Source organism: Bufo gargarizans, chromosome 5 (assembly GCF_014858855.1).
Source record: "Bufo gargarizans isolate SCDJY-AF-19 chromosome 5, ASM1485885v1, whole genome shotgun sequence".
Lineage (NCBI taxonomy): Eukaryota > Metazoa > Chordata > Amphibia > Anura > Bufonidae > Bufo > Bufo gargarizans.
In genome coordinates, this window is record NC_058084.1 from 185,881,569 (window position 1) to 185,953,657 (window position 72,089).

Here is a 72,089-nt window from a genome sequence, read left to right on the forward strand (position 1 = left end):
CAGACAAAACTGTTGGTGGTTAAGTGATCAAGTCAAAAAGTTGCTCATTATTTTTTATCTTTGTATGCTACTAAAAAAAGGTTGCATTTATAGGGCAGGAGTCTGCACAATGTTCAATGAGCCATCACCTCAAATGAAGGAGCGTTTACTCGCTGGTAAATTCAGTTCATTAATAAGCAGACAACGCGCTAAACATACAGGAAATAGAGAAGTTCAAGTATATTTTATTTGAGGTGGGAGATGTACCACAATACATTATTGCCAAAAATTCACTGGTACACAAAAAAAAAAAAGAATAAATTGTTTTTGACATCACTATAAATTAGTTATACAGTACTCAGTAAATTCAGAACTTCCACTCGCATTTTGTATTCTTTGTAGCTAAAAATTGCGCCAGTATTAAAAATTCCTGAAGAAGATAAGGCATGGGCTGCAAGAAGAGGTAGCTGGTCCATCAGGGGATTTCCATTTCTCTCTCAATACCCACATATTTCAGAGCATCAGCTTGGCTATATCTGCAATGAAAACAAGAATTTTATATATTTGTAGCCACGTTAGCATTTGTGTAGAACAGTGGTCACCAAATTGTTGCTGTTTTTCAGCCTCATTAGGCATAAGGATATGACATCCCTCATGCCACCAATACAAAATAGATCCTGCTGCTGCCAAGTGCCATATGCAGAATACCAAAACCACTGGTTGTAAACAGAGGTGTAAAACTGATCCCACTTCTTATAGATATGGGGCAGCAGTTTAAATCAGGTACCAGCAGGGTGTGAAAGAAGTGGGCTGCTACCATGAACAGTGATCTTTGGTCAAACTTGCAAATTGACTGAAAATAAAGGTCAATTTCTAAAAAAGTTCCATCACTCAAGAACACTTATGCAAGGCATTGGTCCATAGTGTATTTTCAAGGTCTCGGTAGCTTGGGTGTCCAGAAAAGGTTTAAGTGAATAAAAATGACCTTGCTCCTACTTGTCGCAGTTTAAACTTGTACACCACTCATACGAGAATAAGTCAGAGACATAGGAGGCTTTCCCAGCATTGCTAAACCTGACATATGCTGAATTTACCCAATGGCTCAATTTTCCCGACTGGGGCCAAAAAACAACACTATTTTGGCCTTTGGAGGGCTGGTACCATACAGGTTTAGACACAATGTTGCTAATGTACACCAATCTTGATATCCCTGCACTGGCATGAGACAAGCCTAATCTATTAAGTGGCGGATGCCATGCTCCAGTAACTGAAGTCTATGCCAAGTACAGGCGTGCTTAGACTTCAGCTATAACTTACACCACTTTCTGGCAAAAGTTATAATAAATCCCATTTACTTACATCATGATCATTATTAAAACATCACACCAACCTGTAATCAAAGAACAGTTCTTCACCCGTCTGGATGGCTCTTTTAGCAAATATGCCTATTCTATGGTCTCCATTAACCATCATTACTGAAATAGAAAAAAAAAAAGGCTCTAATAAAATATGCCATCCTCTTATAGACAACTTCAATAACCCCCATTTAAGATGTTGCTGTGCCTCCTACATTACATCCATTACCTTTTGCATAGCAGTTTGGATTCACAGAGTGGTTTGCAAAACGAATTTTGTTGCCTTTGCGAGTTGCATCAACTACAAAATCTAAAATGAACAAAAAACAAAACAAAAAAAAGCATTTAAGGCAAAAGAAAATATGGTCATATTTGCTATGAACTTTAAGCAGTTTTCTTGCTCTTGTTAAAGGCTTCTAGGGTATAACAACTGCATTGTAAGTGTCTGAAAAAAACGTACAGAAATACATTAGACTTTTTGTAACGGTCTGGGCATTATCAAGAGTTTGGTGTAGGAAAGGTTGGCACATCCCTGGGCACAAGATCGGATCGGTTTGCATGTACTGTATGTGTGTGTTTATTAGATGCTCACTGAGAACCAGAGATGCACAAGATAAAACCATGAGGCTCATGTTGGCTAGTGATGATCCCACCATGTACACTGGCTTCTGATATACATTAGCTTTACCTATAGGTTGACCTGGGTAAGGAAAATTTGGGCTACACTGCAACTGGGGTCTTTTGGCCCCTTCCCGCAATAGGACATACCTGTATGTTGACATTATGTGCAATTACCCATACCTCAGCATACATTTGCCCGTGCCATTTGGTGCAGGTGTCAGTTCATACATACAGTTGACACCATGTTTCAACGTCAGGGGTGGGAGTGGACTCAAAACTTGGCCGCTGCCTTCTCAAAACAGCTAATCGACGGAGGTCCTGGGTATTGGACCCCCACTGATCAGATATTGGAAAACCTCTTAACATCTCTGTCCCTACACTATATTAAAAAGTAAACCGAAAGGAAAGTTACATTTATAAATGCTTCTTTTTTTTCCAGTGAAAAGGAGTGGAGAGGAGCGATCTCACCAATGACTCTTTACAGGTGCATAGTATATGTTAGAACTTACCATTGTTCAAGTTAAAGAGGAAGCTGCACATGTATTTATCATATACTTTCCCCCTTCGATCTGCTTCATCCTGAGATATGATCTGAAATCAAACATTTAACACTTATTGACCAGCCTAAACACCACCCTATAGAATACTCCAGGCAAAAAATAATAATAATTATATATATATATATATATATTTTTTCTGCCCTAACAAACAGCAATTTCCACTCTAGCAGAATCAACATCACAATACAGAACAGGAATAAAGGTGCCAATACAGATTAGATAAAGGTTGGCTGAACCCAGCAGATTCAGCAGGACAAGTAGACGATCGGTATTTCAATCCTCCCCAATGGCATTTGTGATGAGAAAGAAGGATCAGACATGTTGGATTTCTATATGCTCAATCCTGTGTTCTAATGGGAGGTGTCTGGCAGTGGCTTACTGACTACATGCATGCCAAAACGAGTGCGCATGTGCATGGCGATAAAGGGTTAGGAGGAAAAGCAGTTAGTGAACGAGCATTTAGCTTACAGCCATTGGATGTATAGGCAGCTTAAAACCTTCCTTAATCAGAGCATGAATATCAGAGCATGAAAGTTTGTGATTATCCAATATCACATGTCTGAGTGGCAAAAGTATGTGAACCTTTAAAATTAGCAAGAAAGTGGAGTCAGGTGTTTTATTTAAAGAACAAGGATCTATCAAAAATCTGATATTTACAACACGTTTGTGGAAGTGTATCATGGCACGAACAAAGGAGATTTAGGAGGACCTCAGAAGAAGAGTTGTTGATGCTCATCAGGCTGGAAAAGGTTACAAAACTACCTCTAAAAAGTTTTGACTCCACCAGAAGTAAATTCAAGACCATTATTCCCCTCTCCAGGGGTGGTGAATTAACAAGTAATTGAGTTCACTACCAGAACGACACTGAACAATGGTGTGCTTGGAATCATTCCAAGGAGAAAGACACTGCTCTCCGTGCTGCTCATCTGTAATTTGCTAAAGATCACCTGGACAAGCCAGAATGCTATTAGAACTATGTATGGATAGATAACACCAAAAGATAACTTTTTAGCTTAAATTAGAAGAGTTATGATTATAGAAAAGAAAACACTGAATTTCAGCATCAAGTCGTTATCCCATATTTGAGACATGGTGCTGGTAGTTTCATGGTTTGTGCCTGTTTTTCTGAATCGGGTCCATGACTGCTTGCCCTCACTGATGGAACAATGAATTCTTTATGTCAGGACATCTGTCTGTGAGCTGAATCTGAAGAGAACATAGGTCATGCAGCAAGACAACAACCTCTTAAGCACACAAGTCAATCAACCAAAGAATGGTTAAAGAAGGATTAAAAAGTTTTGGAATGGCCAAGTCATAGTCCCGACCTTAATCTAATAGAAATGTTGTGGAAGGACCTGAAATGGGTAGGTTCATGGGAGTACACCTATCAACATAAAAGAATTGAATCGATTTTGTATGGCGAAATGAGCTAAAATACCTCCAAGCCAATGTGCTGGACTAATACACAATTACCAGAAATGTTTAGGTGCAGTTAATGCTGCACAAGAGGATCACACTAGATCCTGAAAGCAAAGGTTCACATACTTTACACACTCACAGACATGTGATATGGGACTTGAGTGAAAATCTGATGTAGTTTTAGGTCAAATGTATGCAGAAATATAGATAATTTTGAAGGGTTTATAAACAAGCACCACTGTAAAATAAAGAAGCGTGCCGGGCACTTATTTCCCTGCCCCTGAACTAGTCTCTAAATTGAGAAATCCGTACACAGGCAAAGAGACGAGATGCGGCTGCAGCATCTAGTGTGTGGATAATCTCACCCCAGAGCTGGATTATATTTCAACTAATAATCTAACTCTGGGGTGAGATAAATCATTTTGAAGCTTCAGCCACGTCTCGCCTCTCCGACTTCTTTCTGCTCCCTTCTCCATAGACTACAGTGGGCTCTGTACAAACTTCTGTGTCCGTTTTTCATCAGGTAATTCAGAGACAGTGAACAGAGCTAGGGCAGGGAGAAGGGAAATAAGCGCAGGTCACCATTTTCACCCTACCGCATTATGACATTTAAAGAAATTCATGCTTTAAGACTTATTTGTGAGCCATTCTCAACATACCTCTCCACAGTACTCTGAGATAAACTCGTTCTTCTGTACAGGATCTTTGATGAAGATTCCCCATCCGGCCACATCAGAGGGTGCCAAAAGCAAATGCTAAGGAAACAGGATATGTTAAGTTGCTTAGGCTGAACCGTTGAATGGGTAATGCCATGAAGTAAAATTGCAATGCAAGAAAGGATATATGAATTCAGTTGTTGATGCATAATATGACATTGCAATTCACAATATCAACCTCACTGCGGCAAAGCAGTTCACAGTCGCAAGACAGACATTCAAGTGCGTGAACATAGCAAGCATAAGCCGCAAACCAAAAATAAGAAAAAATAAAAACCACAAAACTGCACCTACTGCAAGGCACTCATTCAATGCCAGGAAATGGAAAACATGAGGAGTAGAGGATTAATGAGACCTGTTTTCACATGGCTACGGCTCATGATTGTTGTGGGAGGAATGCAGTTTGAAATGGCCAGCTCACGCTCTGCACCGTTCCGGATGTCAAAGCAGCCATACCGCCCACTCACGTGCATCTATTCCAAAGACTCAAGAGGCCTTACCTAGTAATTCTGCCTCTTTGCCAATATTGGACCATATCAGTCTGCAGAATCAAGTGTTATTGGAAAGGAAAAGGGGCAAACAAAGACAGGGTATTTGTTACATTCCTCTCACCCAAGAGAAAGGCAACATTACTTATATGTGACAAATGTCAATAATTCAATGTACGGTCTCCAAGGGTACAGTATAACCAATGATAGCATGGAGGAGCCCTTAAAACAAACCATCCTCTCGGATAAGCTGCTTATGAACACACTGGAGGAAAATAAGGCATCTCTGGACTACAATGTTAAACGGTCATAGACAGATAGAAGACTGAGCGCAGAAAAAGACCAGATGATCCCTCTAATCCGCCCTTACATTTTTGCGAAATATGTAAAAATACTACCTTACATGAAGAGCCATGCCACATGGGCATTTTGATTACCATAACACCACCACTACCTTTATACTGAATGTATATATCTACTGTAATTTGGTCTAAAGCCATAAATGCTGTGTCATGTGCACTGGTCCCCATGTATGACACTACACTTAGGGTACTTTCACATAGCGGCAGGCAGTTCCGGCAATCCGGGCACAAACTAATGCATTTGTGAGATGGATCCGGATCCTTCTGACATATGCATTGCAATACCGGATCTGTCTCTCCGGTGTCATCTGGAAAAACGGATCCGGTATTAATTTATTTTGCATTTTTAAAGGTCTGTGCATGCGCAGACCGGAAAGCCGGATCCGTTTTGCCGGAACACTTAATGCCGGATTCGGCACTAATACACTTCAATGTAAATTAATGCCAGATCCGGCAAGTGATCAGTATTTTTGGCCGGAGAAAAAAAACTGCAGCATGCTGCGGTATTTTCTCTGTCCAAAAAACGTAAGAGGGACCGAACGGAATGCTCTTCATTCAGAATGCATTAGGATAATGAACAGTTTTTTCCTGGTATTGAGCTCCTGTGACGGAACTCAATACCGGAAAACAAAAACGCTAGTGTGAAAAGACCCTAAGTCTTCATTCACATTATGTTTGGGGAAAGCTCCAGGAGAAGAAGCTAAACATGTTGATAGACGGAGGCCAAAAGAGTGAACTGGTATATTTAAAAAAATAAAGTACGCTATGCTAGACAACGATATTCAGTTTAAAAAAAGCAGTTGGTCTTGCTCTCCAGTGCGATGGCACAATACGCACCAAAATTATCAAGAGGAGCATGCTACTTGATAATCGCTACACATCTCGACCGGTCAATGCGCCAGAATATGAATGCTATGACAGCAAGTAGCTTGTATAAACTGGTAATGGTAAATGTTGTCAGGCCCCTTGGGCCCCTTCAAGCTTTAACAAAAATGGCGAGCGTGGCACAGAAGGGCCGAGAAATCTCAAATTTCTGCGCAAAACATGGCTAGTGCAGAAATTTGACTTTTTAGCAACACAATTCAGGAGCAGAGAGCTTGATAAATCTCCCTATGTTTATATTTTTTTTAATTAAGGGTGACGGATGCCACATTATGGCAGCCATCGGAGGCATTCATTTAACGTATACATCCTAGTGTATACATTAACTGGATGCCATACCATGATGTAAACAAGCCACAGACGTTTCATATGCCATTCAATAAAGATGTTAGTTGCAGGCCTCTTGTTGTAATTTCCACCAGTTTTCTGATGTAAATTATGCTAAATGTGTTGGGCAAAAAGGCCCCATGCCCCCCCCTCTTTTTTTTTTTTAGTGCTGTGAGCACTCAAATATTTGCACAATTGATGGTTGCGCTACTTCTGGTGTACAACTTTAGTAGATGTGGTAACGTGTAGGACAATTATTTAATATTTCTGGGACACAAGTCATAATTTCTGCTTCAAGGCGATACAAACCCTAACATGACACTCTGCTATGCTCTTTCGTCACTTATGCTGTTGCATAAGAAACGATCATGAGAAACTGCATATTTTGCCAGTATTCAACTGACAAAGAAAAGAGGGAGGAGATCAGTCAGGATCCGCCATGTCATTGTGCTCAACCATTTATCGTCTCTCATTAAAGTAGTTGTCCCTTGTCGGCTCTGGACATTTAAGACATATCCACAGGACAGGCCATAAATGTCCGAAAAAAGCGGGTCCCAGGAGGTGGGAACTGCACCTATCTCAAGAATGGAACCCCATCACATGCCATCTGGAATGGAGAGAAGGCTACGCATGAACGGTTCTCTCTATTTTGAGATGTCCATAAACAGCCAAGTAAGTGGGCTTAGTTCTTTTTGGAACAACCCCTTTAATACTGACCGGACAGGCTGACAAGGCTCCCCTGACACTGCCCCCTCATGTCCTTTTCAGTTGGATACAGGGCATCGGCTTTCATTACAGGGATTAAGCTGCTGAGAGCTGTACCTCAATAACATAAAATAAGTAAGACATTAGGCAAGTGACCCTGACCTTTTTGGATCCTCGCTGAATGCTGCAATTCTTGCACGACACATTTTTGCTGTCCCAGTGATCAGCAGCACCGCAGGTGAGACACAAGTCCGGGTCACACTCCCGCACAGCGAGGTAACATGGGCATTGCTTGGTGTTACACTGTGCTTTACAACGACATCCTGGGAACCTGTTTTGGCCTTTATATAAAGAGAGAGACCGTGTGAAATATCGACAGCAAATCCTAAAAGCACATCTTTAAAGTTTGCTTTTAACCTTTAACTTACACTCAGAGCTGCACTGACAGAACTTCTCACAGAAATTCTGTGCAATCACACAGGGGCAAGAGCCATCGCAGGGCTGGCGAGGGTGGTCACAAGGCTGATAATTGTAAACGTGATTAGAGGAACCATCTGCAAAAACACAAGTAAATTGTAAAGATACAATGTCATGTAAAAAATAAATCATTTTCATCTTTGAATTAAGCAATTTATATAAAAGAGGGTGGTGCTGCCCTGGCTTTACGCAGTACATTTTCTTCTATTATTCACTCATTTTCCAGGTAACTTGTACAGTATAACTGGTTGAATGGCATCTTTCGGTGCCTAAGGGCGACAGAGCATTAAGAAGGATGCCATGTATGACAAGAATGCCTTTACTAATAAAACAGTTCAGGGCATGTTCACAAATGCGTTGGAGGCTTCATTGCAGATTCTGCCAAAAAGAGAGGACAAAAAAGTCCTACACGCAAAAAAAAAACAACAACTGAACAGACCTCATTATAATCAATGAGATCTGTGTGGCTCCGTTTGTTTCAGCAATGTGCCGGATCCGAACAACAGAAATAAGTTGGAGTGATGGCCTTATAGCAATTTCCTGATAATAATCTGGCAGAATGGTAAAGGTCTGGGCTACAAATGTTAGCAGGTGGAAGACACCACTTTTTAACAGTATAAGCATATAAATAACAAAAACTTAACCAAAGGCTCAAATAATACAAACACACCTTTTTTCAACTGGATCTTCCTGCAGTGAGCGGCCCACAACCTGCAAGAATGAACAATTCTGTATTAAATTATAAATAATAAAGTTAAAAAAAATTATAAAAGGGATGTAAAGGCACTGACACCGACAGAACCAAATGTGTCAGTCTTGTTTTCTAGACTAAAGCCAGTCACTTAATTTACCTTTGATCTAATTGGATAAGTTATCTAATATTTTTAGTGTGAAACAATCTTAAAGGCTATGGACACTTTCGGGGCAGGTTTTACGATTGCATTTTACTAAATTTAGACAAAAAAAAAAAAAAGTGATTTGGTGTTTATTAAAAATGTTAAAGTATAACTGTCATATTTTTTTTTCTTCCATATTTTGATAAAGGAGATTAGTATCACCCTTAGTGGCCATCCTTCAAATTTTATATTAATTATTCCTAAACCAATAAAATCATTCAATTTGTCCCCCATAGCGCCTATTTTCACCTTACCCTAAAACTGGGTTGGTCCGTCTATCTGCTGGAGGACGGGAGACGCACGAGCAGGCTGCCCTGCTACGTGCGTGCAGCGTTCATGATATTCTAACCCCCAAGCGTTCCCATGGTGACGGGGACGCTTGCCTGGGGGTTAGAATATAGCATCGGATCTGAGTTTTCACGATCTCAGCGAGGTCGTGAAAACTCCGATCCGATGCTATATTCTAACCCCCAGGCAAGCGTCCCCGTCACCATGGGAACGCCTAGGGGTTAGAATATACAGGGCATTGTGTAACTAACTTTAATCATTGCTCATCTCTTTAATTTGATACCTTACTCTCAGCTCCGGTAACAGCAGGCAGTGCGGGCGGCGCTCACTCACTGACGTCACGCGCTTGCGCCGCCTAGTGGGAGGAGTAGGCGCGTGACGTCAGTGAGTGAGCGCCGCCCGCCCACACTGTCTGCTGTTACCGGAGCAGAGAGTAAGGTATCAAAGTAAAGAGATGAGCGATTATTAAAGTTAGCTACAGATTACAGTTAATAAATGTACTCCTGTGAGTGTCTGGGAGGGGGAATCTGTGGATGTTACTTCTTAGTGTGGGGGGGCAGCGGAGAATCTATGGATGGCACTGTTTGGGGGGGGGGGATATCTGTGGATGGCACAGTTTTTTTCGGGGGGGGGGGGGGGAGAGATCTGTGGATGGCACTGTTTAGGTGGGGGGGGGGGGGGGATCTGTGGATGGCACTTTTTAGGGGAGGGGGATGTTCCTAAAGTATATGTGATAGCAGGAGGGGGGCGTGTTTAAAGGGCTTCTGTCACCCCACTAAAGTGATTTTTTTTTTTTTGGGCTGGTGAAATTAGTTATATTGCGATATATCACAATATAATTGTGTCACTTACTTTGATCCAGCAGTTTCTTCAAAAAACGAAGTTTTATCATATGTAAATTCGGTCTCTAACAGCAAGTAGGGCGGCTACTTGCTGCTAGCTGCTGCAGAAATCCGCCCTCTCGTCGTGTTGATTGACAGGGCCAGCCGGGATCTCCTCCTCCGGCCAGCCCTGTCGGCATTTCAAAAATCGCGCGCCTCTGTGGATTCGGCGCAGGCGCTCTGAGATGAGGAGGCTCGTCTCCTCAGCACTCCCTCAGTGCGCCTGCGCCGATGACATCACCGAAATAGAAGACGTCATCGGCGCAGGCGCACTGAGGGAGTTCTGAGGAGACGAGCCTCCTCATCTCAGAGCGCCTGCGCCGAATCCACAGAGGCGCGCGATTTTTGAAATGCCGACAGGGCTGGCCGGAGGAGGAGATCCCGGCTGGCCCTGTCAATCAACACGACGAGAGGGCGGATTTCTGCAGCAGCTAGCAGCAAGTAGCCGCCCTACTTGCTGTTAGAGACCGAATTTACATATGATAAAACTTCGTTTTTTGAAGAAACTGCTGGATCAAAGTAAGTGACACAATTATATTGTGATATATCGCAATATAACTAATTTCACCAGCCCAAAAAAAAAAAATCACTTTAGTGGGGTGACAGAAGCCCTTTAAGTGTGGAGAGCACATATTGGTTGAGGTGAAGAAGCTAGTGCATGAGGAAATTGCAGTTTTGTGCAGACTGGTTGCTAAGGGCTGAATCTTATGAAATACGGGGCAAGTCTAATAGTTAGTGATTGTGGAATATCAGGGTAATAGTAACTACATATATGAAAATTGAAATTAGGGTGCAAAAGGTGACAGTTATCCTTTAAGCCATTTTTGAAATAAGGGTTAAGATTTGCAGAGTATCACTTCTTGATGTGAAGGCTTATCTCTGATCTTCTGACCTCAAACACTCATTTAAGACATATTCTTATCAGTTAGGCCTCTTGCACAGGAACACATTTTCTTTCTGTGTCCGTCCTGTTTTTTTTGTTGTTTTTTTTTTTTTGGCGGACCGTATACGGAACCATTCATTTCAATAGGTTCGCAAAAAAAACGGAAGTTACTCTGTGTGCATTCCGCAAAAAAATAGAACATGTCCTATTATTGTCCGCATTACGGACAAGGATAGTACTGTTCTATTAGGGGCCAGCTGTTCCGTTAAATACGGAATGCACACGGATGTCATCCGTATTTTTTGCAGATCTGTTTTTTGTTTTTTTTGCGGACCACAAAATACCTACTGTCGTGTGCAAGAGGCCCTAGATAACAGTTTAGCTATAATGAGAGTTTAGGTGAGGAGATCAGAGATAAGGCTTAACATGAGTTATTTTACACAGTTCTCCCTAACACATGTTGGGACTAGATTCAATATATTATTTACAATTGGCCACTCGGACCATCAGTGTCCCTTGGTTTACATGTGTCACTAATTCTAAAAAGTAACTTTTAATATTTACTCTTAAAATATATACTTAGAACTCTATATTTCCTATAGTTAAAATTCTCAGTGTAGCCTCCCTGCCTAGTAATGTACTCACAGTATATTCAGTGATTCGCAAATTTGTCCACTAGGTGGCCCTATACAACAACATGGCTTATTTCAAGCAATCTTTATTAGGCAGACGTCTCTCTGCTTATGTGCTGTACGCTGTTATTTCCACAGCGTCTAACTACCTTGCCACCTTCTTGGACTGTTCGCCTATCCTTACATCTCTCTCATATACAGATAAGGCTGGGCTACCGCTGGCTAAAATACTCAATTCACTAACTGCCCCCCGACATGTTTCGCCAACCAGGCGTCTTCAGGGGTTTGGTCCGCTGCCCAAACCCCTGAAGACGCCTGGTTGGCGAAACATGTCGGGGGGCAGTTAGTGAATTGAGTATTTTAGCCAGCGGTAGCCCAGCCTTATCTGTATATGAGAGAGATGTAAGGATAGGCGAACAGTCCAAGAAGGTGGCAAGGTAGTTAGACGCTGTGGAAATAACAGCGTACAGCACATAAGCAGAGAGACGTCTGCCTAATAAAGATTGCTTGAAATAAGCCATGTTGTTGTATAGGGCCACCTAGTGGACAAATTCGCGAATCACTGAATATACTGTGAGTACATTACTAGGCAGGGAGGCTACACTGAGAATTTTAACTATAGGAAATATAGAGTTCTAAGTATATATTTTAAGAGTAAATATTAAAAGTTACTTTTTAGAATTAGTGACACATGTAAACCAAGGGACACTGATGGTCCGAGTGGCCAATTGTAAATAATATAAGGCTTAACATGAGACTTCTGAGAAGTGAAACTCTGCAAACAGACTAATTTTTAAACCCTGTATCTCAAACGGTTAAAAATTTTCATAAAGACCAAGTTAAAAAATGATTTAGCCCAAAAATGCAATCGTAGAAAATTGTCTCAAAAGGGGTCCATAACCTTTAACTATATTAAATATTTTGTTACAATTCCCCTTGTTAATGACGTGTGTCCCTACACAGTCCAACACTGACTAATTAGTGTTGGCAGTGTCCAACTGTATGGACATGCCCTACTGACAAGGGGAATAATGCCCAGTTGTCAATGTATCCATACACTTCCAGGAGGAATAACAGAGGGACAGCAGAATGCAGAGTTCTAAGAAGAAGAAAGAGTCACTACAGCATTGTTATTTCAATGGAACACAAGTGCGTCCAAAAAAAATAAATGGATTTTTGTACTTACCGTAAAATCCTTTTCTCGTAGGATGCATTGGGGGACACAGCACCCTAGGTATATGCCCAGCTACCACTAGATAACAGAAAAGTTGGCTCCGCCCAGGTGGGCTATACCCTCTCGACAGCCACTAGGCTATTCAGTTTGTACCAATAGCAGTAGGAGAGAGAAACAAAAGCGAAGAACCAACATGTCCTAGACCGGGGAATGAAACCAAAAGGAGGGGGGGAATATAAAAAAATCGGCCACAGTTGACTAACCAGCCCAAGCGTAGTGACTAGCCACTGTATAACGCTGTCACGGAAGGGGCAGGAAAAGCAGCCTGGATCCTGCTACGGAAACACTAGACATCCATACGTTAGAAGGGATGCAGAAGACGCCTGAGAAAACCGGGCGGGACTACACAGACTTGTAGAAACCAGCTTCCACCCAGCACACTGAAACCACCAGGGAAGTGAAAGGAAACCGACAGGTGCAGACGATGGCAAGGCCCAAAGGAACTGCCCTTGTGTCCTGTAGCACAACTAAATCAAAAAACATAAGGGGGTACAAGGAACACCCGGACCATGAGTAAACTACGGGGCCAAGTCCGATACTCGAGCAAGCAGTTAAAAAATTCCACCCAGCAGCAGGTGAGTGTCACTTAGTAGCCCTGACAGAGCCATATTAGAGAGGGCGTCCAACATTGACAGTTGTCCTTGACCACCCAGAGATTCTGTATGGTGGAGAACCTCCAGCGATGACCCAAAAACTCCAGTCAAGGCTGGTGCCGACAATACTTCGTACCCCTGCAGGATAGAAGATCCAGTTGTGATTACTGTAAACTACCAGAAATAGGCCACTCCGTGAAAAGAAAGCAGAGAGAAAATAACAACAACGCGAGTACTCCACAACATGGGGAAACACGGCTGTGCAGCATACGGTAGTACTTTACAGGGTTGACCAGGAGCAAACCTAGCACAAAACCAACAACCACCTGCCTATGGTGAAGGGAGTGTGGTTGGTTGTGGACCACCCTGGTCAGATCTGAAAAAGCCAGCCATACACTGGATCTAACAGTTGCAACACTAGTCCGACCAAGAAGGGGGAAAACTGGACCACCCCTGTGAGACATGGTTACCAGGTACATGCTGTAATCAGGATGGTAAGTTGTAGACAGTGCCTTGAGAAGGTAGTAACAGGGTGCTAGATGCGTGTTATAACCAGAAAAGAGGAATGAATACAGCGACTAGGGATGGAAACATCACTCCGTGGGACAGATAAGAGCCCGGGGGAAGGAAGCACCCAGTAATACAGAAACTGTATGGGCCAGAGATTGGTACTCTACCAATGAAGGGAGTAAGGTGGCTGCTCGGTGCACTCCAGAACCAGGCAGGGGCAATAGCAACGGCAATTGAAAATGGCCTCTACCTCTTGCCTGGGAAAGGAGAAATAGGGCCGCATGGAGGACAATATAGGCAGACAGAAGTAATGACTACAGTATCAAGAGATGGGTTGTAGTCAATGGAGAACATTCAAAACAAGGTCATGTTACCAGTGGGATTCCACAGGGATCTGTACTGGGACCAATTTTGTTTAATATCTTCATAAGTGATATTGCAAAAGGCCTCGATGGTAAGGTTTGTCTTTTTGCTGATGACACAAAGATATGTAACAGGGTTGATGTTCCTGGAGGGAAACGCCAAATGGAAAAGGACTTAGGAAAACTAGAAGAATGGTCAGAACTCTGGCAACTGAAATTTAATGTGGATAAGTGCACCTGGGGCGTAAAAACCCAAGGGCAGAATATAGAATATTCGACACAGTCCTGACCTCAGTATCTGAGGAAAGGGATTTAGGAGTAATTATTTCAGAAGACTTAAAGGTGGGAAGACAATGTAATAAAGCAGCACGAAATGCAAGCAGAATGCTTGGATGTATAGGGAGAGGTATAAGCAGTAGAAAGAGTGAAGTGCTTATGCCGCTGTACAGATCACTAGTGAGACCTCACTTGGAGTATTGTGCGCTGTACTGGAGGCCATATCTCCAGAAGGATATAGATACTCTAGAGAGAGTTCAGAGAAGAGCTACTAAACTAGTACATGGATTGCAGGATAAAACTTACCAGGAAAGGTTAAAAGACCTTAATATGTATAGCTTGGAAGAAAGAAGAGACCGAGGGGATATGATAGAAACTTTTAAATACATAAAGGGAATCAACTCGGTAAAGGAGGAGAGCATATTTAAAAGAAGAAAAACTACCACAAGAGGACACAGTTTTAAATTAGAGGGGCAAAGGTTTAAAAGTAATATAAGAAAGTATTACTTTACTGAGAGGGTAGTGGATGCATGGAATAGCCTTCCTGCAGAAGTGGTAGCTGCAAATACAGTGGAGTTTAAGCATGCATGGGATAGGCATAAGGCCATCCTTCATATAAGATAGGGCCGGGCCTATTCATAGGATTCAGATATATTGGGGAGACTAGATGGGCCAAATGGTTCTTATCTGCCGACACATTCTATGTTTCTATGGTGCAGGCAATTGAAGGTGGCCTGTATATCTCACCTAGAGAGGGAGAAATACGGCTGGCTGGAGCACTGTAATGGCGACAGCGTCTGGAGCTGGTACATGCATTTCGTCACGGAGCTACCAGCTTGCCCAGTACGGGGACCCCCTATAATGAGACTACGTGGTGCACACCAGCACCAGAATGTGTAGAATAGAACCAGAAAGGTCTGTCATGATACAGCCATTGGCAGAAGTACTAGTACCCCCTGTTAAGGGGAAGGCGTATGTACCGAGACCCCACGTAGGTGTGCTGGCATACCAAATACTGACCTCTGACTTCCCTACAAGTACCCCCTGAAGCCAGGGGATTGGCATCCGAAATCCACTAGAGGGGATACCAACCCTGTTTCTTTTAGGGGAGGTTCCTCTGTGGACGTTTGTCTTAGACCACAAAGAGAGATTCTGTCGGGTAGAAGACCGCCTGATGCTCTGTTCCGAGGGTATCGGTGCAGAGGTGTCCCCAAAGACAACTGATGGTGTGGCAGGTAAGGGTCCGACACCAGCCTCAGGCCTGTCCCAAGGATGACCCGAAGGAGAGCCATCCGCGAGGATGTTCTGTAAAATACTCCTGGCGGAACCCGGTGTCTGAGCGTAAGCACGCTCCATCCTTTGCGGAGAAGACCCTGTGGAGGGTAGAGGTAGCCGCAACTTGGTTCAGCGACTCAACCAGGGATTGGGAGAGGCTGGCAATGTTCCCCAAGGCTTGGGGAAGTGAGGAGGCCCAATCAGGAGGGGCCGACACAGCGGAGGGGGCTAAAGGCGTCTGGGGTCAAAAATGAGATATTATCCTACCAGACCCCAGGTGCGGTGTGCCAAGATGCGCTGCAGCAGCTGCAGTAAGGTCAGAGATGCTGCTGGGATGGAGGAGGCAAGATGAGCTTCTTCCCTCAGAAGCTGCAGGAAAGACCGCCCCCTTTAGAGAAGTCCACGCTTGCTGGGAGTGAGAGCCCATCCCGGGAAAGGAGGATCCGGCCTGAAGCCCGAGAGAAAAAAATGAGGCGGGACCAAGCGGTAAGGGGCAGGACCAAGCGACCCGAAAGAAAAAAAAAAAAAAAAAAAAAAAAAGGGGTGGGGTCAGGTGAAAGGGCGTGGCCAAGCGGCCGGAAAAAAAAAAAAGGGGGGGGGGGGGGGCCCCTAAATTAAATGCTGTGGCCGGCCTGGAGCTCCGATAGCCATCGCGGGGAGCCCCACACCTCAGAAAATGATGCAGGCCCCAGCGGGGAGCCCCCTGGAGTAGCGATACTAGTACCCCCCACAGAGTGAGAAAACGGGGCTAAGGTAAGTTTCAAAAGGCCAGGTGAGGGCCCCCCAGTAGAGAAAAGGCCCCAATGACAGACGCATGGCTATGAGAAAGATGGTCAATATGACCAAGACCTGCTAGCTGGAGCCCCTCAGGTGGCATGGGGTGGGGGGGAACACATGGGAATGCCAGCAAGCCACCACAGATGCAGTAATGGGGACTGGGTGACCGGCAAGGTACCGAAGTACACGCCCGCAGGGGGTACAACTAAAGTGGCATGATGGAGCCCATGATGGAGCACCCGCCTGCAGCAGGTGAAAACCTGCAGAAGAGAGAAAGAATTAAGATGAAAAAATAAAAACGGAAAATAGCAGCAAGACCTGCAGGAAAAAAAGCAGGTCAGGTCTGCCTTCTACGGACACTAGACTAAAACGGAATAGCCTAGTGGCTGTGGAGACGGTATAAGCCCACCTGGGCGGAGCCAACTTTTCTGTCATCTAGTGTCGCCTCCTAGTGGTAGCTGGGCATATACCCATGGTGCTGTGTAGCCCAATGCCACTGACGAGAAAACAGACATTTCAGGACTCCCCACAAAGTCCTCCAAGAATTTGGATTGGTAGACTTAATAATAAACAGAGATCCTTTACATCTAATGGGCTGTTCACATCTAGTTTGTGCTGTATGTCAAGCGAATAAATTTGTAAACAGAAAAAAAAATGTACAAAAACGTATGTCTTGACGTACGGGGGGGGGGGGGGGAAAGACAGAAAAAAAGATGAGACAATTAAGTATACTTTTTTTTGTACAGTGTAGTGAATGTGAGACGGATGGAAACATAACTTTTGATACACCAAATCTAAAAAAAGAAAAAAAAGGTTTCACAACAATGTTAAAAAACTAAAAAACTAACTGAAATGTATTGAAACGTATGTACATCCAGCAAACGTATATGTAAAAAAGTATAACCACAAAATGGCATACATTTGTATATTTTTTGTTACTGTATTCCGAAACGTATCTACTTGACATATAGCAAAAACGAGATGTGAACAGGCCCTAAAGGAAATGTAAGCTAATAAGTTACATCTCATTGGCAGCTACAAAAAAGCCTATAAATCTTTAGCAGAATAAAACAAAATTAGGACCTGTGTTTCCGTTTCTTCTTCCTTGGCGGTGTATCTACATCCTCAGCAAGAACTGGAGCAATAATATTAGATTCCTTTACCCTGAACTCATACACCTGTAACACAGTCAGTCAGTTTACAAAACAAGCTCAAAATGACATTACCAAATACTTTAAGATAGATAGCATAGTCAATATTGATTACCTCTCCTAATCTCTGGGAGTACTTCATGGTGCCATCTAAGAGGGCTATGGCTAAGGGTCCTTTTAAATGGGCAGATTTCTGCTCCTAATGAGCTCTGATCGAGGATATAGCAAGTCAATCGCTGCTCGTTTTAGGACCTTCTACACACGCAGATCGTTGCCCAAACGACTCCAGGAGCAATCCCTACCTTTGATTGTTTGCAAGGCCATTCATTTCCATTATTATCAGCAGCACATCCCCGTTTGTACATATAGATGTGCTTCTGAAAAACTTTTAGAGGCCGCATAAAAAATGTGATCAGCCGAGAGTTTGCAAAGGGCAATGAGCAGATATAGCACCAACCTTCTGGGAAACATCTGCCAATACAGCATTGCCGTGCCAAGTTGAAGGCCTGTAGAATTACCTGTCGACACGTCTTTGAACCAATCAACCTTGCAATTGCACAGAAGTTGTCATAGTAGGTGCCAATGAGAACTCTAAACAGTGAGGCTTCTGCTCCACTCCAATCGACGTTTTCTGGGGCCTCGATATTTGGCTTTATTTTGACTGGTGTTTGGCAACGAGAGTTTGCTTCTGTAGAATAACAGAGACAAATGCAATTTGATAACAAGCCACAGTGAACAACTCAAAATCTTAACTTAAAAGGGGTATTTTCATCTTACACATTTATGGCACAAAGGTCTGATAGTTGAAGGGGTTCTGGATAGATCATCAGCATCTGACCGACGGGGGTCCGAGATCCGGGACCCCCACCGATCAACTGTTTGGGATAGATCATCAGTTTAAACAAACTGCAGAACCCCTTTAAGGATCCAACTTCTGAAACCTACAAATGTCTCCAGAAAGGAGGTACCACAACCTGCCTGGTGCCATGGCCATACAGGACTTTCTCTGGGGCACAGTGTTCCACACTTGAATGAAGTGGTGGTCAAGCATGTTCCCACTCCATTTAACTCTAATGGACTGCGAGCGACATCCAGGCAAGAGCGATAATCAAGTCAATTACCAGAGGAGCTTGAGGTCTCGTCTTTCTTTTCTTCTTCTTCTTTATCATTGCTCTCTCCACTGGTTTCAGTTCCAGCCTCCCTGTCACTATCTGTGTCTTTTGCTTCTGAAACGTTAACTGTTGGTGTGCTAGGCCTGCTGGTGCTATTAGGAAGTCTACCTCTTCGGCGACCACCAGGACGCTTGGGTGGTGTTTTTATCCTCTCTGCTGTTAATGCAGCAGCAAATTCTCTTGCTCCCTCCTAAAAGAAAAATACCCATTTTTGACTGTAGGGAAATGTTCAGCAAATCTATGTTCATATATTCAGGAGCTCAATAAATGGCTTTGGATGAACATTAGAACCAAACAGCTAACAAAATCAGCTTACCAAAAGTTGGTAACAGTTGGGTCCACAAGGTTTCCCATCGTTTGCACCTTCGTTATTTTTTCTTTTGTACGTATTGGGAGTGGCATGAAAAGCTTTACATAAAACACAAAAAGAAAATATGAAATAAAAATAATAATTGTACACTTATAAAGCATGTGTAGTTCTAAAGATAAAACACTAACAAAAAAAACTGAGACTGTTGTACACTACTGTTAGAGGGGTATTGTGGTTTTAATGATTACACTCATTAATTTAGAGAATAGGAAATGGAACAGTTTTCTAATATACATATATTTGAAATTTTGCTTGCATATATTTATTATATCCATACAGCCTCTCCCTAAAAATTTTTTTTATATATATATATACATACACACACACACACACACACACACATACCACCTGTAACAGTATCTCATCATGTCTGTCAATGTGTGTGTAGAAACAGATGTGCGTGTTGTGTTTTTTTGCAGCAACAAGACATCACATAGGGACAGGCGGCCATTTTAAAATAAATATTCCACCACTAGTCCTATTTATGTATCACATGAATGCATCCTGTGTGCTGACACAGCATGTGTCATATAATATTGCTGTTATACGAGATGAAGGGCATCACATGACTGATGCCATGCTTCAGTTAGGCCATTGATACATTGGACGGGACTGATACAGGGGCTATACCATTTTACTGCATACAGGGGTCAACGACCTCATAAAAGGTTTGTATGCAGAATTTTAAATACATGTATATTACACAATTGTATAATTTCCTATTATTTGAACAAAAAATAAAAATAAATGTAATGTTGGAAAATAGGTCTAACCGGCTACAGGTTAGTAGGGAGTCTAGTTTTCCAGTAGCCATGACCATGTGTAAAGCCATCAGGCTGGAGCTGCCTTTAAAAAGGACTTGCCACCACTATGGTTCCAACAGAAGCTGGATGCACCTCTGGGTGTACAGGCAGTTTTCACAGCAAGCACATATAACCACATGAATGTTGTACAATTTTAATTGTATGGCATGCAGAGCCATGGCTACTTCTCTCACATAGAGGTGAGGGGACGCAAAGCTCTCCAGACCCAGGAAGAATACATACCAGGCTATGGCTGATTGAACATGTTGCTTTGCTGTCAAATGCATTCACTTAGGCCTCATGCACACGACCGTTCAGTTTTTGCGGTCCGCAAACCACGCATCCGCAAAAAACGTAAGTCGCCCGTGTGCCTTCCGCAATTTGCGGAATGGGCGGCCCATTGTAGAAATGCCTATTTTTGTCTGCAAAAAACGGACAAGAATAGGACATGTTCTATTTTTTTTGCGGGGCCCCTGAACAAAGCAACGGATGCGGACAGCACACAGAGTTCTGTCCGCATCTCTAGCTTCCCTATTGAAGTGAATGGGTCCGCACCCGAGCCGCAGCTTTTGCGGCTCTGATGCGGACCCGAACAACGGTCATGTGCATGAGGCCTTATACTGACAAACATGAAGCCATCTTTCGTTAACAAACAACACATAGGTGGATATGAACTTACGATGTAAAAAGCAGTCATACTTGAAACATCGCCTACAGAACAAGGTGTGAAAGGAATGTAGGCTCTGCTCCCTTTGCACAGACTTTGCATTTGGTCCATCGATATTTGGAGTGCATTCTGGAGGTAGAGCTCCTGGCAACTGTTGCTCTGTTAATTCTTTGTATCTGACAGGAATAAGAAACACAATGTGAAATTCAACGTTTAAAAGCAATGTCTAAGTAATATTGCCACCAATGAAAATGATGTACTTATTTACAATATATTAGGTTACTTTCACACTAGCACCTAGATTCAAGTATTCGGTTCCAGCATAGAACAAAATACCGGAATCGCCAGATCAAGCATATGTCGGACGCCGCCGTCGCCTATTCACTATAATAGGGTCCGTTGGGTTCGGCATGAGAACCAGAATTTTGCTGGACGAAATACCAGTGCCCAGAGCTGTATTTCATCCTGCCAGAACTTGCTGCAGATGTGCAGGTGGATTTTGACCACACACAACCTATGTGCAAAATATACATTACCTAACTCTGATAAATCCTGTTATTATAACACATATATAATCATAGCAAGTCTTACTTTTCTTTTAATTCCTCGGTTGTTCCCTTATCAGGAAACATGGACGATATTGCTTCAAAGATTTTATCTGAAGGAAATTTCCGTGGCAGACGAGCCACCTTGTCTGCAAGGAAATAAAGATTTGATTTTAATCAGGGCGACATTTTGGGCGATTAATAAGATAAGTCACAAATAGTATTCTATTTACCATCGATACTGTCATCATCATCATCCTTTTCTTTGTCCTCATGTTCGTCATCCTGATTGTCCTCTCCGTCATCATCATCTTCATAATCGCTGTACTGACTGAGTGCGTTCACCAGCTCTACAAATATTTCATCATTGATAAAGCCGCACTCTGTAAGAATAAAAAACCCAGATTGATCACGTAAGCATCTTGTCCAAAGATATTAGACTTCTGAAAAATATGGTCACTCCCAAAAAGGAGATTTGATGTTTCACTGTGAAGGATCTTTTCTGGTTCTGAAGATTTTATCACCTTGCCAATTTGGTAGCTTTCAGAAAACAATGATTGGCACACAAAAGTAAAGCAAGTGCTTAAAGGGGCTTGCCCATCTAAGACATTGATGGCATATCCCAGTGACATACCATCAATGTCAGACAGGAGGGGGTCCCAGAAGTGGGACCTGGACCTATCTCCAGAACGGGTTCCCCAAAGTGAAGGAGAAAGCACTGCGCAAGCGCAGCCACCCTCCTTTCACCGCTATGGGAGTATCAAAAATAGCTCAAAGCGGTGAATGGACAGGTTGGTGTGCATGTGCAGTGCACTCTCCATTTATCACTGAGTCTTTCGAAAACTCACTGGAGGACGCTTACTTGGCTGTTTTTTGAAACTCCTACAGCTGTGAAAGGAGGGTGGTTGCGCTTGCACAGTGCTTTCTCCTTCACTTCCAGAGGTGGGAACCGCACTAATCTGGCATTGATGGCATATCCTAGCAAAATCCCATTAAAGTCTGAGATGGGAATACCTCTTTAAAGGTCAGGGGAGCTGGAAACATGACTGCCAACTGACATGAGAAGATTAAAGGGACAATTTTTGTGACGGATTGTTGTATGAACACCGGTTTAAATGGGCAACCGACAAACAAGCAAAACGTTTGATCGTGAGGTAATCTGTTGTTTATGTGGCACATAAAATCATCATTTGTCAGCAGCACAGTGCTCTATATTCACAAGGATGTGCTGCCAACAATCAAAATCAGTCTGTATGGGGATGAAGGACCACAGGAGCGATCATACATCCCCATACAAAAGAGATGATTGCTGCATGTGAATGAACAGATTTGCTCCAGAACATAGTTCTTTCTGTGTATTGTCAGACCATGCACATGGGCCTTAGCACAACCTGTAAGGCCACATCATGACCAAATGTCTTTAATGATAATCCAATAACTAAAAATACCCATTAAAATGTCATTTAATGATATACAGATGGGGATGGGAAAGAGGTCCCGTGCACACAGTTAAAAAACAAATTGTTTTGACTTATGAGAACATATTCTTTCATGACGTTTTGATGTGTTTGCATGCTATTATTTTACGACATGATGTTGCCCTATTCGAGGGTAGGTTGCATGGCACAACTTGACATATAGGGATGGGATTTGTGGTAGTGGAAGCTACAAAAGTAAGGCCTCTTTCACACATCCGCATCGGCGATGACATCTGTGACAATGTGGTCAGCGATTAATCTGTGAAGATGTCTGCGAAAGATTTTTATTTTGTCCATGTCTCCATTTTTTGCCCTCCGCGTGTCATTTGTATTCACTGCCAGACTGAAAATTAGTTTCCAGTGCATCTTCCACATTTTCTCTTTGAAAACCATGGACCAAAAAAGGATGGTACATGGACTGTTTTCACAGTCCCATAGACTATAAGGTACACGAGGGCATGTTTCTGTAGTGTCACCACAGTCTGTGGAAAACCACTGATGTGCGAACACACACTAAAGTCAGGGGGTTCATGTGCTGCCCGTGGAGGTCACACATCTTTGAGTCAGACATGTGAAAGAGGCCTTAGGGTCCATTCACACGTGCGTAATTCTGGCTCCGCAATTATGCGGAATGGGTGCGAACCCATTCATTTCAACGGGGCTGCAAAAGATGCGGACAGCACGCAGTTCCGTTTCGTGGCCCTGCAAAAAAAAGATAGAGCTTGTCCTATTCTTGTCCACAATCGCGTACAAGAATAGGGATTTCTATTTAGGAACGGCCATGTGCGGTCCACAAAATGCGGAAAACACGGCTGGTATCCGTGTTTTGCAGATCTGCAATTTGCAGACCACAAAACACTTATAGACGTCTGAGCATTCAGATTTAATCCCCCCCCCACCCCCCCATCAGAAGTATCATATGTTGTAACCACTAAGGGTACGACCATATCACCAGGTTTCTGCATGCAGTTTTAGAAGCCAAAATCAGGAGTGGATCATAAAAGGGAGAACGTATAAAGGCCAGATATGACTTCTCTTTTTTGAATTCACTCCAGGTTTTGGCTTTCAAATCTGAATGCAGAAACGTGACCACATGGCCGAACCCTTACTGTCAAACTAATTATAATTGCTGGCATTGTGCCAGATTATGGCATAAGGTTGTCCTAATATTGCATTAATAATTTCCATCCACACCCATTATAGGTCTCTCCCTATTACAAAGAATGAAGATTGGGTGAGCGATACGCTGACACGCTATATTAGTTGAAAACCTCATGTCACTAACCCTTTCCTGAGGGTGCACCCATTTATATAAAAAAAGACCCCGTGCTTTGCTTTACATTGCTGTTTTCCCACCGGCTCTGCCAGGCTCATGGACATGTCATGGTCATTACAGAATCAGAGGTTTGAATGGCTGCCAAGAGATTTGGCTGGAAACAAAACGTGTCCGCTAACAGCTGTAAACTAGCAATTACCAGCCAGACAAATGAAAAAAGATTTCAATCAAGGACATAAATATTGCAGATATCCAAAAATGGACCCGTCCTCTAGCAAAAGGAGAGGAACACACAATGGGCCCCATGTAGAAAAACTAGTGCCGACAAGATGTGGAGTCATTACCCATTGAAACCAATTAGATTCTGCTTTCTTTGTGATACAGATAAAAAAAAAAAAAAAAAAGGATCCAGTTTTTCTATGCCACAGCTCTGCCTTGTCTGCCTTAAGCGCTACATGAAGCCCACTGCGACCAGACCCCTTACCTTTACCTTATTTCTCAGCCACAAAATCAGACAGACGTTAATCAGCAGTCTAATTTACTAATGATCCTACCCCTGTCTCCATGAACCTTTCCATCATAGTTCTTAATTAGTTCTTCAATAAATGTCCCATCCTGATCCAGTACCTCATCTCCCATGTAAGGAATGTTATGCAGCACCGTTTCATCTTCTACCTGGAAAAAAAAAATATATGCCATAAGTCTACACAACTAAGCATTCATGGGGTCGTCCCACAAAAATATTCTACATTTTCAAACCAGCAGCTGGATCTGAATACTTTTGCAATTGCATGTAATTAAAAATGTTGTATGGTCAGTGAGCTATTCAATAAACTGTACGTACATGCTTAGTTCTACTCTGTCACCAACCGTATCTGCGGTCAGAAGCTGCGACCATTAAGCCTCATTCACACAGTGTTTGGTCAGTGATTTCGAGCCAAAACCAGGACTGGAGCCTCCACAGACATAAGGTATAAGGGAAAGATCTGCACAGATCGAATACTGATGTGTGAATGATGCATTACAGTGATAGAGCTGCAGCAGAAAGGACACACATCTGAACTGTGATAGGGATAGAGCTGCAGCAGAAAGGACGCGCCCCTGAACTGTGATAGGGATAGAGCTGCAGCAGAAAGGACACACCCCTTGAACTGTCAGCTTGAAAAATCTAGCAGAGCAATAAATGGGGGATCTCTGGACCTATTAGGGGTACAGGGCTGATCTTGGCTTTGTTAGAAAGATAATATTATATAATATAGGATGTCTGGTGTTCAATTTTTACATTTAAAACAGGGTATAACCTTTTTTTTATTTAAAAGTTTTTTATTTTCAATTTAAGAAAACAATACACGGTACAGGTTTATAACCTTTTTATAATGAGGCCATACTTACCTTTGAACTTTTTATTTTATTTTTTACAGATATTACATGGGTACCATGTTTGTACCAGTGCCAAATGTTTTTATGGCACACTGAGGTGTTTAAAAAGTGTTATATAGATGACACCATATTAGTGTAGGGAGATCTAGAATAGAAACGGATACTATTTTCCAGCATGAATCATGAGAGACATAGATAATTCATATGCAACTTACCATAAAATTTTGCTGGAGGGTAGACCATGAATACATGATGGGCACAGAGGCTACAGCGTTAAGTGTTTTAAGAGGGATGACTTGTTTTGGAAAATCAAAATCACTAGTCACAGAGCACTAAAATATTAAAAGACAACAGAAAATTAAAAAATATTAAAGCGCAAAAAATAAAAATAAAAATCACAGATGAAACTTTCATTTTTCCTAGAAAAGCATTCTGTTTAAGTGAAACATATTATAGACCCTATAGGGTGCATTCACATGACCATATAAATGGATCCGTTCCGCAAATTCATTTCAATGGGGCCGCAAAAGATGCGGACAGCACACCGTGTGCTGTCCGCATCCGCTGTTCCGTGGCCCCGCAAAAAAGATAGAGCATGACCTATTCTTGTCCACAACCGCAGACAAGAATAGGACATTCTCTATATAGCGCTGGCCATGTGCGGTCCATAAATGGCAGAACGCACACGACTGGTATCAGTGTTTTGCGGATCCGCAATTCACGGATCGCAAAACACAGTCGTGTGAATGCACCCTTAGGGTCTATTTACACGACTGTATTAGAAGGACATGGAAGCTCTCCTGTGTGCTTCCAGGTCTGTGCCGCAAAAGACGGGACATGTCCTATCTTTGACCAGAACATGTGGAATGCGGACCCTTTGAAGTCATTAAGCTAATAGAGCTTAAGGGCTCGTTCCCATCTCCAGTAACCTGATCCGCCAGGGCATTGCCGGATTCTTTCATTTACTGCCAGGGTTGCATCATACCAAACAAAAAAATAGTCAGCTGAGAACTTGGATAATGCTATTTTATATGGACCACCAGTTACCTCTACATCCATGCATTAAATGACAAAAAAAACTAGCTAGTAAATTATAAATTCAATGTAGGTCCTTAAAGGGGTCCTCTGGGAATAATGATTTATTTTTTATTTTTTTTAATTGCCAGCAACCTGCCTCTCTAAACAGAATATTCATACTTACCTGCTACCTGCCACTCCAGTCCTCTGTGCTGCCTCCACTCTGTCCATGGTCACATGCTCCACTGCAGCCAATGACTGGCTTCAGCAGTGACATCCGGCTGGTGGCCAGGACTGAAGCGGCGGGGAGCAGGTAAATAAGAATCTTGTGTTTAAAGAGGTAGGCTGCAGGCAATTGCTAAAAAAAAAAAAAACATTATTCCCAAAGAACCCCTTTAAGCTCTTCACCTCAAGAACCTGGTAGGACCTTTTTCTTCAGTAAAGGCTCTTCCACACAGGCTGGTGATCAGGCTAACGAAGCTTCATTGCCAATTACTGACCCATGTTAACATCCTGCTGATCACCCTATAAATTAGTAAACACCTGTTTGACGGTTGATCACAAACTTTAAAAGAGCATCTCTCAGCAGGATTGACCCCATTAAACCAGGCATAATGCTTGGTTGGGTTGATCCTGCCGAGTAAAACGTCACCTCAGCTATTCCGGTTTATTGAAAGGAGGCTTATTGATAGAGTCCTGTGATTAATTTTGCATTTCAGACTATTACTAGTACTACACAATCAAATAACTGCAAAAAGACAGTGAAAAGAATTAAAAACAGAAAATCTAATAATAAAACATATCTGCGCTAAGAATAAAATATTTAAAAAAAGTTCTCAAACCCTAAAAAGGATAGCATTCTGCCTTCGGCGTAAGTATTATACCATTCTGTATAATGTGGGGGAAGCATCTTATATCAGAGGAAGAATTCAGCCAACATAAGGGGGCTAGTTTGGATCTAATCTGTGTCATTAGTCATTTCATTTGAGTACTTCACACACAGTGGAGAGATGAATTACTGATGTGAAGTCAGCAGAACATGGATTGTTCCTGTGTTACTGTAGTTAACAGGGATGGTCGGAGGTGACAGAGTCCATTTAAAGATGCGGGTATCGAAATTTCCCTCAGCAGAACAGAGGAGAAGGGAGCAGTGCGGCACCTGAGGGGTTAACTGCCGCCGTCACCCGCCTCCTGTGTTAAAGGTTAATTATCATTGGTGGCGCAGTGCGCCCGCCCCCTCCCCCTCAAACCCCCAGTATTAAAATCATTAGTAGCAGTGGACACAGGGTCCCCTCCCCTTCTCATTGGTGGTAGTGGCCACAGAGTCCCGTCCCCTCCCCTTCTAACTGGTGGTACAGTGGCAGTTGTGATCGGAGCCCCAGCAGTGTAATCCTGGGGCTCCGATCGGTTACCATGGCAGCCAGGACGCTACTGAAGCCCTGGCTGCCATGGTAAGCTCCCTGCTGCTTTGTGTACTATGCACAGGGCAGCAGGGAGAGTGTGAAGTCCAAGTCACCATAACAGAGTTCTATCAGGGTGAATAGGGACAAGGGATTAAAAGATCCCAGGGTCTGGCTCCTAAGGGGGAAAATAGTTATTAAATAAAAAGTAAACACCAAAATATTAAGTATAAATCCCCTTCCTTTCCCAATTTTACATATAAAAAAATCAACAATAAATAAACATATCACATATCACCACCTCCAAAAAGTCCAAACTGTTAAAATATAAATATATATATATATATAAAAAAAAATAAAAAAAAAATAAATAAATAAATAAAAAAAAAAAAATCGCCATTTCTTAAAATGTGGAATGCATGTGGCTTTTTTTTTTTTGTGTGGTATCGAGTATCGCCACACTTTTTTATGGTATCAAAATCGAATAAAAAAATTGGTATCGCAACAACTCTAAATCAAGCTATGCAAGTTTTTGGCATAAAAATAATATTATATATGCATCAAAAGGATAAGGCAGCACTCCAGGTAAAGTGAAAAAAGGTGGATCTTTATTCCCTCTGCAACGTTTCAACCGTCTCGATGCGGTCTTTCTCAAGCAGAGACCGCATCGAGACGGTTGAAACGTTGCAGAGGGAATAAAGATCCACCTTTTTTCACTTTACCTGGAGTGCTGCCTTATCCTTTTGATGCTTATCTATATAGCCGCCTGAGCCCACGGCTGTGAGGACTTGCACCGGTTTTTTGTCTTGTGCTGCTGAGACCCGCATTTTGTTTCTATTATATATATATATATATATATATATATATATATATATATATTATATATATATATAAAAATAAAAGAAAATTCAAGGCAGCACTCCTGGTAGTAGATGGTATGGGTGCCAGTGGTGGAGTCACCTCACCAAGGTGTATCAAATAGAAAGAAGAATAACACCGCAGCACTCCGTGGGACCCTTTATTCACCTATGCGACGTTTCGGTCCGCTTGCTGGGACCATTATCAAGCAATACAACATTGTGAAGACTGTGGATATTTATGCAGTCGTGACTAATTGTCTTACATAAGTGACAATTATTGAAACATTCAAAAAACAAGATATACAGTACATATTCTCAAAAAGAAATGTGACTTATCTGGAAGGTAACAACAAGTGAAACCGTAGTCGGTATATACAAAACACCCAGATATACATATTCATAGTTATTACAATCAAAATACATAAGTGACAATAAGTGACTACTGTATGATGTTTACTGTATAAGTGACTACTGTATGATGTTTCTGTAAGGAATCCTTGCATGTATACTTGTTTCTATGACAGCGAAGTGTTCCGTTTGTTACTATGTGACGTTCCGTTGAGTGATCACATGAATCACCCACAGTGACGTCACGGTCATGCGCATCGGCAGTTCCGGGACGCCGGATCCATGCGACGCAACTCGCTACACTGTTTTCTCCCAGGATTGAGCACGCCTGATTCCACGCCTGGTCCTGTTAATTTTTTACACTCACAGGTGATGATGATTCACAGTTTATTGTCACTTATGTATTTTGATTGCAATAACTATGAATATGTATATCTGGGTGTTTTGTATATACCGACTACGGTTTCACTTGTTGTTACCTTCCAGATAAGTCACATTTCTTTTTGAGAATATGTACTGTATATCTTGTTTTTTGAATGTTTCAATAATTGTCACTTATGTAAGACAATTAGTCACGACTGCATAAATATCCACAGTCTTCACAATGTTGTATTGCTTGATAATGGTCCCAGCAAGCGGACCGAAACGTCGCATAGGTGAATAAAGGGTCCCACTTTTTTCACTTAACGGAGTGCTGCGGTGTTATTCTTCTTTATATATATATATATATATATATATATATATATATATATATATATACACATATATATATATATACATATACACACACACACACACACACAGGTCCTTCTCAAAAAATTAGCATGTTGTGATAAAGTTCATTATTTTCTGTAATGTACTGATAAACATTAAACTTTCATATATTTTAGATTCATTACACACAACTGAAGTAGTTCAAGCCTTTTATTGTTTTAATATTGATGATTTTGGCATACAGCTCATGAAAACCCAAATTTCCTATCTCAAAAAATTAGCATATTTCATCCGACCAATAAAAGAAAAGTGTTTTTAATACAAAAAAAGTCAACCTTCAAATAATTATGTTCAGTTATGCACTCAATACTTGGTCGGGAATCCTTTTGCAGAAATGACTGCTTCAATGCGGCGTGGCATGGAGGCAATCAGCCTGTGGCACTGCTGAGGTGTTATGGAGGCCCAGGATGCTTCGATAGCGGCCTTAAGCTCATCCAGAGTGTTGGGTCTTGCGTCTCTCAACTTTCTCTTCCCAATATCCCACAGATTCTCTATGGGGTTCAGGTCAGGAGAGTTGGCAGGCCAATTGAGCACAGTAATACCATGGTCAGTAAACCATTTACCAGTGGTTTTGGCACTGTGAGCAGGTGCCAGGTCGTGCTGAAAAAAGGAGATTTTTGTATAACTTACCAGTTAAATCTCTTTCTCGCTCTTCCTTGGGGGACACAGACCTTGGGTATAGCTCAGCTCCCTAGGAGGCGTGACACTAAGTAAAACTGTTAAGCCCCTCCTCCATCAGCTATACCCTCAGCCTGGAGATAGAGGCTACCAGTTGCGTGTCCAAGTAGTGAAAGGATAACAACCAATAACGGAAACAACCAGCCAGCAACCCAACGGGGCGCCAGACCATAACCCTGTAACCAAACACAGAAGGGTGGGTGCTGTGTCCCCCAAGGAAGAGCGAGAAAGAGATTTAACTGGTAAGTTATACAAAAATCTCCTTTTCTCGCCCATTTTCCTTGGGGGACACAGACCTTGGGACGTTCAAGAGCAGTCCAAGAAGGGAGGGACCACAAACCCAAGGCGGAACACCACCAGAGCATCAGGAAACCGCTGCCTGCAAAACCAGGCGGCCCAAAGCAGCATCCGCTGATGCATGCGTATGCACCCTATAGAACTTTGTGAAAGTGTGCAGAGAGGACCAAGTGGCTGCTTTGCACAACTGTTCAGCCGAGGCCCGATGCCTCTGCGCCCAGGAAGCTCCGACTGCTCTGGTGGAATGAGCAGTGACGCCGAAAGGCGGAGGTCTGCCCTTGGCTCGATAAGCCTCAGACACCGCCAGTTTAATGAAACGGGCAATAGCCACCTTGGAGACCGCCAACCCTTTGCGCGAACCCTCCGGAACCACAAACAGGGAGTCCGTGCGCCGAAAGGACCCGGTGACCTCCAAGTAAATCCTCAACGCCCTGACCACATCCAGACGGTGCAGTTCCCGTTCTCTGGGGTGGGAAGGAGAGGGACAGAGCGACGGAAGGACGATGTCCTCATTGATGTGAAAGGCGGAGACCACCTTTGGCAGGAAAGTCGGGACAGGCCGAAGCACAACCTTATCCTGGTGGAAGATCAGGAAAGGTTCGGAGCAAGAAAGAGCCGCTAACTCCGACACCCGTCGGAGAGACGTGACGGCCACAAGAAAGATGACCTTGCAGGACAGAAGGCGAAGGGAGACCTCCCGTAAAGGCTCGAAGGGGGCTGATTGGAGCGCCGAGAGCACCACATTCAGGTCCCAGGAAGGAACTGGAGGGCGGTACGGTGGAACAGAGTGAGCCACCCCTTGTAAAAAGGTCTTAATTGGCCCTAGAGGGGCCAGGGGACGCTGGAGAAGAATAGACAGCGCCGAAATCTGACCCTTCAGAGAACTGAGGCACAGCCCCAGGTCCAGACCCGACTGGAGGAAGGACAGGATTGTGGGAAGAGAAAACCGGAGAGGTAGGATGCTCCGGGACTCACAGAACCCCAGATAGGACCTCCAAACCCGATAGTAGATCCTAGAGGATACGGGCTTACGAGCCCGGATCATGGTGCGGACTACGTCCGCGGAGAAACCCCGTCGCGTTAAGACGGCGGTCTCAATAGCCACGCCGTCAAACGTAGCGAGCCTAAATGCTCGTGGAAGATCGGTCCCTGAGAGAGAAGGTCTTCCCTGGAGGGCAGTGGCCACGGTGCGTCTGCCAACAGCATCATTAGGTCGGCGTACCAAGACCGGCGGGGCCAATCCGGGGCGATTAGAATCGCGGGGACGCCCTCTGCCGCGATCCTCCGAAGAACCCGTGGCAGGAGGGGAAAAGGAGGAAAGACGTACAGAAGGGAGAATTCGCGCCACGGAAGGACGAGCGCGTCGGCGCCGTATGCCTTCGGGTCCCGTGCCCTGGCCAGGTATAGGGGGACCTTGTGGTTGAATTTGGAGGCCATGAGGTCCACGTCGGGGCGACCCCAGCGAAGACAAAGGGCTTCGAACACCTCTGGGTGCAGGGACCATTCTCCCGGGTCGATGGTGGACCGGCTGAGGAAATCCGCCGCCCAGTTGTCCACCCCCGGGATGTAAATCGCAGATAAGGCCGGCACGTGCGTCTCCGCCCAGAGGAGAATGAGGGTCACCTCTTGCATCGCTGCGAGTGCCTCCCTGATGGTTTATGTATGCCACAGCCGTGGCATTGTCCGATTGGATCCGAACAGGGTGGCCCCTCAGCAGATGGGTCCAGTGTCTGAGGGACAGAAGAATCGCCCTCAGTTCCAGAATATTGATTGGAAGTCTGGACTCCGATAGAGACCAAACGCCCTGGACGGACCGGGGAGGGAAAACCCCCCCCCCACCCCCGTAAGCTGGCATCTGTGGTAATCACCAGCCAGTTCAGTGGACGGAAGGACTTCCCCCTTAGAGGGATATGCAACCACCAGCCGAGGGAAGCCCGAGCCAGGGGAGGCAGAAGAAAGGTCCTGTCCAGACTCCTCGGTGATTTGTCCCAGGCCGACAGAATTGCCCTCTGAAAGGTGCGGGATCGGAATTGTGCGAACGGCACCGCTTCGAAACAGGCAACCATCTTTCCCAACAACCGCATGCTGGATCTGAGGGAAGGGCGGTGATGACGGAGGAGACTGCGAACCGACCCGCGAAGGGCCAGACGCTTGTCCGACGGAAGGCGGACCTCCGCCAACTCTGTATCCAGGAGCATCCCCAGGAAGATCAGCCGTCTGGAGGGGGTAAGGGAAGATTTGGGGTGGTTGATAATCCAACCGAACCGCGTCAGGGTCTCCAGAGTGAGTTCCACACTGCGGGATGTCTGAGAGAAGGAGGGTGCCTTGACCAGGATGTCGTCCAAGTATGGGAGAAGAAAAACACTTCTTGAACGTAGAAGGGCCAAGACAGGGGCCAGGACCTTGGTGAACACTCGAGGAGCCGTCGCCAGACCAAAGGGAAGGGCGACGAATTGGAAGTGATCGTCCCCCACCGCGAAGCGCAGGAAGCGGTGATGACATGGAGCAACCGGAACGTGGAGGTATGCATCCTGAATGTCAATTGAGGCCATGAAATCCCCTCTTTCCAGGGAGGCCACTGCGGACCTGAGAGACTCCATCCGGAATCTCTGCAGTCGGAGAAAACGGTTCAGGCGTTTTAGGTCCAAGATCGGACGCACTGAGCCTTCCTTCTTGGGAACCACAAAGAGGTTCGAGTAGAACCCCCTGAACCTTTCCGTCGGAGGCACGGGGGCGACGACACCCTTGTCCATTAGAGAGTGAATGGCCGCGAAGAAGGCGGCCACTCGTACGGGATCTCGCGGAGGACGGGATCGGAAGAAACGGTCTGGCGGAATGGACGCAAATTCGATTTTGTATCCGCAAGATACAATCTCGAGCGCCCATGCGTCTGAGATGTGGGCCCGCCATACGTTCCTGAATAGGAGAAGGTGGGGGCGCACCTTCAGGCAGAGGGCTGCTGGCCTGTGGGAGCCCGTGCAGGCTGGGACTTGCGCCAGGTAGGTTGCGTCCGAAAAAACGGCTTCTTGCGTCTATCCTGGGCTGGGCCAGAGGAAGAAGAACTGGCCGCGGGTCTAGACCCGGTGGGCTTGCGAAAGGACCGAAAATGGGACGAACCAGCGCGACCACGGGGGGCGCCCATTGGCCTGGACTGGGGGAGGTGAGTACTCTTCCCACCCGTGGCCTCTGATATAAGTTCGTCCAGACGGGTTCCGAACAGGCGGGAACCCTGTGAATGGTAGGCCGGCCAAAGAGCGTTTGGAAGCGGCGTCCGCCACCCAAACCTTCAGCCAGAGTTCCCTCCTGACAGAAACTGCCAGGGCAGAGGAACGGGCAATGAGGGCACCCGCATCAAGGGAGGCCTCACAGACGAATTTTCCGGCCTGAACAATTAGTTGGGCTAAGGAACGGAGGTCCTGAACAGGGACGTCCGACCCTAACTCCCGTTCCAGTTGCAAACCCCATTCAGAGACCGCTTTGCCAACCCAGGCGGAGGCAAAGACCGGTCTAAGGGCCGAACCAGAGGCAGTAAATATGGCCTTGGAGAGGGATTCCGTACGACGGTCCTCAACAGACTGGAGGGAAGATCCGTCCTGTACAGGAATAGTAGTGCTTTTGGACAGGCGAGCCACGGGAGGATCAACCTTAGGCGGGGATGTCCACGTGGTCACAGAATCCGCTGGAAAGGGATAACAAATGTCCAGCTTTTTGGGTGTAATAAAGCGGACGTTAGGCCGAGTCCAAGCCTTGGATACCACAGAAGAAAAATCAGCGTGTATGGGAAAAACCTTGGAGGCCTGTTTGGGGCGGAGAAAGGACACGCCGGCCTGTTCAGAGCTGGGGGGGTCATCGTGTAGCTGAAAGGTATCACGGATGCTAGTGACAAGATGCCCCACCGCGGACGCCAATTTGGACGGAAGCTCTGAGTGCATGTCCACGTCCGAATCCGCCAGTCCTCCCTCAGAAAGCGTATCCCTTTGAGAGGATAGACTTGACTGAGCTCGCACGCATGGCGGAGAGAGCGAAGCATCTGGAGAAGATGTGCGCTCAACCCTTGAACGTTTCTGAGTATGCCGGGCCCTGGAAGATTCGCTGGGAGGCAGGGAACCAGTGGGGGCGGCAGAAACGGTAGTCCCAGCGGGTGCGACAGGGATTGTGGCAGCCTGCGGGAGAGGCGGTCTATCCACGAGACGGCCCACTACGTGTGTAAGGCTTTCCACCGCCTGAGACAGAGACCTAGCCCAGTCAGGGGGTTCAGAGGCACCGGGGGGCGCAGCGGGAAGCGGGCCCTGCACCGGGGCCTGACATGCAAGGCAATGCGGCTCAGATTGCCCCCGCGGAAAAAGTTCCTTACAGGCGGTACAGGCATGGTACCAGGGTTTGGGGGCACCTGTGGGATCTGACATGCTGAAGTGTGGTTGTACTCTAATATAGAGACCACAAAGGGTTATAGCAGCTATGACCAGGAGGGTTAGGAGAGGGTTAACTGTCCTACCAGTGCCTCAGAAGAACGTCAGGAGATGGCCCAGATCAGCAGCAGCAGAGAAGCAGTGAACAGCAGTGAGCAGCAGAGAGCGCCCACAGAAGCCGAGCGATGTACACAGGAGGTTAGAGTCCCCCACCGTGTCCCAGCTTCCTGTCAGGAGTGAGGAAGCGCGGGAAACCTCAGCAGAAAGCGCGGGGAACAAGCTCCGCCCCCTCCAGCGCTTGAAATGTCTCCTGTGAAGGAGAACGTAGCTCCGCCCCCAAAATGACGCGCGCGTAAGCCCCGCCCCCTGCCGGGACCGCTAAGCCCCGCCCCCCGTTCTCGGCGGGAAGGGGGAGAGAGAGAAGAGAAAAATGGAGTCAGCCCCGAATGAGGGGGAGGGGGGGGGGGAGAAAGATAGCAGCGTGGGGGGGAACGGCGTGGGGGTGCTGAGGATGCTGCTGTGCTGCATTGTCCTGCAGATGAGCGCTCAGAATGAGCGACCACGGGTGCCCCCCTTACCCAGAGGGGTAGATGCTGCAGATAGGGACGGGGTATGGGCTGGAATAGCCATCTCACCGTGCGACGTCTTCACCCTCAGTCCTTTCCAGCAGGGTCGCCCCTTCAGCCACTGGCACCGCAGTGGCAGGAAGCTGGAAGAGGGGCTTGGCGTGCGGGCGACCCCCTAGCTGGCGGGATGTAGGGGAGCCATTGCTGCCCAGATCCTCCTATTGCTTCTGTGGGGGAGGCAGCAGTGCAGATAAGTTGGCACTGGCGCAGCTCAACCCCGGGAGAGCAGAGAGGTCTAATGCGTCTCTGGTATCCCTAGGAAAAAATAAAATAACAAAATTAGAAGAAAAAGTAAAAATAACAAGGAGAAAACAGCCCTGCAGTAGCAGGGAGTGTCTTGCCTCCTTGGACACTAAGCTAAAACTGGTAGCCTCTATCTCCAGGCTGAGGGTATAGCTGATGGAGGAGGGGCTTAACAGTTTTACTTAGTGTCACGCCTCCTAGGGAGCTGAGCTATACCCAAGGTCTGTGTCCCCCAAGGAAAATGGGCGAGAAATGAAATCTTCATCTCCATAAAGCTTTTCAGCAGATGGAAGCATGAAGTGCTCCAAAATCTCCTGATAGCGGCTGCATTGATAAAAACACAGTGGACCAACACCAGCAGCTGACATGGCACCCCAGACCATCACTGACTGTGGGTACTTGACACTGGACTTCAGGCATTTTGGCATTTCCCTCTCCCCAGTCTTCCTCCAGACTCTGGCACCTTGATTTCCGAATGACATGCAACAGTCCAGTGCTGCTTCTCTGTAGCCCAGGTCAGGCGCTTCTGCCGCTGTTTCTGGTTCAAAAGTGGCTTGACCTGGGGAATGCGGCACCTGTAGCCCATTTCCTGCACACGCCTGTACACGGTGGCTCTGGATGTTTCTACTCCAGACTCAGTCCACTGCTTCCGCAGGTCCCCCAAGGTCTGGAATCGGTCCTTCTCCACAATCTTCCTCAGGGTCCGGTCACCTCTTCTCGTTGTGCAGCGTTTTCTGCCACACTTTTTCCTTCCCACAGACTTCCCACTGAGGTGCCTTGATACAGCACTCTGGGAACAGCCTATTCGTTCAGAAATTTCTTTCTGTGTCTTACCCTCTTGCTTGAGGGTGTCAATGATGGCCTTCTGGACAGCAGTCAGGTCGGCAGTCTTACCCATGATTGCGGTTTTGAGTAATGAACCAGGCTGAGAGTTTTTAAAAGCCTCAGGAATCTTTTGCAGGTGTTTAGAGTTAATTAGTTGATTCAGATGATTAGGTTAATAGCTCGTTTAGAGAACCTTTTCATGATATGCTAATTTTTTTAGATAGGAATTTTGGGTTTTCATGAGCTGTATGCCAAAATCATCAATATTAAAACAATAAAAGGCTTGAACTACTTCAGTTGTGTGTAATGAATCTAAAATATATGAAAGTCTAATGTTTATCAGTACATTACAGAAAATAATGAACTTTATCACAATATGCTAATTTTTTTAGAAGGACCTGTATATATATAGATTTTTTATTTTTTTTTTTATTTTTTTTTTCCTGGTTCTCTTCTGTCCCTTTGTTTACCTGAAATAACAACAATCTCTGCCCTTCCCCCTGCTCTGCAAAGGGACTGAATACAAGTGCTGCCCTGGGTGACATGTCTGCCTGCAGGGAGACTCCGCAGCATGTTGTATGTGTAGGACTACAAGTCCCAGCTGTATAATGACACTGCTGATACACACAGGATCTTCCCCCTACCTGTTCTTGTGCAATGCTCTGCAGAACTCCTCTGTCAGCTTCTGTGCCTAGCATTTGTCTCCTCACTGCCTGCAGCTACTCAGTAAAGCCTTCAGCCCTGAGTCTGCGTAGCTGAAAGGGTTAAGAGTCCAGGGAGAAAGCAGTGCAGGGGGGCGTGCCCAGCACAGTGACATCTGGTGTACAGACTCATATCTCTTGCTTGTGCACGAAACATCATCAGAGCAGGGAGAGAAGCTGCCATCACAGGTCATGTGACCCTCAGTAAAATCTGAGGAGCAACTACAGATGCAGTAAGTGCATGGTAAAGCCGTTACATTTGCCTAGTTAAAAACATACAAAGAGCAAAAAAATAACTCAGACAACCCCTTTAAGTCCATTTCCTGAACATTAATTTGCCTGTGATGTTCTTAGTAGCATTTACAAAGCATTAAGAAAACTGCTTTACGGTAACCCCATGGGCCATAGACACAGTAGTCAGGAGGGAACTTCACTGACTTCTACAGAAGCGTTTTCTAGACATGCTCTGTGCCTTGTGCAGAGGTCCTTGTACAAGAAAAGAATAGATAAGCTTTGACAATCACCTATTGTCAACGGTGGATCCTGTCTTATCTATACACAGTTGATATCATTACAGGAAGGATTAGAATGACAGATAAGCAGGTAACTGCAATAAAGGAATCTGTACAGACCAAGAAGTGACGCCTATTATTAGGCTTAATGGCCAGTACAAAAACTGCAGGATTTTATGTTTTAAATTTGTTTAAATATAGATATTGACATGGAAAATTAAAAATAACCATCAAAAAAATATTTTAAAACATAAAAACGTAATTTAAAAGGTTTTTCCGAGATTTCAATTCTGATGACCCATCCAATGAATGGATCATCACTATTTGATCGGTGGGGGTCCGACAACAGGGAACAGCTGTTTGAGAAGGCCCCGGGGCTCTCATGAGAGCCGTGGCCTTCTCTGTGCTTACCAAGCACAGAAACATACATTGTATCTAGAGGATAGATCATCCGTATTAAAATTTCAGAAAACCCTTTTAGGCAATAGGTCATTTTCTGATGACACTTTTCCTTAAGTTGAAATCAAGGAAATGAAACCATAGACAATTATACAGTGGACATAACTGTTGGTTCATACCTCTCTAGTCCCTCGCAGAGAGCCGACCGAGGTCATAATGTGGACAGGCTGGATCCTTCGCTGCTTCCATTCTTGGTTTAAAATTTCAGTTCGTTCTAGAATTTTTTGACGGTTTGAATTAAACATGCCCTGAAAAAGAAATAAAAAGCTGGTTCAAAACATCACTACAAACTTATGACTCGCAGCACTGGGGTTGTCAAAATGTGGCAGTGTAGGCAATTCTGTGCGAGTAGGAAACCTCAGCAGAATTCGCTCTTCTGCCCAGATTTGGTCATCATACCAGTACCAGTGTAGGTGAAAAGTATCAGGTGGAGGAAAGACGCTCAAACCAGACTGTCTATAGCAGGCATCCTCAAACTGCGGCCCTCCAGCTGTTGTAAAACTACAACTCCCACAATGCCCTGCTGTAGGCTGATACCTGTAGGCTGTTCAGGCATGCTGGGAGTTGTAGTTTTGCAACAGCTTGGAGGGCCGCAGTTTGAGGATGCCTGGTCTATAGAGATAAAAGTAAAGCTGGCCATACACATTAGGTGAACGTCGTCTGAAAAAAACAGATCCTTTATTTTGCAACCTTTTATGTCAGTTCTGTCAGAGATCCTTTATTTTTGACGGCAGAAAAATTCCTTTCTCCCTGCTAAAATAACTGATCACAATCGGAACTGGAAAAAAAAAAAAAAAAAAAGGGATGCTCAAAATAAAGGATCAGAAGGATATGGGAACCCGGACATACCCATTTTTTCACCCAGGCAGCCCCCCTGAGGTTAGCATCAGAGCATCTCATGCTCCAATGCGCTCCCTTGCCCTGCCCTAGATCGCGCAGGGCACGGGCGTTCGGCGACCTCACCGGCTCTGATGGGCAACTTAAGCGCTGTCCTAGCCGGTTTACTGGCTAGGGCAGCGCTAAAGTCTGCCCATCAGTGCCGGTGACGTCACAGGGCTTCCTGGCAGCCCCATGGAGAGCCCGGTTTGTCACCGGAACTCCTGAAAATGCCTTCTCCCTGTGCGATTTAGCACAGGGCAAAGGAAAACTTCGGAGCATGAACTGAAATGGAGGTATGTCTGGGTTCAGCTCGGAACCCGGACAACCCCTTTACCGGTAATGTGAACCCGGCCTTAGGTGACATCCAACCACCACAGAGATCGAGAGGATCCTAATCACTGTCCTCGTATGGACAGCAGATAAGCATGTGGCGCCACTCTCCATAGATATGAATGGGAGTGTTGGACAATTTGCATAGATTTTAATATTCCATATGTTTCCATAGCCAAGTGCAGGCCTAGGAGTACAATTCCAGCTGGATCTACATATGTTTGGATATTCTGTGCCAGACATAATTTGTCAAAAAGCATCTAGCAGGATTGTGCCGTAGACCAGATATTCTAATGGATAATAAGGGGCATTTTTAATATTTAAAAAAAAAAAAAAAAAAAGGTAAAAACTGCCCCGATTTTCACGTGGGCAGAGTTAGAAGCCAACAGCAGTTTTCATTCCTCCGATTTGTAATTATAGACAACCATAGTAGCTTTGGCAGTAGGTGAAGTAATGATATTCTCCCATGAAACTTCATACAAGCAAAATCCCTCATCTAGACTATGCCAGGCTTATCTATGTACCTTTACTTCATCCGCTCGTCTGAAACGCTTAAGCTGCCGCAGACGCATATACTCGGATTTCACCCGCTTCCTCCAGCAAACCGGCCCTTTCTCAGATTTTTTGCCCGTCTGGCCCATGATTATCCTGTGGAGATAACATCTTTCTGTAAGTACATTTAAAACACTCTACCTTATTTAATTAAAATGTATTGATATCATAGCCGGATGGTAATAAGGTACACTTGTATGTGTAAAATATATCATGACAAAATGTTTTTGGGGAGTTTCAGAAAATATTACAAATTAAACAAGGTGCCAACTTCAGCTCATGAAAACGGTCCAGACAACATAATATAAAAGAGTCAGTAACACGGAAACGGGTAACGTGAGAAATGCAAAGAAGGCGGAAATGAAGTGTAAAGCCTCCAGCATGTAGCTATAAGTTACTATCCATTATCCACACCATTAAAGGGGTTGTCCCACATCATCATTCTTGCCCGTGTGAACTCAGCCTTAGGGCCTAAGACTTCTGGAGCTTCCACAGCTTACCAAGCATAGCAATGAACGTTGTATAGTGGCTGTGCTCGGCATTGCAGCTCAGGTCCATTCAGTTGAATAGGACAGGGCAGCACATGACTAATGAACATGACATCACTAGCCTAGGAGGAGACTGGAGCACCACAGCGTTTTCAAACAGCTGATGAGGGGGTTCCGAGTGTCAGACCTCCACCAATCACATATTGGTGACCAGCTTGAAGATAGGCCATCAATAGCAACATCTAGGACAACTCCTTTAAAGTTTCATCCAACAAGGACGGTAGCTAATTTTCTATTAAAACAAAAATTAGATTTACTAATCCTATAGATTGTGTAAACCTGGGCCATGGACACCTTCAGAGCAAATTTTGTTATGATTGCATTATACTCATTTTGGACTAAAAATCATTTTTTTTCATTTCGTGTTTATTAAAAATGTTAGAAGTTTTTGTGATACACATGGTTAAAAATGAGCCTATTTGTACATTGTCCATCCTGAGTTCCATTAGCTGATTGCCCATATGAAGCCTCATCTCTGATCTCCTGCCTCAAACACTGTTTGATAAGAGTTTAGCGTGTTGAGTGTTTATGAGGTCAAGAGATAAGAGAGAAGGCTTCACGAGCCGTTTTTAAACACAAAAACTGATGAAGAATTTTAGTAAAGACCAACAGCAAAATTAATTTTAGCCCAAAATTTGTAAAACACAATCTAAAAAAATAAATAGCGCAAAAGGTGTCCTTTAAGGCGGATTTATACTGCTAAATCGTATGGCAGATTATTGGGAACGAACACTACTATGAATTCTCCTCTCCAATAATCTGACTATGTAAATGTGCTGCTGATCACCTGATGAGAGAGCAAAACATTCGCTCATCAGGTGAAATGTTCTTTCATGCAGCACATTACATCTTCCATTTTGGGCAGCAGATTGTGCCGTGTAAACCAGGGCTGTGGAGTCGGTAGATAAATGCTCCGACTCCCCGACTCCTCTGTATTTAATATGCGAATGTATTTTATACATTCCTTGAAGGAAAGAAAGGCAACATACATGTCATTACCAAATGACTACTGGCTGGGAAGCAAACAGTCTACTGTATTGAACAGTTTAAGCAAAAGACAAACACAATGAAAACAACAGTTTTATTCATTTTTTTTTTTATCAAGTGGCTGGATAGTAGCAGCAGGCATAAACATCAGGAACTTTACAAGTTAAAAAATACAAACCACATTATTTGGTTGTTTTAGAACAAAAACAAAGCTTATCTATATGAACCAAAAACAAAATCTGTAAAACCTAGAAATGGTTTATATTAATCTTCTTCACATCACTGAACGCGTTTGTTTTGCGGTTACGTGACGCACTGCATGCATTGGCCTTTATTCTTACAGTAGAGAAGTCATTAATTATAACTGTTTATGAATTCGGACATTTAAACTTGCTTTTTTTTTTATTTTTTATTCCAATTTAAATTTAGTAGGAGTCGGAGTCGGTTCATTTTTTGCCGACTCCGACTCCAGGTACCCAAAATTGACTCCGACTCAGACTCCACAGCCCTGGTGTAAACAGCGATCTGCTGCCCAGAAACAGTGAATCTGTAGGAGGAAAGGCGAAGGCAGTGGAAATCACTCATCCCCATACAGCAGAGGCGATTGCTGTCCTTTCCTGATAATTGCCTGCTCGCTCAGCAAGTCTAAATGCGGCCTTAGACAGGCTGTCTAGATCTGCATCAGATTTATCACGAGCGCTTATGCTGGATGACAGACACTTTTGTCTAATCCTATACCATCAGTTGACTTAAGCCTCTTGCACAGTTTGTATTTTGCGGTCCGCAAAAAATACGGATGCATTCCAAATTTTGGAAACCCCACCCCTTTTTGTAAACCATGCCGTTTCATCCAACTAGGCGGACAAACTCTCTCTAAAGGCTCCATTCAGACGTCCGCACTTTAGGTCCGGATCCGTTCCGCAATTATGCGGAATGGGTGCAGACCAATTAATTTTTAATGGGGACGGAAAAGATGCGGACAGCACCGCATTTCCGGTCCGCGGCTCCGCAAAAAAAAAAAATAGAACATGTCCTATTCTTGTCTGCAGTTACGGACAGGAATAGGCATTTCTATTGGGGTGCCGGCCTTGTGTTTTGCAGATTGGACGTGTGAATGGACCCTAAACCTTGATGCACAAAAATGTGCCACTTTTTGGTAACTGTGGGTACGATTTGTAAAGTTAAATAGATAAAATAAATAAATATTAAGATAAAATAAAAAAAATTAAACAAAAAAACTAAACCAACTAAAAACATTAAACATAAATTACGTGTGAAGGAGGCCTACTGCAGATTCCCATTTCTCTATGGCTATAAATACTTGATAACAGCAGATCTTCCTGCAAAATTCCCAGAAGATAAGATGGTAAAACTAAAATACTGCGTTTCTCACATGCTTGTCCTTGAAATTCCATAAAAGCGAGAAAGTCTCCAAGTATATTTCTTGTTTAGAAAATAGCATATGTTAGGCTACTTTCACACTTGCGGACCAAACCCTGAAATGGTGAAGTCCCACAGTGGGACAAATATAAAAAAAAATTCAAGTTCCTAGTAAAAATTGATCAAAATGGAAAATCTGCCAAAAAATGAAATTCTGAAATTTAATCTCCATTAATTCTTCAGGAACAAAGTTTGTAAAATCAGTTTTGAATACCTTGAGGGTGTAGTTCCTAAAATGGGGTCATTTTAGATGTTTTCTATTATGTAAGCCTCACAAAGTGACTTTAGACCTGAACTGGTCCTTAAAAAGTGGGTTTTGGAAATTTTCTGAAAAATTTAAAGATTTTCACACTTGTGGCAAAGTGATCCGGCAAGCAGTTCCGTCGCCGGAACTGCCTGCCGGTTCTGGCAAAACGTATGCCAACTGATGGCATTTGTAAGACTGATCAGGATCCTGATCAGTCTGAAAAATGCATTGAAATGCCGGAAGGACGGATACGGCATTCAGGCAAGTCTTCAGTTTTTTTGGCCGGAGATAAAACGGTAGCATGCTGCAGTGTAATCTTTTGCCTGATCAGTCAAAAAGACTGAACTGAAGACATCCTGAACTGACTGATCTCCATTGAGAATGCATGGGGATAAAACTGATCAGTTCTTTTCCGTTATAGAGCCCCTAGGACGGAACTCTATGCCAGACAAGAAAAACGCTAGTGTGAAAATACCCTAAGCCTTCTAACAACCCCCAAAAAAGAAAATGTAATTTACAAAATGATCCAAACATCCCAAGTAGACATATGGGGAATGTAAAGTGATAACTATTTTTGGAGACATTACTATCTGTTCTAAAAGTAGAGAAATTGAAATTTGCTAATTTTTCCAAATTTTGGGTGATTTAGCATTTTTTTTATAAAATAAAAAAATTTGACTCAATTTTACCAGTGTCATGAAGTACAATATGTGACGAGAAAACATTCTCAGAATGGCTTGGATAAGTAAAAGCGTTTTAAAGTTATCACCACATAAAGGGACACATCAGATTTGCTAAAAATGTCCCGGTCCTTAAGGTGAAAAATGACAGGGTCCTGAAGGGGTTAAAAGTCAACTTGTGTAAACACCAAAACAAACATAAAAGGTTTTATATAGAGGGTTAGGTTAACCCCTTCAACCCCGGGCCTGTTTTCACCTTCCTGCCCAGGCCATTTTCTGAAAATCTCAAAAGTGTCACTTTATGTGGTGATAACTTTAAAACGCTTTGACTTATCCAGGTCATTCAGAGACTGTTTTCTAGTCACATATTGTACTTTATACCCCCTAGTGAACCATTCATGAGAAGAAGGGCCGACTTCCGGCACCCCTGCCGTTCAGCTGTTTGAAGAGACCACAGCGCTCGAACAAGAGCTGCCTTCTCTTCACTGTTTAGCAGGTGTAATTACAACTATGCCATTGCATTCACTTCAATGGAACGGCTCCCTCCTATTCAAGGGAACACTTTTGGTGGTGGCCAGCATGGACACTCCGGTCTGCGTCTACACAGCCCCATAGACCACAAGCCATGACGAACAGTGTTTTCTCTTTATCATACCTTTTCCAGCATCTAAAAAGAGTTTGGACTCTACCAAAGCTCACCTGGACAAGCCAGAAGGCTATTGGAACTAGGTTTTATGGATAAGGAGACAAAAATAGAAGTTCTTGGTTTAAATGAGATGCATTATGTTTGGACAAATGAAAACCCTGCATTCCAGCATAAAAACATCATCCCATCTGTAAGACGGGTAACTAGTCGGAACTGAAGCAGAGTTTGGTGTCAAGTTTTAAAGTGGTTTTCCACTTAAAAAAATCAACTACTAAAGTTATTCAACGAAGTCAAGCGCGACTTTGCAAATAACTTACTTCGGCTCATTGGAGCCCATACATTCTTATACTGTATGGAGACGGATCTCTGTACAGTATTAGTCAGAAGTTTTGAACAACATGACTTCGGGTGAAGCATCCAAAGTTCGATTCGCTCAACACTAATGGCAGCCACTGTCTTCCCAGGGAATCACCCCAGCCACGCAATTATCCCTACGCTTTAAGTCCCTGTGAGAAAAGCGTATCTGTTGAAGGACCTTAAGTGAGCAGTTCATGGGAGGAAACACCATCATAACAAAGTTGAAGCTGTCTTATATTTAGCAATCGGCTAAAATTTCTGTGCAGGTGTGCAGGAACAATCAATTTCGTCTCGGTTATTGCTGTACAAGGTGGTCACACCAGATGCCGAAAGCAAAGGTTCACATACCGTTTCCACTCACATGTCATGCTAGACTTATATTAGACTATAAGTGTAATATTCTTTGACTCATTTGTTTGTTTATGTTATCTTCATCTATTTTTAGGAGTTGTGTAAAAATCTGATGTAGTATAAGGGCCAAATTTATGCAGAAACTGATAACTTTGTGGGGTTCACAAACTTTCAAGCACAACTGTATATAAAACATGTATACATTAACTCAAAGCCAATAAACCAGCAGGTAAAGTGATTCTGCGCTCCCAATTACATGTAACTGTGCCCCGCCGGATTGCTCATGTAACATACTTGTATCAGACGTCGTTCATATTGGAGTGAAATATGAGAATCTTTCACAGTTTATTACAGTGAATAAAATTACACAAGCTTTCATGATGGATCCCAATGTTGCCAATAACCATGCCAGGAAACCGCACCCTTGGGTGGGGCAGGGTTGCTAATACAATAGGAGCAGAAATACACCCAATGATTACTTCTAGAATGTAACCTAATGTATCATACTCCTCAAAGATTCCTGATAATCTGTAGTCAGATCACAATACAAATCAGTGCTATTAGGGCTAGGTCTACATAACGACATTTGTCGCACCAATGTCGTTAATGGTATTCTATGGTGTCGCACTGGGACATGTGACAGTCACAAAAAATCCATTTGAGATGGATTTTTATGCGACTGTCGCATTGCGACACCATAGATTATCATTATAAAAATTGTGCGACAAATGTTGCAGTGTAGTTGTGCCCTATCTGTCGCACGACATGTCATCATGTAGACCTAGCCTAAAGGGGTTTTCCAGGAGAACATTATTGATGATCTGTCCTCAGGATAAGACGTCAATATCAGATTGGTGGAGGTCGGACTCTTGACCACCCCCCCCCCCCCACCTGCTGATCAGATGTTTGAAGAGGCCTCCTCACCAGATACCATGCACTTCACCAGGCATTCTATAGCTGCCATGCTCGGTATTGCAGCCCAGACCCATTCATTTGGGACTGAGCTGCACATAGGACACGTGATATCACATTGCCTAGGAAGGGGCCCTGGCACTCACTACAGCGCAAAAGCTGATCAGCAAGGGTGCTGGGAGTTTGAACCTCACCAAGCAGATATTGAGGACCTTAAAACTAGAAAACCCCTTTAAGGGCTCATGCACACGACCGTAGCCGTTTTGTGGTTCACAAAGCAGATATTGAGGACCTTAATATTTTACTCCTTAAAAACCCCTTTAAGGGCTCATGCCCACAACCGTAGCCTGTTTTGCGGCCCACATTGCAGACAAGAATAGGACTTTTTTGTGGAACAGACATACGGATTTGGAGAGCACATCAGTGTGCTGTCCGCATCTTTTGCAGCCCCATTAAAGCGAATGGGTCCACATCGACATGTAAAAACATGTGGACCAAAAACTGGGTTATGCTAGCAATAGTCTTTATCATCATCATATTACCAGTGCAGGTATGACACTAGTCCAGTTGGTGATCATTTACGATACAAATCTTCCCTTGTGTCTCCCCAATAGTATCTTCCTCTCTAGACACAAAGGACACAGACTCCACGCGCCATAAAAACATGCATCTGTCAGCGATTCTTATTCCCCTCAGTAACGCTGTGTTAATTGAGAAGAGGCATGATAGTCTCATGATATATTGCTCAACCACTTCCCTGTAGACGACATTTAATAAAATATGCAACAACCTAAAAAGCATTCCCCGACCGCAGAGTACGAATCCTTATGTTCGCCCAGGAAGGTCGTGTGAGGATTGGAGTTCGGAGCAGAGCGCCAATTTACAAAAATATAGGTTTATTCTTTACAAAAAATAAAATCTAACTTTTGACTATCGAAAACTGCAGAGAAAGGGAAAAAGAAACTTCAAGAACCGCCTATCGGCTTTATATCATGACGACTGTATGTGGAAACTAGTCAAATCAAAAGCCACGTACTCTAGATTTGAAAGGAGTTGGACTTTCCCCACATAATTCAGTAGCGCAGCTCAGCATAGGCCACAATTCAGGCGAGCACAGTCCTCAGAATCTTAGACTCAGATCCTTCACCAATAGCCTCAAATGAAGAAAAAGCACTAATTACAAAAAAATCCAGTGCTTTAGTCAGCTAACGAGCAGCAACATTTCACAAAATCAGCTCCACAGAAGAACTGGGGTGTTGACTGGATCTCCTTGGGAAGACTTTTCTGCTGCTTCTAAATATGTGATCATATGGTCAGTTAAACCCATTTCACACTGCCTGGTCTGACGAGATATGTTAGATCAGTCAGGCTGCTCTGACGCAGGCAGATATGACTGGACAGAGTCAGAGCAAACTACAACCAATTAGCATATAGGACGCCAATATGAATGTGTGACGGATCTTGAGAATCGGAGGTCGGATCAGGAGGAAAAAAAAAAAAAAAAAAAAAAAAGAAGGAATGTTCAGCAGGCAGCGGGAATTATACCTGGCATGCAGATTACAGGTCCTCATTAGGATGCAGCCCTGGAGAAGGTAGCAATATTCGAGTTAAGATAAATGCTTTATTTTCATCCTGACAGTCAAATGTGCCAGGTGCTGAGGTCAGCCTATAAACACAGGGTGCCCTCCATTCACTTCTATGCACTGTTCTATTTTCGTAACTCCCTAAGAAGTGAATGGCACATGGCGCAAGCGCGGTCGGCTATTTCTGGAACACCCATAGAGGTGATTGGAGGGTGGCCGCGCTTGCACCATTTATCACTTTGGAGGCCCTATTCTAGGGATAGGTGCAGGTTCCAGAGGTGGGACCTGCACCTATCGGACATTGGAGGCATATCCTATCAATATGCCACCAGTGTGCGAGGTCAACGCATTTAAAAACGTCAATTTTTTATTTATTTTTTTATGCCGTGTATCAAAATAAGCAAAGATTTTAGAGAATGATCCGTTCTCTCAAGGGCCACCGTGTGTGTACGCTTTTAGGTGATCACACATTAGATAAATGTAGTTCAGCAGGACCAGTCATCTATTGACAGACCCCCACCCACATGACTTCAAGAAGAGAGCCACACGAGGGAGTGTTTGAGAGGAAGGCCAAGGTGAGAGCCACACGAGGGAGTGTTTGAGAGGAACTCCATCACACAAAGGCGCCTACTACTTTGTTCACATCTGTATTTCTGATGTCCTGCCGCATTACAACAAACATTACATTAGAGTTGAATCTGTTGCTGGACAGGCACAAATAGCACCTGATGGATGCCATTATGGGGCCTGAAATTTCAGCAGAGCATCAATCACTGAAGGGGTTGGCCACTATCTATTACTAGCACCACATGTGCTGGGAACAACATATACATGCTGCAAGTAATACACATTAGGGTACTTTCACACTTGTGGCAGAGGATTCCGGCAGGCAGATCCGTCGCACCGAAACTGCCTGCCGGATTGGACAATCCAGATGCAAACGGATGCATTTGTCAGACGGATCCGGATATGTTTGACAAATGCATTGCAATACCGGATCAGTCTTTCCAGTTGTTATCCGGAAAAACTGATCTGGTATTTATTTATTTTCACAGATTTAAAAAGGTCTGCGCATGCGCGGACCGGAAAAACGGATCTGTGAATGTGGAAATTTTAATGCCGGATCCGGCACTAATACATTTCAATGGAAATGAATGCCGGGTCCTACATTCCGGCAAGTGTTCAGGATTTTTGGCCGGAGAGAAAACTGCAAGCTGAAAAAGCAATTTCTCATTGCAGTATACACCCCAAAAAAAAAAAATAAAATAATAATAATAATAATAATAAAAAAAATGTAAAACCAGCATGGATTTGGTGCTGAATTTAAAAGCGTGTTTTAAAAATCCATCATGTGAACATACCCTTAGGGTCCCGACCATCACTGGTCTCCGAGAATGGAGGCCAGAGGCTTCTTTCTCAGGAGAAAATATTCACTTTGCCTGATCCTTCTCTCTACCGACATAATCTGTCATGGAAGAGTTGGGAGCTCCCCGCACATATAGGACCATCTGCCGCAACAATGTGCTAATGTGTATGGTCTTCACAGAGTATCCAATATAGGTATGAGCAGAGCCTTAGGGCTGATTCACACAGGACTGTCAGCCCAGGAGATGTATCAGACCACGGCCATGTGAATCAGCCCAAAGACCTAATTCAGCAATTCTGAGCCAAAACCAGGAGTAGGTCAAACACACAGACAACAGGGAAACTTGTTATCTGTGTAGACACCACTCCTGGGTTTGGTTAACAATCACTGATGTTAGTTACGGATCAAACACTTGAACACGGCATTAGGTTGGGACCACCTGACGTGTAACACAATTTCTAAAGGGTCGCACCAGTATCTTAGACCCAAAAAAACAGTGTCCCATGACAAAGGCCACACAAAATCAACCTAAGCAACAAAAGACACTCTGTTTGGAGTGAGATGCAGTCCTTTTCATTTTGGGCTTGGCCGCCGACGTGTATGTATGCACATTCAGGTGTGAGGAGTGGCATCACACATGGCACTGACATCTGTGACACCACCCGAAGTAAGGAAGACCACATCTGTAGACAGGTGTACTGAAACGTCACAGCAGCTTACCATGAGCACACGCAGATTGTCCTATCAATGCCGACTGAAGGTGACCACAAGTGTCAGATGAGAAGCTGTCACTTGTATACTGTAACAGCATACAAGAACTACTGCTGAGTAACAGGAATACAAACTGGGGCACTTCTCAATCTCCTTCAGGCAGTGACTTATTTCCACCAGGTAATAAAGATGTACTAATGCTGTCCTCACTGCCCCTGCACACCCCTAGATCTCCATGGACTGCAGACCTGCACACACCCCTAGATCTCCATGGACTGCAGACCTGCACACAAATATATTGCCATCCAAAAGGTTATTTCATTATAAATAAGATAATTATGTAGAATAAGGGCTCTTTCACACCTGCGTTATTGTCTTCCGGCATAGAGTTACGTCGTCGGGGCTCTATGCCGGAAGAATCCTGATCAGGATTATCCTAATGCATTCTGAATGGAGTGAAATCCGTTCAGGATGCATCAGGATGTCTTCAGTTCCGGAACGGAACGTTTTTTGGCCGGAGAAAATACCGCAGCATGCTGTGCTTTTTGCTCCGGCCAAAAAAAACTGAAGACTTGCCGCAAGGCCGGATCCGGAATGAATGCCCATTGAAAGGCATTGATCCGGATCCGGCTTTAAGCTAAACGTCGTTTCGGCGCATTGCCAGATACGACGTTTAGCGTCCCGGCAGCCATGGTAACCATTGAGAAAAAGCTAAAGTCCTGGCAGCCATGGTAAAGTGTAGCGGGGAGCAGCATACTTACCATCCGTGCGGCTCCCGCGGCGCTCCAGAGCGACATCAGGGCGCCCCAGGCGCATGGATGACGTGATCGCATGGCACGTCATCCATGCGCATGGGGCGCTCTGACGTCACTCTGGAGCGCCCCGGGAGCCGCACGGACTGTAAGTATACTGCTCCCCACTACTACTATGGCAACCAGGACTTTAATAGCGTCCTGGGTGCCATATAAGGCTACTTTCACACTAGCGTTCGGGCGGATCCGTTCTGAACGGATCCGCCCATAATAATGCAGACGGAGGCTCCGTTCAGAACGGATCCGTCTGCATTATATTAGCTAAAAAAAGCTAAGTGTGAAAATAGCCTGGGACGGATCCGTCCAGACTTTCAATGTAAAGTCAATGGGGGACGGATCCGCTTGAAGATTGAGCCACATTGTGGCATCTTCAAACGGATCCGTCCCCATTGACTTACATTGTAAGTCTGGACGGATCCGCACGCCTCCGCACGGCCAGGCGGACACCCGAACGCTGCAAGCAGCGTTCAGCTGTCCGCCTGTCCGTGCGGAGGCGAGCGGAGCGGAGGCTGAACGCCGCCAGACTGATGCAGTCTGAGCGGATCCGCCTCCATTCAGACTGCATCAGGGCTGGACGGCTGCGTTCGGGTCCGCTCGTGAGCTCCTTCAAACGGAGCTCACGAACGGAAACCCGAACGCTAGTGTGAAAGCAGCCTAACACTGAAAGCATTTTGAAGACGGATCCGTCTTCAAATGCTTTCAGTACACTTGCGTTTTTCCGGATCCGGCGTGTAATTCCGGCAAGTGGAGTACACGCCGGATCCGGACAACGCAAGTGTGAAAGAGGCCTAAGGCTGTATATGTTTAATTTTTTGTTAAATTCCATTCACAATGTCATGCTCTTCCAGAGGTTTTTGTAAGATTACTGGGTAGTTTCTCTGTCTACAAGATATTATCACAGATGCTTGGTTTAATTTTGGAGTTCGCAAAACTGAATTTGTAACATGAAAAGAGTTGAGAAAAAGATCTTAATCCTAACTTCTACAAACCTATAAATACAGAATCAACCCCATCAGTGCTAAGTTTAAAGTTCAGTGAATAGAATATAAACAATATTTTTTCTGATTGTTTGGAGTGGAATAGATCTGCACAAGAAGAAATTGAAACTAAGTCCTACAAAACTATAATGGCAGCAGGCCGTAAAAGAGTCCCAGTTTGGCAATATTTTAATGAAGTTCCTTTACCTATCGGTAAGGCAGGCATGCGTGCGTGCAAAATGCAAACACAGACGTTTAAGCAAATAACATGCTGTAATATTATTGTTTCAGTTGAATAAATCCTATTTAAATTGTTATTATTAAGGTAATGATTATTTTTCTCCTTCCTAAGTACAACAGAAAAATTGTCCAAATATGCGCGCCTAGATCTTCCTGGACTGCAGACCAGCACACGCGCCTAGATCTTCCTGGACTGCAGACCAGCACACGCGCCTAGATCTTCCTGGGCTGCAGACCAGCACACGCGCCTAGATCTTCCTGGACTGCAGGCCTGCACACGCGCCTAGATCTTCCTGGACTGCAGGCCTGCACACGCGCCTAGATCTTCCTGGACTGCAGGCCTGCACACGCGCCTAGATCTTCCTGGACTGCAGGCCTGCACACGCGCCTAGATCTTCCTGGACTGCGGACCTGCACACGCACCTAGATCTTCCTGGACTGCGGACCTGCACACGCACCTAGATCTTCCTGGACTGCAGGACCTGCACACGCAGCTAGATCTTCCTGGACTGCAGGCCTGCACACGCGCCTAGATCTTCCTGGACTGCAGGCCTGCACACGCGCCTAGATCTTCCTGGACTGCAGACCTGCACACGCAGCCTAGATCTTCCTGGACTGCAGACCTGCACACGCACCTAGATCTTCCTGGACTGCAGACCTGCACACGCACCTAGATCTTCCTGGACTGCAGACCTGCACACGCACCTAGATCTTCCTGGACTGCAGACCTGCACACGCACCTAGATCTTCCTGGACTGCAGACCTGCACACGCACCTAGATCTTCCTGGACTGCAGACCTGCACACACAGCTAGATCTTCATGGACTGCAGACCTGCACACACAGCTAGATCTTCATGGACTGCAGACCTGCACACACAGCTAGATCTTCATGGACTGTAGACCTGCACACACACCTAGATCTTCATGGACTGCAGACCTGCACACACACCTAGATCTTCATGGACTGGTGACCCGCGTGGATCTTGACACCCTAAGCAATGGCTAAGGCAATGGACATGTCAGGAAGACTCCAAGCACCGCTCTGTCCATTCATAATGATTGTCGTCACGCTATGAAACTTGCCGCACCGGTACCGCTCCGCCACACTGTCAGGGAGAAGTTCCCCACAGTGTAGGCACAGTACCGGAGCAGCATCTGTCCCTATACTGACCCTGCACCTACATGCTCCCAGCACACAGGGTGGCTCTGCCTGAGCCGGGAGCCCCTCCTCCTCACTAGCTGGGGGCGGCCCCTTTGTCCTCGCCTGCACTCACCCAGGGCCCATAGTATAGCCCACTCCAGTCAGCACACGGGACAAGCGGGAATTACCGTATGAGTGCCTGTCTCCTCTGCCGGTCCTCCTCTTCCGCCGGTTCTCCTCCTTCCCCCCCAACGATAAAGTGACAAGCAAGCTCACTCAGCAGCACCGGTCCCAGGCGCCAAACTAACCTCCCCAGTCCCCTTTCCCCGCCCACCCTATAACCACGCCCACACCGGCGCCTAACCACGCTCTCCTGATTGGTCGTTGAAGCGGCGCTCTAAGTAAGAAGAACCAATGAGGGAGCAGAGAGGGAAACGAAGCCGGCGCCAGCAGTTCCCCCATCCAGTCGCGCTCTCCGGATCCTTTGTTCTGCCTTTTCTGTGGCGGGGGCGCGCTCTACTTTCTTCCTGGCTCACCTCAGCGGCCGCTTGTCTACGTTTATATACCTGTCCGTGAAGTTGCTTACAGTCTGTGGCCCTCATGAGCTTCGGCAGTGTGGCTTTCAGCAATTTACCGCTCCAGTGTGGACTAACATTCATATAGTCTGTCACACCGGCTCGGCGTGTCGTGTATTAGTTTGTTTTATTTGCTAGAACCAAAGCCGTTTTCAGTCAGTGACGGTTTCGCGCGGTCCCGCCGTTGGCGGGAGGAAGGAGGTGGGCGGTTGAAGTTTGAATTTCTGACCTGACCGTTGACCGCGTTAACGTTTACTGTACCAATAGTGAAGTGGGCGGGCTCGTCTGGGGACACGTGACCAGGCGGACTTTGCGGTGCTCCTCACGTGAACGTTTGGTATCCGGCATTGCCATGCGTATAGTGGTGTCCTAGCCAGAAGTGCTTGTAAAGTGTGCGGTTACCCATAGCAACCGGCTTTCTGCGCATTTTACTGGTGGGGAGTGCTGAAAGCTGTACAGCTCCAGACTGCATCAGCATAGTGTACTGACTGTGAACACACTGACGGCTGAGAAGCACGAAGAGGGTCGTGCGGAACGTTTCGCAGCCAATGGTTTCATCCTAGGCCAGGCACTGCTCAGCGTTCACATTGTGTGTGTGTGTTTTTTTTTTTGTCCCACGCTTAACCCTTAGGATACCGGAGGTTTCGCGTTTTTAATTTTTCTTCCTTGAGCCGATAAAATATAATTTTATTTATTTTCTCCTTCACATAGCTGTATGAGGGCTTTTTTTTTTGTGTGGGACAAGTTGTACTTTCTAATGCCTCCATTTAACCCCCTTAAGGACCCTGCTAAATGCACGGGGGTCCCGTGACCTGCGGTTTGCGGCTTTTCATGTTGCGGGTGGTGGCGGTGCCATCGGGTCCCCATGGGGCTGTAGAGGGGACCCGATGGCATGGAAGGCAGCGCAATGCCTTCCTGTGACGTGCCTGTGAGATCCAGCACTCTGGATCTCACAGGCTGGAAGCTGTCTGAGTAATACACACAGTATTACTCATACAGCCAATGCATTCCAATAGCGAAATATTGGAATGCATTGTAAAGGTTTAGACCCCCAAAAGCTGAAGTCCCAAAGTGGGACAATAAAAAAAGTTAAACGTTTCAAGTAAAAATAAACAAAAAGGCTTCTGTCACCCCACTAAACGCTTTTTTTTTGTCTTTTTTTTTGTTGTCTACTTATAATCCCTATCCTGCCATATTGCCATACATTATGTTTATTAATAATTTTTGTTCAGTAAATTTAGCCAAAAACCTATTTTTATGATATGCTAATTACCTTTCTACCAGCAAGTAGGGTGTCTACTTGCTGGTAGCAGCCGCCGATAACCGCCCCCTCCTTGTGTTGATTGACAGGGCCAGCTGCGATCTCCTTCTCCGGCCGGCCCTGTCAGCATTTCAAAAATCGCGCTTGTGTTATTCGGCGCAGGCGCTCTGAGAGGAGGCTCGCCTCCTCCGCACTCCCTCAGTGCGCCTGTGCCGATGACGTCTTCTCTTTTGGTGACGTCATCGGCGCAGGCACACTGAGGGAGTGCTGAGGAGGCGAGCCTTGTCTTTGTATATAACAAAAAAAAAAAAAGTGTTTGCCAAAGCACATAAACACCACCGCCCCCTCAGCTCATAAGCATCGGCAAACATCTTTTTTACTGCACAGGAGAAATCTCGTCTTGCAGCGCCGCATACACCGACTTTTGTGTAATCTGACAGCGGCGCAATGCTTCTGTCAGAATGCACATCAGTGCTGCAGCTGGTCGATCGGTTGGTCCACCTAGAAGGTAGAAAAAAGAAACGCAATACATTTATTAACATGAACTTTATAATAACATTTGAACAGAACATTAACTTTTATGAACTTTGGAAACAGAACAGTAACTGTTTTGCTTACCGGTGATTTTTTTTTTTTTTTTTTACCTTTTTATAGGACAAACCTCTCCTTCCCCATGGGACAATGTGCAAAGCACAAAATCGCCCAGACATTATGCACTTTGTCCCAGGTGAAAGGAGAGGTTTGCAGCAGCTCTGTGTGAATGGGCCCTAATAGCCCTGTGTGCCTGTCCTGTGAGATGCAATCCCTATGCTAAGTGTACCTGTGTGTGGTACTTCTGGAAACACTCCCCTAAGCATAGGGGAGGGTGGTCAGGGCAGTCAGGACAGAAATAGTGGGTGTCACGCCTTATTCCACTTCTGCTACAGACACAACTTTTTTTCGGGTGGCGGTTGGTTTGAGGTACCGGCAACGACACTGGGGAAATGTCGCTCGTGTAGACAGCTCACTACACTGGTGGTTGGGGCCACGGAACCTCCTGTATACAGGAGGTTCTTGATGATATCTTCCTGACATTTGAGGAAGGATCTTGTTCTCCCAGCCTTACTGTAGAGAACATAACTATTATATGCAGCCAATTGAATCAAATATACAGACACCTTCTTATACCAGCGTCTGGTTCTGCGGGAAAGTAAATAGGGAGCCAACATCTGGTCATTGAAGTCCACCCCCTCCCATGAGCGAATTATAGTCGTGGACACAGAGGGGCTTTTCAATGACACTGGTTGCTCGTTCAATTTGGATTGACGTGTCTGCGTGAATGGAGGAGAGCATGTAAACGTCACGCTTGTCTCTCCATTTCACCGCGAGCTGTTCTTTGTTACACAAGGCAGCCCTCTCCCCCCTTGCAAGATGGGTGGTAACGAGCCGTTGGGGGGAAGCCCCGGCGACTAGGTCGCGCGGTGCCACAGCAGCCAATCTGTTCTAGGAACAAATGCCTGAAGAAGAGCACACTTGTGTAGAAATTGTCCACATAAAGTGGTACCCCTTGCCAAATAAGGGTGACACCAAGTCCCAGACTGTCTTTCCACTGCTCCCCAGGTAGTCAGGGCAACTGACCGTCTCCAGGGTCTGATCTTTACCCTCATAGATCTGAAATTTGTGGGTATAGCCTGTGGTCCTTTCACAGAGCTTATACAATTTGACCCCATACATAAAATGTATTAGGGACTCGTCTACGCAGATGTTTTGCTCAGGGGTATACAAATCTGCAAATTTGGTGTAAGTGGTCTATGAGGGGCCGAATTTCATGGAGCCGGTCAAAAGCTGGGTGGCCTCTGGGATGGGAGGTGGTGTTGTCGCTGAAGTGCAGGAAACGCAGGATGGTCTCAAATCGTGTCCTGGACATGGCAGCAGAGAACATAGGCATGTGATGAATTGGGTTTGTGGACCAATATGACCGCAATCCATGCTTTTTTGTTAGTCCCGTGTTGAGGAGAAGGCCCAGAAAAGTTTTAATTTCGGACACTTGGACGGGTTTCCACTGGAAAGACTGTGCATAAATGCTTCCCGGGTTGGCGTCTATAAATTGAGTCGCATATCGATTTTGTTTCTGCCACAACTAAGTCCAACAGCTCCGCAGTCAAGAACAGCTCAAAAAACCCCATTGCCGATCTGAGCTGTCTCAACCCAAACTCCAGACTGGGCGGTGAAAGGGGGAACTAATGGTGCGGCCGAAGTTGGGGGCTGCCAATTAGGGTTTGCCAACACCTTAGGGGCTCTACGGGCCTGTCTGTGCGGTGGCTGCGACGGGGGAACTACTGCACGTGCCACTGTACCAGCTTCAACTGCCCTTCTGGTGCTCGCCACTTCACCATCTTCTACGGCAGTGCTGGTACTAGGTCCAGGATGGGCTGCGCTGGTGTATGCCTCACCACGTAATCCGACAGCGCCAGCCCCACTCTGCTGCCCTTCAAGCGGATCCTGCGCAACCTGTGGTCTAGCAACACGCCTGGTGGAATCAGGGACCTCAACCTCATCGTCCGAACTTTGGGTCAGACTGCCACTGCTTTCTACAGGTTCATATTCTGACCCGCTGGATTCGTCAGATGAGGGTTCCCATTCCTCATCCGACTGGGTCAGAAGCCTGTAGGCTTCTTCAGAAGAATACCCCTTATTTGCCATTTGGACTACTAAATTTAGGGGGACTACCCAAGAAAAAAAGCCACAGCACTTGTAAAGTGATTGTGCAGTGATAAAAAATTAAAATAAAAATTGTCACTGCGGCGGGGCGGGCGTGGGTGAACGCAAGTGTGGGCGTCCAATCGGGCAAACACTGCGTTTTGGGTAGAGGGTGAGCTAAGGTGACACTAATACTATTATAGATCTGACTGTGATCAGTTTTGATCACTTACAGATACTATAACAGTACAAATGCTGATTAGCGATACGCGAATCAGTGACTGAGGTGGGCTGGGCGCTAAACGATCGCTAACTACCTAACCAAGGGGCCTAAACTATCCTAAAACTATCAGTCAATACCAGGGGGAAAACTTTTTTCCCTTTCACTAGTGATTAACAGGGGTGATCAAGGGGTTAATTGGCGTGATGGGGGGGGGGGTGATCTGGGGCTAAGTGTACTGTTGGTGTGTTCTCACTGTGAACTGTGCTCCTCTGCTGGAACCAACCGACGAAAAGAATCAGCAGAGGAGCACAGCAGCCATTTAACACATTATATTTATAAATATAATGTGCTAAATGGCTTCTGATTCGATTTTTTTTTTTTTTTTTTTTTTTTTTTTTTTTTTTTAAATCATCAGCCTGCTAGCGACTATCATTGGCTGGCAGGCTAATGACTAAATTGTCCTTTAACTTTTGCCGGCCCGCGATGCGTCTCGTGAGATGACGTGCCGGCTCGTCCAGGAGGAATTGCAGGGCCGCCGCAAAGATGCATCCCTGCGTGCGGCGGTCTTGAGGAGGTTAAAAAGTCGGTTTTGGAAAATTTTCTGAGAAATTTCATGATTTACTTCTAAGCCTTGTAACGTCCCCCAAAAATAAAATGTCATTCCTAACATGAAGTAGACATATGGGGAATGTAAAGTAATAACTATTTTTGTAGGTATTACTATGTATTGTAGAAGTAGAGAAATCGAAACTTGGAAATTAGCAAATTTTGTATATTTTTTTTAAATTTTTTACTCCGTTTTACCAGTGTCATGAAGTACAATATGTGACGAAAAAACAATCTCAGAATGGCCTGGATAAGTCAAAACGTTTTAAAGTTATCACCACTCAAAGTGCACTGGTCAGATTTGCCATTTTTTGCGTCACTTTATGTGGTGATCCAGACAATTCTGAGATTTTTAAATTTTTCTTATCACATATTGTACTTCCTAACAGTGGTAAAATTTAGTAGAGATGTCAACCTCCTGGCACTTTGGAAGTTGCTGCTTGGAGTCGAGTTCCCACCCCGTGCAATAATAAAATGAAAAACTCCAGCGTTGTGCGTCAAAAAATATTTTATTTATTTGAGATGCGGCATCGTGATGTGACGTTTCGGCCACAATGGCCTTTATCAAACTAATGCCGCTGTCCGGAAGTGGCGCCCATAAACGCTGCGCTGTCAGTAGCTTGTGTCTACACGCTTGAGCGCATCCCCATTCAAGAGTGTGGACACACGCTACTATCTGACAGCGCAGTGTTTATGGGCGCACTTCCGGACAGCGGCATTAGTTTGATAAAGGCCATTGTGGCCGAAACGTCAACGCCGCATCTCAAATAAAATAATTTTTGACGCACAGTGCTGGAGTATGAAAATGTTATTTTTAATTATAAAAAAAAATCTAAATGTACAAAATTTTTTATCTACTTTTATAATGGTAATACCTATAAAAATAGTTACTACTTTACATTCCCCATATGTCTACTACATGTTTGGATCATTTTGTGAATGCCATTTTATTTTTTGGGGACATTAGAAGTAGGGGTGCACCGAAATTCCGGCGGCCGAAAATGGGCCTAATCCATTTCGGTCGATATTGGTACATATCGGCAGAAAATAGCGGGGAGGAGCTGGGGGCCGGTGCGTTCACTGTGCTCCGGCCCCCAGCTCCAGTAGTTATAAAATGTGTACAATTAATAAGGATTCTATTCATGAGGCCCCCTCTGCAGTAGAACATTCAATATAGCCACATCCTACTCACAGGGCTGTTATCTTAATGCTGGCCGACCGGGCAGACGAGCGGCAGCGTCACGACTGACGTCATGTGCCCGGCCTACTTTCTGAATGAAGGAGGCGGCGCAGGCATGTGACGTCAGTCGTGACGCTGCCGCTCGTCTACCCGGCCGGCCAGCATTAAGAGAACAGCCCTGTGAGTAGGATGTGGCTATATTGAATGTTCTACTGCAGAGGGGGCCTCATGAATAGAATCCTTATTAATTGTACACATTTTATAACTAGTCTGTACTGGAGCGGCAAGGGGGGGGGGTCTGTGGATGGCACTGTTATGGGGTGGGGGGGGTCTGTGGATGGCACTGTTATGGGGTGGGGGGGGGTCTGTGGATGGCACTGTTATGGGGTGGGGGGGTCTGTGGATGGCACTGTTATGGGGTGGGTGGGGGTCTGTGGATGGCACTGTTATAAATATTTAAAAAAAAAGTATTTTAAAAGTATTTGGGCAAAAAGGCAGTTTCGGTCAAGGGCATCCTGAATTTTCGGTTTCGGACCAGAATTTTCATTTCGGTGCACCCCTAATTAGAAGTTAAGAAGCAAATCTTGAAAATTTCCAAAACCCACTTTTTAAGGGCCAGTTCAGGTCTGATGTCACTTTGTGAGGCTTACATAGTTTTCCCGAAAATAAGACAGTGTCTTATATAAATTTTTGCTCCCAAAGATTCGCTAGGTCTTATTTTCAGGGATGTCTTATTTTTCCATAAAGAAGAATGGCACGGGGTATCAGGGTGGGGAGGGGGATCACTTAAAATGGCATAGGGGTACCAGGGTGGGGAGGGGGATCACTTAAAATGACACAGGGGGATCAGAAGGGGGAATTAAAATGGCACAGAAGAATCAGAGGGGGGATTACCGTACTATTTGTGTCATTTTAATCCCCCCCCTCTGATCCCCCTGTGTCATTTTAAATGACTCCCCCCACCCTGATCTCCCTGTGTGTCATTTTAAATGATCCCCCTCCACTGTGCCAGTGGATTACCGTATTTAGTCTCCCCAACCTTCACCAGATTCCCCCCCCTCCCCTCCCCCCAGTCACCTTTGTGTCCGTGCCAGCCAAGTTGTGAGGCAACTAGACTCCGTCAGGGCAGAGCAAGCAGCGGGCAGAAGAAGGCGGCAGCTTGTCCTAGCGGCGGCGTGGGCTCTCTGATATAAAGAGACCTTGCACCGCCTGCGCTGCGGCCAAACAGCTGCGTGGCGGCGTCCGTAGGGTCCAGAGGAGTCAGACGCCTTACGGTACCATAGCTTTGGGGGCCTTATATTCTGGTGTGGCTTTATTATCGGGGAGGCCTTATTATTGGGAAGGTCTTATTTTCGGGGGATGTCTTATTTTCGGAGCAACACGGTAATAGAAACTACACAAAAATGACCCAATTTTAGAAACTATACCCTCAAGGTATCCAAAACTGATTTTACAAACTTTGTTAACCCTTTAGGTGTTCCACAAGAATTAATGAAAAATGGAGATGAAATTTCAGAATTTCACTTTTTGGGCAGATTTTCAATTTTTTGCCACTATCAAAGCAAGGGTTAACAGCCAAACAAAACTCAATATGTATGGCCCTGATTCTGTAGTTGCACCCCTAGAGTAGAAACTCCAAAAAGTGACCCCATTTTGGAAACTACGGGATAAGGTGGTAGTTTTGTTGGTACTATTTTAGGGTACATATGATTTTTGGTTGCTCTATATTACACTTTTTGTGAGGCAAGGTAACAAGAAATGGCTGTTTTGGCACTGTTGAAAGTTTTTGTTATTTATCTGACAGGTTAGATCATGTGGTATTTTTATACAGCTGGTTGTTACGGATGCAACAATAACAAATATGACTACTTTTACCTTTCATCCTCCATGATGGCATACCATGAGAGATGACCCGCCTCCAACCAGGTAGGGACAGGAAGTATAAATTGGACCCTCCTTCAGCTCTTCCTCAGTGTCTTCCTGTCCCTCCAGGTAGAAGGATCATCCTTATGGCACATGCTATGAGCCCGTTCTGTTTCAGGCAGGCAGAGCAGTAAGAAGAAAAACATCCCTTATCTGCACATGAGGGAGCGACACCCATGCCCTAGTTGGGTATTGCGGTGCTGTGAAGATGGCCAAGATTGCTCCTCATTGCGATCCGATAGTTTTGGCTCTCGCGATAACGTCTGAGCAAGCTGATCAGATGGAAACCTCTCAGGGACCCTCTATCGTAAGTTAAGGTCCTGGGGATGGTGGAATGCTGGTTACATTACCCTTTGCTAACCCCAGTATGTGCCCGTCTCTCTCTATGGTTTCTCTCCCTGTGTGAATGCAGAGTGAGAAGGACGTAGCTCAAAAACAAAAAAATGTGTTATATGCTCAGCTAGATTGCCTGACACATATAACAAAAAGCTTTGCAAGAAATATACCTCTAATATGGTGAAGGACTTGGTCCCGTCAATTAGAGAGGAGCTGCGAGATGTAATAAGGGAAGAAATTAGATCTGCCATGGCAGAAAGTCCTGTAGTTACCCCTGGGACATCTAGCTCTAAACACAGATACTAAAATGAGCATCTCCGGGTCGTCCTCTGACTCAGAACTGGAGTCGGATTCGGAGGATGAGGATTCCGAGATCTTTTACGGGTCTGATTCAGAATATAAAAACGTCCTTTTTTCCTCTGAGGACACAAAGGAGTTAGTAAAAGCCATTAGGGCTACTATGGGGCTTTCAGACGAAAAAGTGCAGAGGTCTGTCCAGGACCAAATGTATAGTGGTCTAGAAAAAAGAGGGTGTTTCCGGTCCATAAAAACATGATGGAACTAATTAAAAGAGAATGGAGATCCCCAGATAAAAAAAAAAACTGTTTATTCCAAAAACGATGAAACGTCGCCTCCCCGTCTGTGAAGACGAGACCCTATTAACAACTTGCCCCAAAGTTGATGTATCTCTATCCAAACTAGTTAAAGGGGCTAATGCTCTCCCATTTGAAGATATGGGGACTTTAAAAGACACCATGGACAAAAAAGCTGATCAGGTTCTTAAAAAGGTCTGGGATGCTGGCACAGCGCTAGTTAAGCCAAGGTGGCTGTTACAGTTCGAGGTTCTCCTGAAAGAAGGAGCCTCTTATGATACTCTAAAAGACTCCTTTCCCCTACTAGTGAAAGCTGTCGATTTCCTGTCAGACTCCACGGTAGAGTCAGTTAGAATGGCTGCTAAGACCTCAGGCCTAGCAGTAGTAGCTAGGAGAACCCTCTGGTTAAAATCCTGGTCTGGCGATACCAGTTCAAAAACAAGACTTTGCAGTTTACCTTTTCATGGGAACCTACTGTTTGGCCAAGACCTTGAATCCATTTTAGAGAAGGCCTCGGACTCAAAAAAGTAATTCCCTAAAGATACAAACTAAAGGAAATTTCCTTTTTTGCAGGATTAAAAAATTGAGTTCTTTCCAGGCCAAGTGAAAAAAAGTGGTAACGGAGGTTTCCTATTTGCCCCAAGAAATACAGACTCTACTAAACAATGACGCCAGGGAGGTAGGAGGAAGACCGGATTTTTTTAAATTAATCCCTGGGTGTTAAACATAATTTCAAAAGGTTACAATATTACCTTTCGCCTTCCTCCTCCCCCAAATGTATTCAGAATAACCCCCATCCAAAGATCGGCTGTTCTACAGAAAAAATTGGAAGAGGGGATTCGAGATTTGTTGCCCAAAAGGCCTTTATTCCGGTTCCTCTCTCTCAACAGAGGAAAGGTTGTTATTCGACCATTTTCCTGGTAAAAAAAAAAAAAAGACGAAAAATCTCGACTAATAATAAACTTAAAAAAAATTAAACAAATTCATAAAATATGTCTGGTTCAAAATGGAAACAATAAGATCTATAATAAACCTGTTAAAAGTTATTTCCATATCCCGGTTTGCGAAGAATCTCAAGTCTCTCCACATAGCGGTTTTCTTAGGAGAAAAACTGTTATTTCCAGTTTCGGGTACTCCCATTTGGAATTACCTCCACCCCAAGGGTATTTACCAAGGTAATGCTGGATGTAGTGGCCCACTTAAGAAGAAAAAACATCCTGATATTACCTTACTTAGACGACCTGTTGATTGTAGGCAATTCAGAGACAGCTCTCGAAAACAATCTGTTTCTGACTTGACAAACACTGTACCAAACAGGGTGGCTGATAAATTGGAAAAAGTCAAATCCTTGCCCATATCAGAATTTAGCCTTCCTGAGGGTTCGTCTAGATACGATTCACCAAGAGACAGTTCTTGCGGCCCAGAAGGTGATGGGGATAAGCGAAAGGGTAACAAATTTCCAAAATCAATCCGTATGTACGATCAGAGAAGCGAAGAAACTACTGGGCTCCCTGACCTCATGCATCACGGCTGTAAGATGGGCTCAGTTCCACACCCGGATCCTGCAACAATGGATTTTAGAGTGTTGGAACAGAAGCCCGGATTCTCTAGAGATTCAAATCCATGGACCAGTGTTTCAGTCCCTGCAGTGGTGGAAACAGTCAGACCATTTGTCAAAGGGAGTTCCTTGGAACCCCGAACACCTGGTAGTTATCATGACGCAAGCCTTTGGGGATGGGGAGTGCATTGTTCCCATCTCTATTCCCAAGGAGAGTGGTCCGTCACTCAAAAATCTCTGTCGTCAAATCAAAGAGAATTGACGGCAGTCTGGGAAGCAATAAAGGTGTTTTCTCATCTTATACAAAACAAAGACGTTCAGGTAAGAACGGACAATACAACAGTAGTTGCTTACCTAAACCATCAAGGCGGGACAAGAAGTTTAACACTGAGCAAACTAACAGAAAAAATATTCTCCTGGGCGGAGGTTCACTTAAGATCCCTATTATCGATTCATCTAAAAGAATCCTTAAACATAAAAACCAGACTTTTTAAGCAGAACTTCCTTAAAAACAACAGAATGGAGCCTAGAAAGACACGTCTTTCTCCAGATCACAAAATTGTGGGGAACTCCACAAGTAGATCTTTTAGCTTCAGCCACAAACGCAAAACTAACGTTTTTTTCTCTGAATCCGTTAGACGGAAACATAGGTGTAGACGCACTGTCCCAAAAATGGGATTTTAACTAGCCTATGCCTTCCCCCTTTTCAATTAATTCCCAGAGTCCTAAAAAAGATTCGGTTAGACATGGCTCATGTCATACTAATAGCCCCTCTATGGCCGAAAAAAAAACTTAGTTTCCATTACTGAAGACTCTTTCAGTCCAGAGCCCATGGATCCTTCCTCGGCAACAGGATCTACTGTCCCAGGGCCCGATCTACCATCCCCAAATAGAAAGGTTACACCTAACGGCCTGGAACCTGAAAGGATGATTTTGAGATCAAAGGGCATATTAGAAGCCATTATTAACACTATGTCAGCCAGCAGAAAAGATGTAACTTCAGAAATTTATCTTAAGGTGTGGAGTAAATTCTGCTGCTGGTGTATCCAGGAAAAAACTTCTTCTCAGAAGTTCTCAGTCCAAACAGTTCTACGTTTTCTGCAGTCTGGCTTCGAAAAAAGGATTACGCCCAAACACTTTAAGAGTTCACAGCCTTAAGCGCAGTGTTTGGAGAAATTGCAGAACATCCATGGGTTATCCGTTTTCTAAGAGGGGCAGATAGGTTAAGACCGTTCCTAAGGCCTACAGTTTCCCCTTGGGATCTTAATTTGGTGCTATTAGGTTTGACAAACGCCCCGTTTGAACCTTTGTCAGAAACCTTGTTGAGATTTTTGTCACTAAAGACTTTATTCTTAGTGTCAATCACCTCAGCGCGTACATTGAGTGAAATCCAAGCTCTAAAAATAGTGGAACCTTTTTGCATTGTATTTCCAGACAGAATTGTATTCAGATTGGACAATTCTTTTCTTCCTAAAGTGGTATCAAACTTCCACAGACAGGAGATTATTGTCCCATCATTTTGCTCAAACCCAAAAACAGAAGGGGAAATGAATTTCCACAAGTTAGATGTACGTAGGGCTGTGTTACTCTATCTATTTGTCCAATTCAGTGGAACACATAAGGGGCAGAAAGCCACCAAAAACTCCTTATCCAGATGGATAAAAATGGCGATTTCAGATTCATATAAAGTATCAGATATTCCTCCACCAAAGTCCTTTACAGCACATTCCACAAGATCTGTGGCTGCATCCTGGGCAGAGAGGGCGAGTGCCTCATTAGAACAGATATGCAAAACAGCAACATGGTTAAGTCCTCATACATTTATTAAACCTTATAGAGTGGATACTACAGCTAGTCAGGCGCTTGCTTTCGGCAGGAAGGTGCTTCAGGCCATAGTCATATGTGAGGATAAGACTCTCTAGGCTGTCGGTCCAGAAAGACACTGAGGAAGAGGTGAAGGAGGGTCTAATTTATACTTCCTGTCCCTACCTGGTTGGAGGCTGGTCATCTCTCATGGTATGCTGTCATGGAGGATTCATGAAAAGAGAATTGCCGGTAAGTAATTATTATTATATAAATATATATATTTTTTGGATGGTTGGTTCAGTTTTACATAAAACTTTTTTTTTTTTTTTTTTAAATGCTTTCTTTTTGTGTGCGACTGTCTTGTGTTGGGGCTCATATTTTTTTCGGGATGAGATGACTGTTTGGTACTATTGTAGGGTGCATATGACTTTTTGATCGCTTGCTATTACACTTTTTGTGATGTAAATGACTTTTTTGACACAGTTTTTATTTTTACGGTATTCACCTGAGGTGTTAGGTCATGTGATATTTTTATAGAGCAGGTTCTTACAGATGTGATGATACCTAATATGTCAAGTTTGACACAATGATATATTTTTTTGTTTAAAAAAATAATAATCATGTTATAGTGTCTCCATAGTCTGAGAGCCATAGTTTTTTCTTTTTAAATCAGGTCGTTTTTATTATTTTCATATAAAGTATAAATATAAAGTAAACATACATTTGGAATACAAATATAATCATTAGCAAAAAAAATTATAGTTGTATGCATATGTAGGAAACAAAAACATTAAACAACTAATCCCCACCCCACCCCCCCTTGAACCGCACCCATCCAGATGTGGTATGCAAATCGTTATCATTCTCTTAACTTACAGTATCAGTGTCCATATCGATCAAAACATTTTGTTGACAACCATGTTATGTTTTCCTTTTCCTCTAAGCTTCTTATCCTAAAGTGTTACTCCTTACATTCACCATCAAAAGATGCCTGGATGGCAGTCCTGGCGTTGTCATCCACAATCCCCAGATTTAAATTTCTTGAAGGTACCTCTCTTGGTATATATTCCCTTCTCCATCTCTATTAGTGTATTCATGTGGGCAATAAACTCCTGCCTGGTAGGCACTTCAGTACTTATCCAGTGTTTTGCAATCAGTTTTCTGGCATTATATAGAAGTCTACCAATACCTATTGCTACGCCCTTCACAGAGTCGTCTTGTAGAAGGCCCAAAACGCAGACCTGTGGGTCAGCCTGAATTCTGATACTATATACCTCATAGATGATATCTAAGACATCCCGCCAAAAGGGGCCCCAAGCTGTACACTCCCAAAACATGTGTATGATATGCGCATCAGGAGCACTACATTTAGGGCATTGAGAAGTGTCTTGCAGTCCCACCTTGTGTAGGAACATGGGTGTCCTGTACACTCTATGTATTAAATATAGCTGTGATAGTCTTTGGGGTTCCCATAGTGATAACATAGGGCCTTTTTCCAACACTTCTGTCCATTGTGAGTCTGTAAAAGGCTCCACATCTGCACCCCATTTATCCTTAACCTTTAGTGGGAAGCGGTTCTTATAGAATGACAGCAGATTTTTCTAAAAGGTAGAAATAACCCCTTTAGTATCCCCTCCCTTTCTGATCTGGTCCGCTATGAGAGATATCTTTATAGCGAGGTCAGGTACCTTCCCCTGCACCTCCAGTGCATGGCGCAGTTGAAGGTACTAATAGAAACTGGAGTTCCGAAAGCAATCCATTAGTACGCACCCGTGCCCTCGGTTGATTGTATAGGAGTTTGAACCACTTCATATATTTAGGTCCAAAACCCATAGCCTCCATCACCTCCCATAGGAACCTCCACTCTACGCTATCGAAAGCCTTTGCAGTGTCGTGTGAATGGACCGCCCTGTTTGCTGTTGTGTTTTTAGACATCTGTAGGTTGAGCTGCAACCGTCGGATGTTAATGGCTGTTGATTTACCAGGCATAAAGCCCGTCTGGTCACCATGGACCAAGCTCAGGATGACATCAGTCAATCTGTTAGCCAAAACTTTGGCCAGTAGCTTGACATCTGTGCATAAGAGCAATATGGGTCTGTATGAGTCCGGGTCCGTGGAATCTTTACCCGGTTTGGGCATTACAATTATAATAGCTTCGCCCATAGTTTTTGGCAGGGTGCCAGACAGTTCTGCCTGCTCAAATACCGTAAGGAGTTGTGGCAAAATAAAATCCTTGAATCTTTTCAAAAATTCCCCCGGAATCCTATCCCCCCCCCCCCCCGGGTGCCTTCTTATTTGGGAGCCCTTTCACAGCTACGTCAAGCTCTTCCAAACTTAACGGAGCCTCCAGACTATCCCTTTGCTCCGCCGTTAAAACCGACAGGCGTAGGGAGGCAAGGAAGGTCCTAATCTCGTCTTCATTGCGCTGCAATCTGGTGGCATACAGCTGTTTATACTGTTGTGGAGATTTTATTATGCGGACATTTTATCTTAGGATGTGTGTGTGTTTTTATAGATTGTCATCTGTCTCCCTGTGTCGGATTTAGCCAAAGAACACTCTAGCAGAGGGTACTTTGGCTGAATCGGGACCAGTGGTAAAACCGTCAGTATGAAAACCTTCTCATGGGCTTGGAGACGTGTTCTCAGTGTGTAGGGGGGAGTTTGCTGGTTTTTGAGCACTAAGTGCAAGCACTGGGCTTCTTCCCTTCAAATGTCTATACACATTAGAGAAGTGAAGTCTGCATAACGAGAGATACATATTATACCTCTGCTGCTTCTTCGCTATCCCTTTCTGGATATATATCTGCTTTTAAGACATGCATATCTGCCTTGTCAGTATACTTGAATACCGTATACTGACAATAGCCGTAGCAATGCCTCGCAGATAATCTCAAACCTATGAGAACCAGTAGAATGATCTTTATTAGATACTGATCACTTTGGAGCAGTATTGAATGAGGTCCATGCTGACAGTGATTGGGGGGGGGGGGGGGGCGGCGGCCACCTGGCTGGTTAGGTAATGGGCATGACTCATCCTTCCTTATACAGGGATGGGGTGTGTGCATTGTCTGGCCAGCCACATTGATTGCCCCTCCCTGTCCTTTGATATGTCACCACTTCCTGTATCCTTGTCTTGGGCCAGCCCCTTTTACACCTTTTGTTAGTAAATAAAGGACGCAGACTGAGCAGGGCGGGGGGAGTTGCTCAGAATTTCAATCAAGATGGTAGCACCTGGGTCTTTCTCTGACTGCGGCTGAGGGAAAAGGGGATTTACCTTGTACCTTATGCAAAACTTTGATGCGAGCTGATTACAACTATTAATATTTCTACAACAATAATATTCACTGAATACTCACAGAATTGCTCTCACTGTCTGAGATCTGCATACCCGTATTATCTTGGATGCATCCCACATATGAGGGTCCCTGTTGGGCTTTGATAATCGTGGCTAACATATGCCCCGCACTTTCTCCCTCTTTAAAGTACTTCTCGAAAAAGCGTTTGCTATCTGCAATCTCAAGTTAATGGTTTCTATACAACCGTCGTGCTTTGGTCCAATTGGACCAATTTGCCACTGTAGGATTGTCTACATAAGTGCTCTGTGTTTGTAACCCTAGACTGCAACTCCTGTAGAAGCTCCCTGTTTTTGGATTTATGTCGCTGAATACGTCTGATGTATACTCCTCTAACAAAAGCTTTAAAAGCATCCCAGACTACGGCTGCGGAAGCTGAGCCAGTATTAAATGACATAAATTCCTGCATCTCTGTTATCATTCCCACCTCATCCTGCAGCAGAGTAATCCAAAAGGGGTTCAGCCTCCACTGACCTTTGGTTATAATAGTGGTAAGGTCAAAGCGTATCTCCACTCTGATGGGGGAGTGATCAGAGATACTTCTAGGCAGGTATTCCACCTGCTGTACAAATTCCAACATCTGCTGATTGCCCAATGCTAGGTCGATGCGAGAGAGTAAATTGTTGGAGCTTGAGTAACACGAAAACTGTTTAGTGCTAGGATTACGTATTCTCCACACATCACTCAAGTTAGACTCCACAAGTATCTTAGCCATATTTGTTGGTGATGGTCTTCTAGAGTTAGGAATTTCTCTGTGTCTATCTAAGTTATGATCTAAAACCATGTTAAAATCTCCCAATATAATCGCAGAGATGTTTGGTGACGCCTCCAAAAATGTCAGTATTTTAGTACCTCACCCGTATACGGAGGGGGAACATATACAGCTATTATCAGTACTGTCACTTGGAATATTACACATTTCAGGCAGACATATCGGCCATGCTTATCTATATTTGAGTCAGAACACTGAAACGGGATCTGCTTGTGTATTAGCACACTGACCCCCCTGGCGTGACTATAATGCACAGAGTGGTACGCTTGGCCTATCCATGCTAGTTTCAGAACCGCCAATGAGTTTCTGAAAGGCAAAAAATGTCCAGTTGAAGTTGTTTCATTGAGTTAAATATTGCATGCCTTTTGGATGCGTCACCAAGACCCCGTACATTCCACGCTCCTATAATTAACCCCCATCATCAGAACCCCAAAATGGCGTGCATTGGATTTCCATGTCAGACCTTCTGGTACTAAGGAAAGAAATATACTGGTTTTGGTGCGGTTCCCCTAAATTAACAGGTATAACATAGCAATACGAACCCACACCCCTCAGTAACACGGGGATTAAAGCAGTAAAACCAAAACAATACCCAGCTATCATGGGCAACGGGAGTAGATCTGGTAGTAGGACTATTGGTTAATCAATTCTTAGATCAACAGTTCTATCTTCCTGCCTGTTACTCTCCATGACTAATCTTACAACAATACTTAACATGCATCACCGCAATACAGCTTAGTGCAATAACAGTGTGGTAAACATAAACTTATACGCTTCCCTATTCCATGTAAGGCCCTGAGATACGGGAAACTAATTTCAGAGTCACGGACGTCCCTATCCTATGTTTAAGACTAGGGATACTTTGTCCAGGAAATACTTATCGTCCCTTGCCATTCCATGCGTGAAGGACGAAGAATTGTCGCAGACTGTCTTGACGCATGGATTCAGCCAGATGACTCTTCAGGATTTGTTAACAGCTGTGTAGACTCTATCTAGTGGGCCACTGCATTAGGCGTTTCAAAGATATGCACCTTGCCTTCCGCCACTACCCTCAGCTTGGAGGGATATAACATGGAGTATATTATTTGCTTCTCTCTCAGCTGGCGTTTCACCTCAACAAATTTTTCTCTCTCTTTTTTTTGGACCTCCGTTTAAAAGTCTGGAAAAATAACTACTCTTTTGCCGTCTATCAGGAGATCTTCATGAGTTCTTGCTTTCCTCAGGATGGTATCTCTGTCCTTGAAATGTAGTAGTTTAAGTAGAAGTGGTCTTGGAGGGCCACCCGGTGGAGGAGCTCTGAATGGTACTCTGTGAGTACGCTCTATAGCAAACATGGGGGTAGGGAATCCGACCCAAACTTTTCAGTCAGCCATTTCTCTCGGAATAATGCAGCATTTGTGCCCTTAGTTTTTTTCTGGTACTCCTATGAGCCTTAGGTTATTTCTTCTAAGTCTATTTTCAAAATCATCCATTTCATTAAGCAAGTATGAGACGTCTCATGACCCCAGATCTTCCGCAGCAGATTCTGCAGCTGCTTATATATTCCTGATTATAGCCGGGGTACAGGCGGGGTCCGTGCGAGCGAATTGCTCTAATCGCGCTGCCACCTCTGCAGCTCCCGCTCCCCGACATCTTGTTTCCCGCGTGTCGCGGGCCTGCTCTCCTTTACCTCCTGTGTGACGGGTCATTTTGGACTGCAGGGGACCGCTGAGCTCCAGGCAGTGTGGTGAGTGGTTAGGGAGCTCTTTTTCATCAATATTGCAAGGTATTCAGGATGATTTATCGGAGTCCTGTCTGGGAGAGTGCTCTGCTGCGTCTTCTCACATGCCGGGCTAGGCCACGCCCCAGCCATAGTTTTTTCAGTTTTTGGGCGATCGTCTTAGTTAGTCATCTCATCCCGCAAAAATGATACCCTGATTGACACTATTTTGGGGTCCATATGACTTTTTGATCGCTTGCTATTACACTTTTTGTG

At 44.6% G+C, this 72,089-nt stretch overlaps 1 protein-coding gene across 5 annotated transcripts; it reads right to left on the reverse strand.

Annotated features, from left to right (window-relative positions):
• Positions 1-204: 204 nt before the first annotated feature.
• EZH2 (enhancer of zeste 2 polycomb repressive complex 2 subunit) lies at positions 205-53,567 on the reverse strand. 5 transcript variants are annotated; one of them, XM_044293974.1, is made up of 21 exons: positions 53,058-53,261; positions 52,883-53,022; positions 40,223-40,346; positions 38,609-38,737; positions 25,556-25,672; positions 24,515-24,635; positions 21,440-21,589; positions 21,253-21,355; positions 20,674-20,837; positions 19,138-19,229; positions 18,771-19,011; positions 18,168-18,337; positions 17,582-17,676; positions 8,562-8,602; positions 7,843-7,968; positions 7,577-7,755; positions 4,594-4,689; positions 2,465-2,546; positions 1,564-1,644; positions 1,370-1,454; positions 205-515 (listed from the first exon to the last, which is right to left on the reverse strand). In XM_044293974.1, exons 3-21 carry the CDS (start codon positions 40,337-40,339, stop codon positions 455-457), a joined length of 2,250 nt encoding a protein of 749 aa, XP_044149909.1. In that variant the 5' UTR covers positions 40,340-40,346; positions 52,883-53,022; positions 53,058-53,261; the 3' UTR covers positions 205-454. The 5 variants fall into 5 exon arrangements, with proteins under 5 accessions (XP_044149909.1, XP_044149908.1, XP_044149911.1 ...); XM_044293973.1 differs by lacking the exons at positions 52,883-53,022; positions 53,058-53,261 and adding an exon at positions 53,438-53,567; XM_044293976.1 differs by lacking the exons at positions 52,883-53,022; positions 53,058-53,261 and adding an exon at positions 53,383-53,506 and having other exon boundaries at positions 8,562-8,581.
• Positions 53,568-72,089: the final 18,522 nt, after the last annotated feature.

What these genes read in the sequence shown, in the direction of transcription:
- EZH2 (XM_044293972.1), bottom strand. An exon ending in AAAGGTTCATGGAGACAGGG is followed by an intron (nt 21,590 to 24,514) that starts GTAGGATCATTA and finishes TTATTCTTACAG; the next exon opens with AGTGCGGCTTTATCAATGAT. An exon ending in CGAGACCTCAAGCTCCTCTG is followed by an intron (nt 18,338 to 18,770) that starts GTAATTGACTTG and finishes GTTATTCTACAG; the next exon opens with AAGCAAACTCTCGTTGCCAA.